The sequence below is a fragment of the Alosa pseudoharengus genome, unplaced genomic scaffold (assembly GCF_046254945.1).
Source record: "Alosa pseudoharengus isolate Yale_2024_CS ecotype anadromous, Long Island Sound unplaced genomic scaffold, YU_APseudo_1.1 YU_APseudo_1.1_scf_5, whole genome shotgun sequence".
Classification (NCBI taxonomy): Eukaryota; Metazoa; Chordata; class Actinopteri; order Clupeiformes; family Clupeidae; genus Alosa; species Alosa pseudoharengus.
In genome coordinates, this window is record NW_027468837.1 from 8,871,755 (window position 1) to 8,943,843 (window position 72,089).

The 72,089-nt window shown below is 43.2% G+C and overlaps 1 protein-coding gene across 1 annotated transcript; it reads right to left on the reverse strand.

Moving 5' to 3' along the window:
- Nucleotides 1-22,472: 22,472 nt before the first annotated feature.
- cntn6 (contactin 6) lies at nt 22,473-50,684 on the reverse strand. Its single transcript, XM_076268639.1, has 22 exons — nt 50,597-50,684; nt 47,813-47,939; nt 47,528-47,703; nt 46,350-46,445; nt 42,675-42,878; nt 41,533-41,635; nt 40,653-40,837; nt 39,763-39,905; nt 39,302-39,431; nt 38,980-39,130; nt 36,477-36,604; nt 35,291-35,463; nt 33,476-33,593; nt 32,851-33,009; nt 32,309-32,458; nt 31,261-31,331; nt 30,170-30,404; nt 29,908-30,023; nt 28,760-28,940; nt 25,051-25,163; nt 23,306-23,474; nt 22,473-22,564 (listed from the first exon to the last, which is right to left on the reverse strand). Exons 1-22 carry the CDS (start codon nt 50,655-50,657, stop codon nt 22,473-22,475), a joined length of 3,081 nt encoding a protein of 1,026 aa, XP_076124754.1. The 5' UTR covers nt 50,658-50,684.
- Between the last annotated feature and the right edge of the window lie 21,405 nt (nt 50,685-72,089).

The window sequence follows — 72,089 nt, forward strand, 5'->3', positions numbered from 1 at the left end:
TGGACAAATGTAGATATATTATCATCAATCATGTCTACTGATCAAATCCAAGCTAGATTAAATGTCCTGAGTGCAATATATTCCTTAAGGTAGCTCAAAATGACATCATTGGGTGACATACACCAGTATACCCGTAGGTCCAATATTTGCAAATGTGATATCTCCAACATATCTTAGGGCTAGAAACAGTCACTTGGATTCAAATAATAACTTGTAACATTTTGGTAGCCAAAGGTCAAAGGTCAAGGTCACTGTGACCTAATGTATATCCCTTTGTGGTGGATAACTCTCAAAAAATCCCTGACACAATTTCATATGTGATACAAATATTCACTTTGACTCACAGATAACACATATTTGAATCTGGTGGTCAAAGGTCGAGGTCAAGGACCTTGCATTCTTTTTTCAAATTTGGTACAAATATTCACTTGCACTTTTGTCTTCATCATTCATCGGTGACCTCCAGAAGGCTCAATAGTGGTATCTGGCATCTCAGACCCAGCTCCCTCCACACTCATGATAGGTTGTCTACCAACCAATACTGACACATTTTTTGGTAATTTGTCTTCTTTGCTATGGCCGAGCCCACTGCAATCCCTTGATACGGGCACCGACAAATACCAACAAATTCTTCAGTTAATCATCTTTTTTGCTGTGGCCATTTATGATCCCATCAGCAACTATACAACAAACAAAACACCAACCCTTGATGAGGGCACCAAGAAGTACCACCAAAGTCTTTGGTCATTCCTCTTCTTTGCTCCCACAGTTTCTGATCCAATCAGCAACATAGCCAGACCAACTGTAAGCCCTTGATGTGGGCACCCACAAATACCTACACATTCTTCAGTCGATCCTCTTCATTGCTGTGGTGGTTTATTATCTGATCATTAACATACCCAGTCAAACCGCAAGCCTTTGATGTAGACACCAACAAATACCAACAAATATTTAGATACCAACTACCAACTAATGTCACAAATTCTTCAGTCATTCCTGTTTGTTGCTATGGTCATTTATGATCCGATCAGCAACATACCAACATACCAAGCAATATCATAAATTCTCCAGTCATTCCTCTTCATTACTGTGGATACTTATGACCTGATCAACAACATACACAGCCGACACGCAAGCCCAACAACTACCACTCCAGAAACACAACAGCAGCGTCTCAGTCAATTCAGGTTACAACATGACCCCAAATAGCATGTGAGTGCCATAGCCATTGGCTTGCCTTTTCAGCAGCCTCAGATATTTGTTACAGCTCCTTTCAGTGACCGTCCTCAAAAAAAGTCTAACAGAAGTTTTGTGGCTGATTATATTTGGGTGGTGAAAGGTCAATATTACTGTGACTATTTCACTATTCACTAAAAAAATATTTTCACAATTTGAACATGATATCCTGGAAACACAGAGTATTGTTATTATTGTTATTATGACATGATAATAACCTTCACACACCTTGGTTTTAACATGGAAAAATGTTAATCTAGCTTGGCATTACTCCATTAGCACTGTTCCATTAGCCCAACGCAGCAGACAGGAGTAAAAGTGGGAGGAAACAGTTCCGCCACCTCGGATAATTCAATAATAAATATATTCTTTCATACCAACGATACAGCGCGATGATATTGTTAAAATAAATGGGGAGTTAATTTTCGCGTGTACAGAGGTGACCAAGAAGCTATCAATTCTTGTCCAAAAAGTATTGCTACACCACGATACTCAATATGTTGTCCAACGGTGAGTCATTTTTCCCCGTTGCACCAAAACTGGATTTTAGGGTTCCCCCACCTGCCAAATCCCACTTTAACCACTGGTCATATGGCATGCAATGGAAACAGATTCACAAGTAATGTACATTATCATGTTTTCAATGTTTCAGACACATTTCCTTGTGGGACCCTAACATGAAGCTAGGTGGTTATACCATGTCAGAGTCTCTGCTTTAAAACAACTTGTACTAATAAGCAGGGTCTACAGACATGTTTTTATGATGGATGGACATCGAGGTACATCCCGTGAGGGAAATTTGGTCTCTTTTATCCCAATCCGTGAATTAGTGAAACACACACAGCACACAGTGAGGTGAAGCACACACTAGTCCCGGCACAGTGAGCATCAACAGCGGCGCTCCGGGAGCGGTGAGGGGTTGGGTGCCTTGCTCAAGGGCACTTCAGCCGTGCCTACTGGTCGGGGTTCGAACCGGCAACCCTCTGGTTACAGGTCCGAAGTGCTAACCAGTAGGCCACAGCTGCCCCAAAGAGACTTCAAGGATGAACCCTTATTGGATGTCCTTATCGTTTCGAGTTGGAATATACCAACGAAGAGCTGCGGGAGCTCCGTGAAAGGGCTATGAGAGAGAGAGCTGATGATTGTAACGCGGGAATTCCAAACACCTCCTTACGATGATGAGTGACAGGTGACAGGTCTGAAAATGCGTGCGCTACACAAGTAGTGTGAAGGACGGAAGATGATGAATAACTGAATAAAAAGGCCTAGCCTAAATGAATAAAGAGTAAGGCAAAACAAATAGCCTAGTAGCCTAATAAAACATACGGATTGATGTAGTATCTTTGCAACATTATTAAATTAATCTGTCACCATATGCCTACGTTTGCAAAGAGGAGAACATTTTAATTTGATTCACAATGAAACGTTACATTTAATTCACATGTTAACAATGAGTAGTTTTGGTTGTTGTTGGTGGTGTTATCCATTTTATGCCTAGGCCTAGCCTACAATGCAAAATTGTTCCCTCGCGATTGGAAGCTCGACGCATATGCATTTCAAAACATCGCAACGTCGTGAAATGTCACAAAAAGGGTTTGTGAATAGGTCTTAGTGAGTTAGGAGTCCTCTCGACTTCTTTTAAGCTGTCCCAGACTTAGGTGCTACTTTTAGGTCTAAAATGCTTCGTGAATTACTTTTAGTGAAAAAAATTAGGAGTCCTAAAGTTAGGAGTGACACGCCCATTATTTTTAAGAGTTGCTCCTAAATTCGCCAGTTAGGGGCTACTTTTAGCCTTTAAATTCTTTGTGAATACGGCCCCTGTACACTAACAAATCCCAGCGAACGGTCACTCGGTGCTATTAACCCCTAGGTTCATTTTGCGCCGGAATTGTCCTTTAAGGCTTTTATCCAAGGTTAAGCCTTTCGTATCCCTTAAAAACTTTGAGATGGCTATTCATGCCTTTGTATCTTCCCGCCTAGATGCCCTATATGTGGGCATTAGCTGTTCCTCTTTATCCCGCCTTCAACTTGTTCAGAACGCTGCAGCCCGCCTTCTAACCAAAACACGAAGGTGCGAGCATATTGCACCTGTCCGTTTTAGAATACATTTTAAAATTATTTTATTTGTTTTTAAATCTTTACATGGTCTGGCCCCACTGTACATACTGTAGCAGATCTCCTGAAGGTGCAGACATCCTCTAGGGCTTCTTCTGCTGACCAACTCCGGCTGGTTGTGCCTTGTTCTTGGTTAAAGAGCAGAGGGGACCAGGCTTTTGCGGTGATTGCACCAAAGCTCTGGAACGAGCTGCCCCAACATAGACTATACGCCTGGCTCCCTTCTTGAGTGCTTTTAAATCTCACCTAAAAACCCATTTTTATGCCCTGGCGTTTAATACAGTCTGATTGTCTTATTTATTTATTTGTTTGTTTGCCTGTAAATATTGTTATCCTCACTTTTTGTTGTCTTTTTTGTTGTCTACTCTACCAAGTCGTACTAACTTGCCTGTCCAGCACTTTGGTCAGCTGTTGTTGTTTTTAAAGTGCTTTATAAATAAACGTCACTTGACTTGACTTGACTATCAGCATATTCAAACAGCAAGTGAAAGTTGCTTTCAGATTTCACCTAGATGGATGTATCCATGCATAAGGTTTGACTGACACACTGACAGTACATAAACTGGTAATCATTTATTCGTACATTTCAGTGGGTAAACATTTGAAGAATGTAATTCAAACCCACTACACTGAAAATGGAAAAAGAGAGACTCCTAAGTGAAGGTTGCAATCATCTATCCACACAGTTATTTGTGCAATACACATCAAGCACTGACCATTTTCAAACCAAAGTCACTGCTGACAAACTTCACACGTTATATATAATGCAGCAATGCGCCACTGTAATTGCATTGGCCAAATTATTTCACTGGTAACATGAGATAAATATGAGTAGCATGTTTTGATGTTTCCCTCACATAAAGTCTGTAAAGTGTGAAAGCAGTGCACTGTAAAAGGCTGACTCCACTGTGGAGCTCACCAGGTGTCAATGGAAGATAGTGCTCAGACTTGTGAAAGCCTTTCAGACTTCTCTGCCAGTTGTTGTGTTAACATGATTATTTTAATCAGCATTCTTTGCCTTGGTGGTCGTCTCTGAATATTTTAGCATACCGCTGTTGTCATTACAAGCCTCGATAGTTTTGTGGGAGAGACAGAAATAGCTGAGATCAGAGGCCACCCTGTCTTCATGTTTCTCTGGCTTCCGGGTGTGATGCAGTCAGACAACAAGGCGCAAAAGTGTTCCTTAAGGGTTCATAGAGTCACTTTACCTTACACTGAAAAATAGAGAAGAAAAGCTGTTATGTCATACCATTCCGCCAGGGCTTTTCCTTGCAGGCCTCATATTAAACTGTGAACTTTAGTGTTTAGAAAAAAAAAATGTAATTTCAACTTAGATGCTATGCTAACTCTCAGAGTTGTAATGCAAAGGGATGCAAGCAGCTTGAATGTCTTGCCACAACTATTCTATGAGTGAATACATTGAAACAATTTTGACTATCACTAGTTAATATTAGGGGTTTGCACCGACGTCACGTTCTGGCCGGTAACTATGGTAACCCAGCACGCACGGCCATATTGGCGATACTCAGTGAATGAAGTACAATGGAGTATTATGCACTTTGGATATCTTACGTGATTGTAGCCGTGTCTAAACAACAGAAAAGCTCATCAAAATGCGTCTAATATGCAAAGGCATATAGGGCAGGACTTGGACCACAAGAAAAGGCGCGATATTTTGAGAAATTACGGATTATTGGCAGCGCAGATCCATATGAGTTGGGTGAGGGAGACGAAGTACCAAGTTCAACCACAAGCGCCCCCCTTCCTCTGATAACTTCTGGCATTATTGTCCCTTCTCCCTGGTTTTTTAATAACTTTTGGAAGTCGATACCTACACCAGATGTTTTTCTCAGTCTGACCTATTGGTACAACCTAAAACACGGCAATAATTAACCATTTTCCTTGACGATGTTAGGGATTTACTTCAGTGCCTAATGCTTTCTAATGAGGCGAGTATCTCCAATATGGCGATGTCCAGATCTGATGACACGCCGTGCAAACCCCTAATACTGATGACCACACAAGATAGTTAGTCAAGACCTTATTAACAAGACCTCAGATTTATTAGAAATGCAGATGCACTAACTGGTCAGTTACTGTAGGTACACCTTGCTAGTGTCTGGTTGGACCCCCCTTTTGCCTTCAGAACTGCCTTAAAGGTTGTATCAGCGATTTCAGGCCCAAAAATCCGCTAGCTGTCTGCCCCATAAGCAGGCCATCAAAAAATCGCGTCTCTGTAGGCAGCCTAGGCTCCGAGATCTGTACACAAAAACAATTCCTATCAACAAGGGTTGGCAACCCACTCAAAGGCAAAATAGGATAGTTTTAATTGCACGGGAGGGAGGGGGAGGGAGTAGCGAGGGAGTAGCGAGGTAGCTCTCTGTTTTGTTTGAACATCAACAGAAGTAACGTATCCCCGCTATCGCTGATACAACCTTAATTCCTTGTGGCATAGATTCAGCAAGGTGCTGGACACATTCTTCAGAGATTTTGGTCCCTCACGACATGGACATGGACATGATTATTTGAGGTGCTGTGGCCTTTCTGTCTGCTCACACAAGCCTGGCCAGTCTTCTCTTGCCTCTATGGCATCAACAAGGCCTTTTCGCTCAGAGAACTGCCGCTCACTGGACACGTTTTCTTTTCCAGACCCAGAGGGTTTCTGTAAACCCTAGAGATGGATGTCCCCGAAGATCCCAGTAGATTTTCTGAAAAACTCAGACCATGCCATCTGGCACCAACAACTGGGCCATCTTTAAAGTCACTTCAATCACCTCTCATCACCTCCACCTCCCATCCCCTCCACCTCTCATCCCCTCATTCTCATCCCCTCATTCTCAGATGAAGGCCTTAGGACTGAACACCACCCTGTGTCACTGGATATTTGACTTTCTCACCAACCGTTCACAAGTGGTTAGAGTGGGGGGTCTGACATCTGACACATTAACCATCAGCACTGGTGCTCCCCAAGGCTGTGTTTTGAGTCCACTGCTGTACAACATCTACACACATGACTGCAAAGCCAACAGTAGTCATACCTCCATCATCAAGTTTGCAGATGACACAGTGATCTTGGGCCTGATTAGTAACAGCAATGAACAGCTCTACTTGGATCAGGTTGATGAGGTGGCACAGTGGTGTCAATCTAACAGCTTGACACTGAATGTCAATAAAACCAAGGAAATGGTAGTGGATTACAGAAGGCAGCAGCAGAACTACAGTTACACCCCACTAATGATCAGCGGGCAACCTGTAGAGAGAGTCACAAGTTTTAAATACCTTGGTGTCCACATTACTGAAGACTTAACATGGACTGTTAACACTCAATATGTTCTGAAGAAGTCCAGACAACGACTCTACTTCTTTCGTCAGCTAAGGAAATTCAAAGTTTCTACATCCATCATGAAGGCCTTCTACACTTCAGCGGTTGAGAGTGTTCTAACTGGTAGCATCATCACCTGGTATAGGAACAGTTAGAGATTGTAGTACTCTGCAGAGAGTAGTGCGCTCAGCTGAACGTACTATAAGAACTCAACTCCCTGCTCTACAAGACATCTATTCCAGAAGAGTACTCCTAAGAGCCCAAAAGATCCTGAAGGACTCTTCTCATCCTAACAATGGATTATTCCTTGCGCTGAAATCAAGAAGACGCCTATGTACTGTAGTCACAAAGCCAGAACTGAGAAACTCAGGAGAAGCTTTTATCCCCAGGCCATCCGAACTCTGAACTCACACTATACTGACTTTGCACACATTCACTCCTCAGCACTCTCAAACATTTCCCAACTCTGAACTCACACTATACTGACTTTGCACTCATTCACTCCTCAGCACTCATGACCCCCCCCCCCCCCCCCCCCACACACACACACACACCTACATGACTTTTAGCACTTTTACATCCCTCTCCCTATGCTACAGACCTTTTATTTATTTTCTTATTTCATCACACGTCAAAACACACACACACACACACACACACACACACACACACACACACATCTGACTTTCTCCAACTTTTGCACATCTCCATAGAACTTTTTATTTATTATTTTTGATTTCTCCTCCATCTATCTACCCATGTCCTCGATTGCCTAGCCTTTCTGCCCCCCCCACCCCCATCCCCAACACACACACACAAACACACACACTTACATCATCACTGTCATCACCACACATACATACAGCACACTGCTTGCTACAGTAAGCCTCCTCTACATACTTGCTGCACACTGCCCCCCCTCCCTACATACACAGCACATTGTCTTCAGGATCTTCTCCAACACACATCCTCTACATACTTACAGCACACTGCCCCCACCTACCCACACACACACTGCACACACACACAGTCACTGCTCCACTCCCCTCCCGCCCACACACACATCTTCACTGTCATCACTCACATACATCATACATACAGTACTCTGCTTGCAATAGTAAGTCCCTTCACCATACTTGCAGTACACTGCCCCCCCCCCCCCCCTACATACACAGCACATTATTTCATCAGGAAGCTTCTCCAACACACATCCCCAACATACTTACAGCACACTGCACCCCCCCCCCCCCCAATACACAGCACATTGTCTCATTAGGAAGCTTCTCCAACACACATATTGCACACTGCCCTCTCCCCACATACACAGCACACTATCCCATCTCCCTTGTCATCCCCCCAACACACATACCAAGAGCCGTGGATCTGCCCAAGGTTTCTTCCTTGGTAAGGGAGTTTTTCCTTGCCCCTGTTGCTCTTGGGTGCTCCTTGTTGGTGCCCCCCCCCCCCAATCCCAATCCTCCCCCACCTTTCTTATGCAGCCCTTGCCACTTAATCTACTAAACCCCTCTTCTACTGCACTCCCCCCCCCCCCCCCCCATAAATGCACAAATAGGCTGACACCAAACATAATTTCACTGCATTTCTTATATAATATGCATGTGACAATAAACTTCCTTGTATCCTTGTATCCTTGTATCATCACCTCCACCTCCCATCCCCTCCACCTCTCATCCCATCCACCTCCCATCACCTCCACCTCTCATCCCCTCATTCTCATCCCCTCCACCTCCCATCACCTCCACCTCTCATCACCTCCACCTCCCATCACCTCCACCTCTCATCACCTCATTCTCATCACCTCCACCTCCCATCACCTCCACCTCTCATCCCCTCATTCTCATCCCCTCATTCTCATCCCCCCATTCTCATCACCTCCATCTCCCATCACCTCCACCTCTCATCCCCTCATTCTCATCCCCCCATTCTCATCACCTCCACCTCCCATCACCTCCACCTCTCATCCCCTCATTCTCATCCCCCCATTCTCATCACCTCCACCTCCCATCACCTCCACCTCTCATCCCCCCATTCTCATCACCTCCACCTCTCATCACCTCCACCTCTCATCACCTCCACCTCTCATCCCCCCATTCTCATCACCTCCACCTCCCATCACCACCTCCCATCACCTCCACCTCTAATCACCTCCACCTCCCATCACCTCCACCTCTCATCCCCTCATTCTCATCCCCTCATTCTGATGCTCATTTTGAACTCCAGCAGATTGCCATGACTGTGTCTACATATCTAAATGCATTGAGTTGCTGTCATGTGATTGGCTGATCAGATATTTGTATTACGTAATGCACAGTTGAACAAGTCTACTAAATAAAGTGGCGGGTGTGTGTATATGTAGATGTGTGAAAACAGTAGTCATATCTTTTGCTTTATTCATATAAGCAGTGTGAAGTGAGTGTACAGTAGCTGCTGGCTATTGACAGGGAAAGTTTGCCTGATCAAAGTCTCTTTCAAAATATCTTTATTCTTAAAGCAAACAATGTACTAATTGAATAATAGAATGATTTTATTGCCATTCCAGGAGGTAATAAAGATATTCTAAGCTAATGACATTAACTTGGTATTTCACTGTATTCAAGGCTATTTTAAGCAAAACAATCTTAATGTCTTCAAAATTCCTTTGCTTTCTGTGTAGCCTAATTTTTGCAATGAAAATTCAGACCAATCAATTCATCTTCAAAGTGACATTTTATGTCCCAGCCCTTAGAGACTGTAGTATTTATTTCCAATGGTGACACTACAGACATGTGTTGACAAGAGCTGTTTGCGTTTGTGACTTGTGCCTCCACCATGAAGCAACCCCTACTGTATTAGTACCCCCTGGGAGACCTCTAAATGTCAAGGGAAACTAGACAAGCTGATCAAAGTGTGCAGGGAGTCAGTATAACATAATGACAGCATAATCCATTTTAACCATGAACAGCTTGTCTTCTTGTTTATTCCTGAAAAATGACACACACAGTGACAAACACTGCCAAATTATATACGGTCATTAAACTAAGACGATCACCATTTTACACAGGTGTGTCTGTGCTTGAACGTTATTCTTATAAACCATAAAAACACATCTGGACAAAACAACTGTCTTCTCATGTAGTATTGTTGCAAGATCCTATTTTCAGATAGGATACTAGTATCTACTGTATCGCATCACATAATTGTTTTTTTTTCACTGTGGACACACAAAACACTTTTGAATTGCTATGACCATGCTAACTGAAGTCAACAATTGCATGTATGTGTATTTATGCAACCTGCAACCTTTATGCTGCCTGTTTGACGTTTTCCTTTTATTTACAGTATGTCTGTAGAAAAACTATAGTGAAATAAGGTCACTCTATGACCAGCTGACCTAGTCACCACTCACACACTCCCAATGCCTTTTCTTTTAGAACAGTGTGTGAGACGTGGCCATGGAGCGGGCATCACTCAGTAGTGTGATGAGCTGCCCGGGTGACTTACGTCTCAGAGAAGCGCTCCATATTCATCCATCTCTCCTCTCTCTGAGTAATGGTCACAGCAGGGGCGTAGAGTGTGTGTGTGTGGGGGGGGGTTGTGGCGGGGGGGGGGGGGGGGGGGGCGGGAGGCTAGCTCATCGCCGTGCCCTCTCCACCCACCCACCCGTTCGTCCTGGCCGCTCGGCCGCCTGTCTGGCCTGTCAGCTGTCCCTGCCTTTCACCAGCGGGCTCCCAGTCCCCTTTTTTTTTAATTCTCAACCAATCTTCTGTCCATCACTGCACTTTATCCCCACTTTAGAGCTCAGCTCAGGTTTGCTCTCTGTCACTTTCTGACATCTTGCGCAACCCGCACCCCTGCAGGAGGCTGGAAACATAAATGTGTCACATGGATTCTCACCGACTGTAACTGATATAAAAACGCATGAAATAAAACACTAAAAAGAGAAGAAAAAAATCCCCAGGCTTGTTCTTTCCATGACATATAGAGTACTTTTTTGAGAATCTGTCACATTTCAACTCTTTTAAAAGCCACTCTGTGTGTGTGTGTGTGTGTGCAAGGATTCCCCAAGTCATTCTCTTCTCCAGAGTGGGGAGATGTGTTCATTCACCGTGCTGCAGACAGTATCATTATTAGCCAAATGGTCTCATTTGTCTCATGGCCTCAGGTCACTGTTTCAACACACACAGTGCTGTCCTTGACCAATGGCATAGTCTTCTTATTACGTTGACTTTCTAGCCTTTTGATGATAATGACAATGATGATAATAATGATGATGATGATGATGATGATGATGATGATGATTATTATCTTTATAAGTAGTAGTAGAGAAATATCAGCATCAACCTAGAATTAAAGTAAATAATACAAAATAAAAGAGTATTTTAGATGTAAAAGCTCAGATTAGCAAAATATGACCAATTCCTTTTAAATTGGATACAAATAACTTAACAGCCATAAAACATGTTAAAACCTCATAGCCATTGTCATTGCTTTTGTGGTAAGAATCGTCTGCCCACAGACTCTCTACAGAAGAAACTATCTGTGGACACAATTTTACATACTGAACTTGAATCTTAACAGGCGATCTGTTTATTCTCTGTGGCCGGACTATCCAAGTAAAGTATTGCCTCTTTTGTGTCTTTTTCTGATGTTTATGTCTTATTCTGGCTTTAATTATTTCCCTCTGCTGATGTTTGTGCTTTTTATTGGTTTGCAAACAGTTTCATTGCCATTTTGGTTCTCAGTAAATCAAGGTCGGCGGGTTCAAGCTCGATACACAAGCTGTTCCACACCTGCTGTGCCTGATCCCTTTCTGTGAGTTAGGGCCATGTTACGCCAGTGTCACACTTTCAGTGCTCATTATAAGCTGTCTGAGGTTCAGATTAATTTTGAAACCATGCAGGTTCTTATACGATTTCCATTAAAAAGGAGGATTAGTGGCAATCCAGACAGTGGAGCAAGCTTAAAATCAAAGAGGCTCAGAGTGTGGAACTAACATGGGTTTATTTTAGAAGTGTCAGAATAATTGTGAATGAAGTACAGTAAAAAAACACATGCCACAATAACCCATTTGAAGAACAGGAAAGCTTGCAGGGAACTTGCAACATTTCCATACCTTACTGTAGATTTGGGGATGCAAGCTGTTAGGGTTCTCTGAGCCTGATCCAATAAAGGTGAGCTCACTCCCTGTCATATTGGTGCATATCTCTTATCTGCACTCACACTTCTGCAAACACCTGAAGTGTGCTTACTCAGCGTCTAAAAGGCGGGAGGATTCCCACACAAGCAACCCGGGACTCCCTTGTGTCTCTTTTCCCCAGCTGCCTCCAAAAATACAGCTCTTTTTGAAGTTGAGCATTTCAAGTGCTTCTCTCCTGAGCTGAAATGGGTCTCGGCAGATCAAAATGATGCAAAATCCAAAACACGACAACAATCTGAAGTTCAATGCGATTAATCTCAAGCGTGAATATGAAGTGGAAGAGCTCTTACTTCAAGACTACACTTTATTCAGCAGCTTCCTCTTCATTCTAGATGGAACAAGTGGGCAGATATGGATTCAGCAACCACCAGGGTCTGTCACCTGGCTTTGTCATTTCCACACATTTCATGAAACTTTCGCTGTGGTCAGGAAACTCTCCAGTAGCTTATGGCTGCTGTAAAAGAGTGTCCATCTCAATTAGTGAAATTCAACAACATTCTGCACACGGCATAGCAAATGAAGTTGGCAGGGGGCAGGCTGACAGCACCGGGCTAGGTAAAGCTACATTTGCATTTTATTTAGCAGACACTATCATCTACACTGACACACCAGCAAGGTAGATTACAACCCAAGCAAAAGGATTAATGTGAAGCTGCTGTGGCCACCAAGGCGGCAAAACACTGAAATCCTACTGTCACCACCAGCCATAAGTGGCCAGAAGTTGTTGAGGCAAACAGAGAAGCATGAGTGCACAAGTAAATAAAATAAAAAAATAAAAAAATACCAGGATGCTCGTTAGACGAGCAGGCTGATAATGAAACTCTCTAAGCGCATCCAGTGGACAGACACAACAACGTTTTCCCACGAGAATGGGGATTCGTCCAACCCCACACTCAAACAGCTCTGGCAGCAAAATCTGAGCTTTTGCAGATAGGGAGTCTTCCAGTGGCCAGTGCCAGGCTACAGACTCAGTGGTCCACAGGTTCAATTCTTTAAGCCTAATGAGAAAGTCTTCATGCATGCTCAGCCTCAAATGTATATGGACCGCTGCCCTCAGGATGGCTAGAGTCCACTTTGCTGGTGTTACATGTCACTGACATAATGTCTGCCTTTGTGTTCCTGAATCCGATACTTAATCTAGAGATGACCATCTCTGACCATATTTTTGGACGCAACCCAGAATGACAGGGAATCTGCCGAGGCAAAAAAGGTTGACAAAAAAAGATGCTGATTCAGGTGGATAGTTGAAAAAGCAAAGCTTTTCTCCTATGTGGTATCAGGGGTCATCACGTTTGAGAAGCAGAGACAAGTTTAAGCTGAAGTAGTGGACATCACTTCTTTACAACTCAGGACCAAATGTCAGAGCGGATAAGCTGCTGTCTTTTGAGGGGGAGATATTACTTCAGGTCGAGTCATGACATGTGGAAGGGACATGGCATGGCTATCTGCAATCTGGACAGGCTTTTTTTCTTTCTATGTAAAATGCATATACATTTCATTTATTATACATAATCAAGCATGGTACATTAGGACATGTTTTAGCACATGTTCACCCATCACCTATAGCTTTTCCACTTTTGACTACAGTATTGCTTCAGTAAAACTCAAAAGTCACTGTCAAACTAAAAACTACTGTGGAAACAAAATTCAACTGTTAAACATTTAAAAAAAGAGTACAGGAGGATGGAAAGAAACTGGTGTGAAACAAGCTTTGAATCCACAATCAACTCATTTCCATATGATACGATACTGAAATAGTCAATGTCTTTGACAGACTTTATTATTAGTAGAACTATAAATAACACTTGTGGACATTTTGCAACTGTTGAGAAGTTAACAAACGCTAATAAGTTTGTGGCAGTAAAGTTTTTTCTGAAGCAAAGTTGATCAAATCTGGCAAAATGTATCCACTAATTTACTAACAACACGGCCCAGTTTCAATGGGGAAACCATTCTAATGTCCAAGTTCAGGTTGATTGACAGTGAAAAATATTTACTCCAGTAAATATTAAATATCTAGAAAAGTTTACTCTAAACTCCTCCAGGTACAACTTTCATACATTGCCTAACAATTTTTCAGTCGTTCTCCATCACTTGCTAGCAGATGTGCTTAAAATCAATGCTGTCTGACACATTGTTTAAATCCCTAAAAACAGCTGTTATAAAGCCCCTACTAAAAAGAATGGTCTACAGTCACCTGGATATTGGGGGTCATTATTTTGTAATCCTTATATATGCTCCCACTAATTCATTAAAAAACAATCATATTTCCTGTCATAACTATACTGATGACATTTACTATGCCCTCTCACATAAATACTATGATTACAGTCCATTGGTACTATGGTGTTTTTTACGCGTGTTTCTCATACCATCTCTCAAGAGAGATACCCTCCTAAGGCTGAATCCATTTCTTCTTCTTCTTCCATAACTTCAAGAATGGGGTGTTATTAAACCAATGACTTTCATTGGTGTATTATATTCAACTGATTACAAATTACATTAAGCAATTGTTAGTAAATAATATTTTTATGGTTATATTCTGTTCCTGACACCTGTATACCACTATTATGCATAACGCACTTATGAGAATATGTGAGGGGTTGTGATTAATGTCATACTCTATTCACTGTATAATATGTTTTCTCTACACCTCACCTTGTGTGAATCAATCAATCATGACATATTGGTAGTCTGCTTCAGACAAGTGCACATGCAAGGGAAATAAAGGAAAAGTCAAAAAACATAATTATGAAATCATCTTTTCTCATACCAATATAGCGTAATTATTAAATTATACGTATACTTATCTGCAATAAAGTGTGTTTTTTAATCAACTTGCCTCAGTATCACTTAAATTAATTGCTCTGAGACTATCTAAGCATCGGCACTGCCACTTCATAGCTGTAATGGTATTTAATATAATGAATTGTTGTTGAGTAAAGTTCGTCATTACAACTGCACCCTCAATTCCCATCCTATAATGTTATTTGTAAACAAGAGATCTTAAAACAGGTGTACACAAATCAAATCAAATGCATGATATATATCATATCATATCGTGACCCGATCTGACAAAATGAGTCAAAGCCGCACATTCTAATTTTGAAATACAGGCCGATTACTTCAAAAAACATTGAAAATATAAATTTTTCTTCCCTAAATTTCATAGTCAAGACAAGAATGTAAAGTTACATAAATTATTATTCAAATGGGCAAATCATACCTGTAGTCACTGTGACTCATTTTGCCAGATCAGGTCACATATGATATAATACTTTCTTATTTATTTACATTTGATTGAATAGATACATGCATATCTCAGGGAAAAGGAAAAGTCATATGAAGTGAAAGTTGTTCAAGGATTGGCACATTAACACCAATTAATGCTATATTGTTCCCAAACGAAACTCTTTCACCCATAAATAGACCCTATGCTGTGTACGCCAAACCAGTCCTTTTAAACTGAAGTACTGCTCACCTGTAAAAAAGCCACATTATTGAAGGAGTCAGTTTATGTCCAGGCATTTTGACCCCAATCTCAACCTGTAGCATGAAAGATTCTAAAGAACTCTATGAGATTCTTATGGAATTCTAATGGAAAAAGAAGTGAAAATTGTGACTGTATTGTTCAATTTGAGGAGGCATCCATGGGAGAGCAGAGCATACACCTTAGCAGCTCAGAGCAGAAGTATTTCCCTCTATCCCTAACCATCTTAGCTACCATGAAATGTCAAGAAATGAAAAAGCCCTTTGAGAGCTGACAACAACACTCCACTCTATCGGCAGGCCCTGGAAAGCAATGCCTCTTCCTTTTGGGTACATAATCATGTTTACTTTACTTTCAAGATTAGGTCTCTACCGGCAGTCCCAGGTCGAGGGCATCAGCTTTGGTAACAAAGAGCTCTGGCTCTTCATGTGAACTGCCAGGCCAAGTAACCCAAGGTGCATCTTCACAGATTATAAATAATTTAGCCTGGGAGTTGATGTGGCTAGGTTCCTGTCTGGTTTATCAGTCTGCCATTTCTTCCCTCTGCTTGTCATCCAGTGCTAGTGTTTGTTTGTTGTTTGTCTGGCTGTAAAAACAAATGGGAAGTTTAGTGATTGACACTGTCTATCAAATGTCTTTCCTAAAAATGTTTTTGTTTGTTTGCTGTTCAATTCAAAACCTCTATGGTCTCTCATGAATTAAACATGGTGCTTGTCTAAAGACCAATGCAAACTTATGTTACTGAAGGCTATTGAGGTAGCACTGGTACTTTTTTCTATTTCTTTCAATTTCTCTCTTAACAATACGTGTGCTAAATTGATATCCCAGGGCATCCACGTCTATAGTATCATTTACGGTTCACAGTATTATATATACATATACATGCATATACATTAACGTGTATAGTCATTGGGCCAGGAACCTTGACAAAGGCTGACAGGCCGAAACGTTCGGATAAATAAAAGTAAAAAGAGATAGAGTGTGTGGTGACCAAGTTTTTCATAGTTTATTTTCCCTTGCCAGCACCTTGGAGGGTGTGCATTCTTTTTGTTATTTATATAGTCATTGGGTTCACATCACAGCAAAGAATATGGTAGCAGACAGATGCACGCTGGGTTATTACACGTTGACAGACAGAATGATATTAGAACAGAAACCCTTTTAAATTGCAGACTGTCCACTCCTATTGTTCAGTAGGTTACAATTAGCAACCATTTGAATGATGACTCAAATGTGTTACAGTATAATCACTTTGCAAATTGCAGTTGGTCATTACAAGTGCACAAGCAAACGATATTCAATCAGCCTGACTTTTTAAAACAACTTAACCATGATCCATTACTCAAGCAATAATGTTTATGCATATTGTAATTAACAGGTTCAAATTTGAAATTAAACTGTTTGTCAAAGCTGTTTGAAAGTATTAATTTCCAAAGAGTCATGTTGGACTGCAGTCTTGTGTAAGGCAGCTCTAGTTAGTTTTCTTCAAACTTATGAGTTGAATGAAAAACAAAAAACCTCCCATTCTGCTGGACCTTAAACAACTGTATTAGACTGAACCTTCACTTCAGCTGCTGTGGTATTACATTATTTAGACCTCAGAGCTCTCTGTTACAGATTAGACATTTTATACGTTGTATATCAGAGGTAGCCTGGGTGCCATTCCGAACTTAGTCCCGCCCACAACATTTGAAGTTCAGTCTGGCATTGCTCCATTGTGGAGCAAGTATGCTCGCCCTAGATCGGGCGGACAAATCAAATCGGGCTTTTCGATGATGGACAGGTGAGCAACAGCGCCTGGTCTGTCATGTCATTTGAGCACGCTTAGATTAGGCTTATGTTTGAAACAAAAACGCTGTGGCTAGAAGTTCTTCGCCGGCTCTGCCTTTATACACACGATTGCAACAATCGCTAGTGTTTCGTTAGCCTGCCTCTGTGCTGTGGATGCAGGATGTAAACTGAAATTGCTTCGGTCGGCGGGAACGATACGCTGAACTTGCGAGCGGGATATTCTTCCTACAGGCAGTATAGGGGCGGATGAGAGAGTCTTCATTCGCCCTGTGATGAGTCATTTAACCATATACCGACGTACGAAGATGAGTAATTAACACGAAAATGTTACCTGGTGTCCCTTTAAGACCCCATATGTAAAAAGCATATTATTTAATGAGGTTTTATCACTGAAAACGATTATTTCTGAAAACTTTGGCCAAAGTTGAGATGTGGGAAAACTTGTGGTTTCACTTTCATCAAGGGAAAACAGCGCTGTTGCATTGCGACATGTTCCCTCGTTCGTTTGAAATCTCTGACCACTTGGTCGAGGGATTTGCGACAGCCTTTCCCAGCTGTTGAACATGTTTGTAACATATCAGTGTTCAACAGAATTATTTTTAAAAACGGAGGGGATGTAGGCTATCAGTTTTTTTTCTAATAGCCTACCCTACTAGATTTCGCTAATGAGTGTTGTAGGCTAGGAGTTATTGACGGCACTAACTTTTACAAAAGACCAGAAAACAATGTTAAGGCATTTGTAGAGAAGAAGGATGGTTTGTGTGTTTTCTTCCTACACCTAACGGTAAGCTATTTCATTGCTCTGATTGGTTAGGTCTATCCAATTGAGTGCAGAGACATCCCCCCCATGTATCGGTTGAAACACGCCCCATAGTTATGTCCCAATGGAGTAGTATCAGACTCATATTCTGACTATAATTGAGTATGACTACGTCAGGCTATATCAGGGGACTATGACAGATGCTTATGGGCACACACACACGCTTGCTCTGTTGTGCTCTTGTTGTAGTGCCTGCAGTTACTAGACATCATCCATAAGAGCATAATGTGTAGTCTACATTAGCAAGTAAACAGATTAACAAACCAACCAACCCCATTCAGGTCTTACGGCTGAAGGGAAACTGAGTGTGTGTGCGTGTGTGTTTGAGAGAGAGGGTGGGGGGTATTTTCCCTCCTCCATATCCACATGCCATGTTAGTATCAGAGGCACACCATTTGAGCGTGAGGCAGAAAGACATGCATTGACAACATTAAATAGACTTTCCTGCCGCCTACAACAGCACCCATTCCAGACGGCCCGGTATTTACTGCTAAATCCCTGGGTACACCTGTGAGCTGGAGCAGTTCTCGGGGGATTAGTACCCATGTTCCGGCACTCACCTGTCAGCAAACCTGACAAGATTATTCCTCTGTGGGCTGCCTGGGATGCGTTCATTTCTCCATGGTGTAGCCTTCACTGAAACTTCATTTCACGCCTCGACTGTAGCCTACTTTAATACTTTTCACCTACTCCAAACTTTTGAAAATAGCAAGTCACAATTATGTCAGTGAGGGGTTTGCTTTTTTTCTTTCATGAATTGTTTATTCATTCGTAACGATTGCAACATGTTGAATGAAATCTTGGGGTGCGATGATCTGTCAAATTACCCTTTCAAATGCATCAAATATTGGAATGCAATGTTCAGGTACTTCCAAATCAGTGGGGCATGTTCAATGGTGCATTTTGAACTAGACTCTACTGCCATGATAAGGGGGCATGGCTACCTCAAAATGTGCAACCACTTGATAAACATCTCTCCAGCGTTGGCTCTGTGTCTTCCGACTTGGAATCACCAATAGCTATGGTGACTTCATACAGAAAGGGTCTCCAAGCAACCATATTGATTGACAGGGGGTTTTACTTCCTTATATGAGAAGTAAACGAGACCCCATGCACTGCCTCACAATACCTAATAAAGATGAGCTATTGTGGTCTACAACGTCTTCTGGGATGGGAGGTGCACAATCAATACGGGAATTGATTGGAAGGAATAATTATGATTTCCTGTTTTTCTTAAAGGCGCTCTAAGCAATGTTGGGTAAAGCCACTTCTGTTGACGTTCAAACAAAACAGAGAGCTAGCTTGCTACTCACTCCCCCTCCCTCCCGTGCAATTGGCTGGAACAGTTTGTTATGTTTTTATGGTCCAGGATGGACCAAGTTGTGTTGTTGCCATTTTTGGAGCCTGGGACCATATTTTTTAGTGTATTCAGGGCAGACAGCTAGCAGATGGTGAGGTGATGTTTGCTGTATATGAAAAAAGTTTTTTTTAATTTAGAAACCGTAACATCGCTTAGAGCGCCTTTAAGCCCTTCATATAAATACAGTATATTGCTGTTAGAGATCAACAATGTGACTAAAACCAAAGTCCTTTTAAGCAAGTCCCTCCACTGGGCGGCCATATACCAACGTTTTTTGGGCACTCATCGGGCACAGTCTTTGGGTCGAACTGCGCGTGCGCAAGGCTTCACGACACCAATCTTGCTCCAGCGCCGAGATCACAACACATGATTGGCACGATGTCTTCACAACAAACCATATGATTGGCTCAATGTATTCACATGTCGACGTTTTGCCAAGGAAGGGGTGGGATATGTGTAGACAACGGCCATATTGGTGTGACAAACTAGCCCCATGCATTTCTATGGAGTATTTTTTGAGTGCTGTGTCTCCTCATTAGAAAGTCTCTGCTAAAACAATTATATAGCATATGTTTTATAACCAATCTTTTATAATCAAACATCTTTAATGAAAATTGGATACATAATAAGATACATAATGTCTCCACTTCATGGATGTGTTTTCCATTTGTTTTGTATTGGTATTTTACTTCCCAGAATGGAAAAAATATCTGAAACAAAAATGGACCATTTCAATATGAAATTTTATTAATTTTACATCTCACAGAGATCTTCTTCTGACTTCAATACCACAGTATTAAATCACTTGAGTAACACCAACAAAAGCAGCCAGTAAGAAATGATCAGACCAACAAAAAAAATATGACAGTTCAAAAGAGAAAACAAAATGCAAAAACACAAGCCACTTCACAACAGATTAGAAACCAGGACCCATAATAAACCCTACAATCTACACAATCACACTTATTACAGATAATCTGCCAGTCTATTCATATTGGTTCAACAAGCATGTCATTGGAGCCCGGAGCATGGCAGTTGTATTTCAAGACAATGTGATCTGAAAATTATAACATGCATAAATTAGGAGAACGCTCGGTGCACTCTGAAGGCTACTGATAAAGGTTAATGAACACAGATAGCTGCTGAGGTGGGAAAGCATTGAAATTCCTCGAGGACAAAAAAACATGACAAAAAGACATGATTTTTTAATGGTTACAGGAGTCCATAAACAAGCTTTCACAACGAACAGGCAGAGGTACAGGCATCCATCATGAGGTATTTCTAATATCAGAAGCGGTCTTATGAACGGTACTCAGGCAGCTGCAAAATGGCAATTATCATTTGTTGAATGATGTTGTAATGTTTACACTAAGCACAGGTCTTGTATAAAAGTGTGTGTAATGTCCCCATTTGCAGATGCTTTGCCGATACAGGTCATGCACTCTGTGCATTTCTCTAATTACAAAGTCCACAGCCTCCTGTCTGATTTGAAGCTTTCAAACACACACAAGTCTTCCCAAGGTGAATGCGTACACGTGTGTGTGTGCGTGTGCATGTATGTGTGTGTGTGTGTGTGAGAGCAGTGCCGTGTTTCAGCAGGTGCTGCAGACAAAGGGGAGCTCTCTGTTTATACCCAGCAGTCCGTTGGGCTGCCAGCCTGTCAGAGGCTGACACTACAGAGTGATGGCCTGGGATGAGCTGAGATGGGGAGGCGCCCAGCCCCAGCCTCTCCAGCCAGCCAGGAAGCCAGCCTCTCTCCTGCGGGGAAGGAGACCAATTTCGACTCTGGGCAAACACGGAGGAGCAGCAGCAGCAGCTGAATTTTGAACCGGCATTCCTCTGGGGTGCCCCGAGCTGAGTGCCTTTCTCACACCAGAGATGCTCTGGGTAATAATGCTGTTTGCTTTTTTTTTTTTCTCTCTGTATTTTCCGCTGATAAATTCTGACATTCAGAGTCAGTGTATTTATAGTTAATGACAGTCCTCTGACACGTCAACATCACTTTTCTGAGGCGGTGTGTGAGGGGAGGAGAGGCAGAGGAGGCACGACTCAGCCTCAAACCGTAGAAAGTGTAGGTGTGGGCATGAAATGCTGGCAGACCACACTGACAGCGCAGTCACATCCTTCCAAGATGCAGTGGGAGGAGGAGCCATCACGGGTGTTCTGAATGCCAGTCCTCGGTCCAGAACTGTGGCCAAAACACCAGGGGTTTTCAACTGATTGTGAACCAGGGACCACCATTCTGACTACTTACGTAACGCCAGGACCACCACTGAATAAAAATACTGATTCCCACATTGCAACTAGGCCTACTGAATCCATGGTCAGGGACCACCAGCAATGTCCTCACGGACCACAGGTTGAAAACCCCTGATCTATACGATCACCTAGCAATGGCAAACAAATACGCCTCGTAAACTCATGATGCATTTGCAGACATTACTGGGAATTCATAAATGATTAAAGGTTCTACACCATGGTAACTGGAAAAAGCTGCTCCGGTGTGTCTAACGTGAATGTAATATTCTGCATATTCTGCCATAATCCTGTAAAGTATGATGCCTTGAAGTCATGAGCCTATTAGTTTATGCATTTAGCATGCCAATGTGTTTGGCTGCCGGCTGCTATTGGTTGAGTACCACAGTGTCGCTGTTTGGGATATATGTCTTAATGATGCATTCTGATTACATAATAGTATGAGTAACTTGAGAGTGCAGTGAGTCTCCCTTGTTCATTTTCACATTGAGACACTTCTCACATCATGTAGCCTAGTATAAACACATTCGTCCATAAATGGAAATGCTACCCATGAGCATAGAAAAGGAATCTCAGCTGTTCTATGGAATAAAGCACTCAAACATGTATTGCTTACATTCAGAATAGGAAACACAGATAAGCTTCAAAGTCAGTAACACTTGCCCTTTGCATAAAAGCTGACTGTTAAGAGAGTCAGACTTGTCGACAAAGATTTCAAAATTGAACATAAGGCAATGCAGCTCTGTGGAGCATGACTGTTCTAGAAATTCCCTAACCCATTCTAAAAATCCCCTTCCTATATGCCCTGCACAACGTGAATGGATTCCAAAGGTCTTGGCCTTAATGATAGTTCTACAGAAATGGGAATTATAGAATTATAGAATTCTATAGAAACAGCTGTGACACTACAAAAATCATTGCACAGAAGTCTGCTACTTTGCTGATGTCTGCATTCAAATGGCCTTTTGAATTAAGACCTGAAAAAAACAAGAGTGAATAATTAGAAAATAGTGTACACATAGAATACCAATCACTCACATGCTGCCTATCATATTTAAGCACGATAACAAGGGGAAGCAGTATTATGGGAAATATCAGCAGTGCTGTGATTTGGTCATTGGCACAATGCTGATTGACAACCATAAACACAGTAATGCCAGTTTTCTCTTGGGCAACATATTACAACAGCTCTATAAACAGGTAGTATACCACTTTGTGGTGCTTTTACAGTAGGCTAAACATCTGAACTAGGGGTGTAAAGATTAACCGTTTTGAACGTTAAAGATGCGTTCAATTTCAATTCAGTTGCATTTTAGGGCCCAATTAGGCTACATCGTATCGCATTAAAACGGATTGTTTTTGAATCGTATCGTAGCATATGCATCTACAGTAGATAAGTATCGAATCGTCTTATAAGGGAGAGAATATATTATATAAGATATTAAATGCAATGAAAATACAAAATATTCAGATTCAGTTTGAAGTGGAACACATTTTATTCCATAAGATGCACACCCCTAATCTGAACTCATGGCAGGCATTGTTAGATATCATTGCTGTTGCACCACTATCTACCAAGTAGTACCGTTCATCAAAACTGTGTGTGAACTCTGTTGAATAACAATGTGTGACATTCTCCCTACCTAAATCACGTATTCAGAACACCAAATTATATATGCCATTTTCTGGCAGGTTTGGGAGAAAAATGAGGGTCTTACTGGACATCTTTGGTATCCTTATGGGCCCACTGCTGCTTCCGTCTCCTCCCTCGCTCTGCGACCTGATTTCAATGAGGTAGTCCTCTCCTGAGGGAAGCTGCAGCTCCACAGACGTCCGGTTGGTCTCCACGATGCTGGTGCGGCCGAGCCAATTCTGCCGATACACCACCTACACACGAAGACAGAGGAGGGTTGGGATACGATACTGCAGGTTGGGATAAGGCACTTTGCAGCCCATCACCTTCAGGGAGTGTTTTTTTTTTATTCAAGCTGCAGTGCCTTTCATCACAGCAGTGTGCTTTTCCCTTCAAGAAAAACAACTGGGGAGAAGAGCCCTCAGATACAACAATAACATCTACGGATTCCAGGAATTCTGACATTAAGCCGAATCATGCGTTAAGAAAACTAGGATATTGAGTGCAAATATCACAATGTTCATATATTGTTAGGGGCAAACTTTCAAAAATGTACACTGGCTACCCAAACAAGGCTTATTGGGGGGCTTATTATCGAGCCATGTTGGTATGGAGGTTACGGTGTTTGAAGCTGTTACTATGCAGCCCCTCCACGGAGAATCGCATGAATTGCAAATGATGATTGAAGGTGTTTCTGCTCCCCGTGGTGCTCGCACATGCAGACACAAGACTGAACTAGCAGTGCTGAGCCGCCGTTCAATCATGCTCTCCAGAGAGAGGGGGAGAGAGAGAGAGAGAGAGAGAGAGAGAGAGAGAGATAGAGAAGGGAGAGGGTGGGAGGAGAGACCATCAGAGATGTCCAGCTGCTTCCTCAGCCCCCGAGTCCCAGACTTCTGAGAGAGGCCGGGCATCAATTAGGCCGAATGCTCTGTGGCAAATTAAATCTCCAAACGAAGGCTGGGCCCTTGCTTTTTTATTATTTCATTTTCAACAGTCCCCAAAAGCCGCTTGCAAAAAAGAGGAAAAAGGAAAAAATCTGTCTTTGCATAGCTAATACCCAGCACATCACAAAAATATGAGGCCGATTTCGATCCAGCGGGTCATTCTACTGCCAGCCAGTGGCTAGCTTGAAAAGACTGAATATCTACAAAACTCCAAGAACAAAAAGAATGCGTTTGACTTGAGGGGTAGAGTAAAAAAAGAAGACTCAAAAAGAATAGAGCTGCAAAGCTATCTAGAAGCTTGTGAATAAAGATTTGGAAGTGAATGGATTGGAGTGAATGTATTAATAATGACATCTTAATTTGTCTGATTTCATTTCTAAAGCTGGATAATAGGCTTGGTCAAGAGCAGAGGGTGTCCTCTGCTGGCTTGGTCACATCGACCACCTCAGCTCCCTTGCACAGACCAATCCGACTGAGACAGCGACTTGTAAAGAAGGCTCTTGGCATGAATGAATAAATAAATACATATTTAAACTTTCCCCCAGCTTCCTCTGAGTTGCATAATATAGTGTAAAAGCTCACTGGTGCATTGTCCATCATGTGCCTCTATGAGTCACTTAGCTAGTCCACAGAAGAGGAGATGTCACACTGGCCCTAACTCAGGCAATGCCACTATGACCCTCGACACCTACCACTCTGGCCAATATGCTGGGATCAGTCAATGACCTATCAGTGTGTTGAGCTGTAGATGTAGTTCCTCTTCATTCAAGACAATGGAGGTGGGTGTGGTCAGAACAAGACAATGACCAGAGCATGACTCACTTTCATCACCTGGATTACTCCAGGGCTGTGTGCGATAGCGCTTTTTTATCTCCGGCAGACTCACCTTGTAGCCGGTGACATCTGACTCATTGTCCATGGCCTTCACGTGTTCCCAGTTCAACAAGATCTTCGAGTTGGTTAAGTTCCACTCTATATTGGCTGGAGCATGGCTCGGTGCTGGATGAAAGAAAAAAACATAACAGTGATACTGAGGGATGAAATATTTATTCATGTAGGACACCTAAAGTGATTCTGATCTTCTGTTTCCTGTATTGATTTACTGTGAATAGAAGACCTTGTTCAGTGTTAAAGGAGCATAAAACATCACTGACATCACTGTTGGAAACTTCTCATCTTTTCTCCCCCAGAAAAATATGAGTATGCAAATGTGAGTTCCTCATCTTGCTTACCAAGGCCTGACCCGACACACAGTGAAGATGTGGAGAGAGGTTGCTGCATAACTTGACACTTTACTGTAGAAAATACCTGTTCAAGCACTGGCTTGCTGGCTTGATTATTGATTCAAGCATAGTGTGAAACTGTTACAGTAACAGGTTTAGTAAGCTGCAGGGTATCAAAAGACTTTTAAGACCTTTTCAAGACATCTAAATGGAAAAATTAAGACTATACCACGGCAAAAAGATACATACAACAACTTAAAACTGTTTTATGCAATAGTTTTTTTTTTTCCTACTAATTTTAACCCCCACCCCATTTTGGATGTCTACAGAAGTTACCACATATATTTTGGTGAAAGAAAAATAATTGTGTGTGAATTACCTTCAAAGCTATAAATGCCCAATTTTAGGGTCTGGGCTGCTTGCTTTTGAAGCTGGCTGTACATATCTGGTTGTGCTTACTGGCTGAGGCTGACTGTTCTTCACCTGTGTCTGTAGTAGCCTAGGCTACTTGCCAAAGACATGTGCACTGGACTGGATTCCCTTCAATATTTTTTTCAAAGTTAGACTAAGCTATTTAAATATTTTAATAGGCCTACTTTATATCATGTACTATGTGCATCTATTGTCCCATATGCAGCACAGCAAATTAAAGTTAATCCACGACTTTACATTTTGCATACCTATGCATACCTATATCTAAACCAACCAAAGCTTGACTGAAACATTGTAAAACCATTGACTTGTTTTAAATTAATTAAGAGACAGGTCCTCCTCAGATCCTGCTGGTTTCATCTGAAGCACGCACGTATTATGAACGCACGTTTTTTTTTTTTTTTTTTTAATGTAGCCAGTCGCCGACAGTAAAAAAAAATGCAGCTATATTTCACAACTTTTGCGAAGTAGGCCTACTGGGAAAGGCTGGCAAACAAGCTGTTGACAGATATTACAGGTATTATAACTTAGACAGATATTTTCTTCCCTAGGCTAGGCCAGCAACACACGCTGGAAAGATGCAAACAGATCAACTTAACATATTTCCTCCTGATTGCGAAAACGTTTGTTTTCTTTTTCTGTCAGTCCGTGGTTCCTTCCTTCGCAGCAAATTATCAGACGAGTGACATAATCACTGCGCATAATTTGACCAGCAGTCTTCACGTCCATAGTTTGTGAAACCATGATGCCCAGCGCAACTCCAAAAAGGACAAATATGCGTCCGGCTTATGGCTGCGCCGGACAGGGCTTTTAAAATCCATAGGCTATGTCCTGCCTAAATTCCAACGTATGGCCCTATCGCTAACTGGCTTACCAACTCTTTCTCCCGCTCATTCTACCTCACGTAGGCTACCTGCATATCTCTCAGGCCACGGCTACACCACGAAAACGTCAGGCATATTTGTACATATTATTACCGTTTTCACACCTTTAACCACACCAGTGAAAACATCTTCACTCTGTAACCACTACACTTCCTCCCGTTGCCTTATAGCAGGGGTCGGCAATTACGTTTGGACCCGGGCCAATTTTTTTTCAGACAATGGCATCGCGGGCCATAGCTTTTGTAATGGGGGGGGGGGGGGGGTTATAGGCCTACTATTTAAATTATTAATTATTATATTATATTAAAATAAACATCATCTAACTTTTAAAATGCATTTAATTTAATTCCATTAAAAACGTTTATTTGCTTATGTGCGCTGTTTTTATGCCGCCTGCTGCATCTCCTGTCGTCTCTCATGAAACAGGCGACTTGCCTAGCAACTTGCCGTAACTAATGTGTAGGCTACAAATATTATTCTTTTGGATGACGTGTAAATGATTAGCTGAACATTGCTATATGCTAGTTATCGATGCAAAATGTCGTTGTCAAAAGCCTTGAAAAGAAAAATTGATTCAGAATGCAGGACCTACAAAGAAGAATGGAAGCAGAGGTATGTGTTGAGCCTGCCTGCATTTCTTAATGCCAAGCCTATTAATTTAACGAAACATAGGCTATTTTTGACCTTGCCCACTGGAAGAGGGAGACAGGACACTGTTGTTTTTTTTTTGCACAAGATTACGCGCACTCGCGTGCCAATACCGTTCCGACCTGTGCGTCATGGATAACTGCAAGGATGTTCCACCTGTTTTGTCACTTTAGTAGGACTATCATCTATACCTCAATAAATGTTTTGAAATTGATGGGATTGCTGTAGGCCTTTTTTTCTTTTTAAAAACATGGGGTTAAAAAAAAAATTCATTCAACAGCAAATTAACGTCATCTCGCGGGCCAGATAGAATCAATGGCGGGCCAAAATTGGCCCGCGGGCCACTATTTGCCGACCCCTGCCTTATAGTCACTTATACAATTGCGTTTTAAATACACGAAAAACCGGATAGAGACATTTCACTCGCTCTTGCACTTGCTGGCGGTCCCATACGCAAATTTAATACCTCCCTTTCAAAAATTCAAGACATCCCATACAATTTAAGACTTTTTTAGGCCTTAAAAACCGAAAGTTGTATTTAAGACTTTTTAAGACTTTTTAAGGATCCGCGGGAACCCTGAAGCTGTGGGTGGACTGAGAAGGTCATCCACTGAATTTTCCCCTTCCTTCCACCCTGCCCCTTCATTTCAACTGAATATTAAGAAAGTTTCAATCGCTCCTCCATCTCGAGGAGTCGGAACTAGCCAAACACTCCTCTTGCTTCCAACGAGCCAAGGCCCTTGTCTTTTATAAGACCTTATAAAAAACACACTCAAATCGAGCAACTCAGGGCTGCACAGAGACAGTGAGAAAGAGACATGGGAACAGAGAGAGAGAGAAAAGAGATAGAAGGGATAGATAGATAGATAGATAGATAGATAGATAGATGGAGAGAGAGAGACAAGGGGACAGAGAGAGAGAAAAGAGATAGAGGGGATAGATAGATAGATAGATAGATGTAGAGACAGGGGAACAGACAGAGAGAGAGAAGAGAGAGGGGATAGATAGATGGAAAGAGAGAGAGAGAGAGAAAGGGACAGATATATAGATAGATGGAGAGAGAAAGAGAGAGGGGGAGGCAGATAGATAGATAGATGGAAAGAGAGAGAGAGTGAGAGATAGATAGATGGAAAGAGAGAGAGAGTGAGAGAAAGAGAGAGAGAATTGAATTTTGAATTTTCAAAAACTCTTTATTACAATCTTCAATCTGTAGCTTGTCATTATCAACAACACACATCACGCTGTTGTAGCACCATTTTCCCTCAAAAACATCAAGAATCTTCATAGATTTATAAAAATGAAAATCAATCCACATACGACACCTTACAACAATAGAAGAGAGAGAGAGAGAGAGAGAGAGAGAGAGAGAGAGAGAGAGAGAGAGAGAGAAGGGAGGGGGTGAACTCACGTGGCTTCTTAGTGGTGATATTGACGGGGCTACTTGGGGGTCCAGTGCCGGCGCTGTTGTGGGCACTGACGGAGATGAGGTATGCCGTGCTGCCCTTCAGCCCCGTGATGGTGGCCGCCGTGTCCGTGACCCGCACACTCTCCACCGCGCTCGAGGCCGCCCCCTCCTCACGCCACACCACCTGGGAGAGAGGACGCCAAGGTCAACGCACCTTTCAATGCCGCATTGACATGTTGTGTGTTTGTGTGTGCGTCTATGTGTATGTGTGTGTGTGTGTGTGTGTGTAAGTGTGTGTGTGAGCAGGTGTGTCTGTGTGTGTGTGTGAGTGAGAGAGAGTGAAAAGAGGGAGATCAAGAGAAAGAAAGAGAGGGAGAGAGAGAAAGAGAGAGAGAGAAGAATGTGTGCACTTGTGCTTGTTGATTGTAACTCTCCATCTTGTGACCGAGGGCTGTGTATGACTTTCTCCGGCTCGCTGCGGAGTCTCAGCTGAATGGACCCTCCCCGCAGGCAGTCCCGGGTCAGGAGGGGAGCGGACTTCATCCTCAGGACTCTCCTCCAGGAGGGACCACCACACTGTAGAGGTGTTTGTGTGTGTGGGTGGGAGTGTGCTTGTATGTGTGTGTGTGCATCTACGTGTGGGTTTATCTGTGGGTATCTCTGTATGCGTAGGTCTGCTTCTGTGTGTGTCAGTGTGTATGCATGTCTGTGTGTGTGTATGCATGTCTGTGTGTGTGTGTGTGAGAGTGTGTGTGTGTGTGTGTGTGTGTGTGTGTGTGTGTGTGTGTGTGTGTGTGTGTGTGTGAGTGTGTGTATGTGTGTGTGTGTGTTGGGGGCAGTGGTTGATGTACGATGTTCACCCATCAGACCTGAGATTTATAAAGGCACAGCAGTGTGCGCTGGGCGCCAGGGAGCGCGTGAGCCGACCTCTTCATTCTCCAGATTACATCGTGAAAAATGGGCCCCTCCTAGCAAAGGCTCTTGTTCGGAGCAGGAAATTGTACAACTTGCCATCTGCAGTTTTATTCTTTTCTTCTCAACCTTCACTCTCCCTTTTTTATGAATACAAATATTCAAGCAAGGTAATACAAACTTTTATCTCTTTTCTTTGCCGAACCTCGGAGCTATTTTATCCGTTTTTTTGTTATTACCTCGTAACCAAAGATCTTCTCGTTGCTCTCCCTCTCGGCGATGGGCTCCCAGTAAACCTGGATTTCCGAGGCAGACAGGGTACGTGCCCACACCCTCGAGGGGGCAATCGAGGGCTCTGAAAGAGGATGAAGAGGATGAGGAGGCTTTGGATTCTCAGATGAAGCGCAGAGAAGCCTCGTCTGTTTCCTTTTTCACTGAACGGCATGTGGCACTCGTCTAAAAGGGAACTGTGTGTTCTATCCAGTAGATCTGCTTACTCACCCTCCTCCGCTGAGAAGACGATGGCCACGTCACTAAACGGTCCTTCTCCCACGCCGTTGTACACGCCCACTCTCACCTCGTACTGGGCCAGCGGTGGCAGGCTGTCATTTTTGAACGTGTACTTGGAGGCCTCGGAGGAAGCCATCACGGCTTGCTTCCAGGTCGTCGTGCCGACGGGTCGAAAAGCCACTACATAGCCAAATCCCTCTCCGTTCTGATGCTCCTCGGGGACAGGCTGCACGAGACGAGAACATGATCAAAGGCAAAATATGCTAAACCACAAGGTCTTTTTATCTGTTTATGAGGCCCCGGTCAAAAGACTCAGGCTGCCACTCTTTCACACGAGGAACATGAATCTGACAAGTGTATGTGAAGACCACTGAGCTTGGCTTTCCATACGGACCTGGATTTAAAGTAAATAATGTTTGAAAGCGTAAAGTGTTTGACTGTCAGTCAGCCATCCAACTAATCTCCACACTGCTCGGTGTTAGATTAAGTGCACGCATCTGAAATGAAATGCCCTTCACCCAAACTCTTAAAGAGAAATGACACGTAGACAAGGAAATCCAGTGCAATAGACTGCATTGCGCTAGAGAAAAAAAATCCCTAAAAAAGCTTGAAATAATTTCTCACACCCAACATTATCACATTTGCAACATTAATGCGTCTTCATTTCGATTCGCATACCAGGGGAGCGATTCTGCTCAGGCGCAAAACGAAGACGACAGCCTCACGTTTAATTAAAAACTCGTTTAAATTAAAAACTCTGTGACCACAGAGGGATCCTGTCAAAACTCAATTCAACGTTGGCGACAGCTGCGCAGCTTCACAAATAGCCCATGACCGACCGACGGCATTAGATGAAGACGTTTTCAGAAGTGTCAATATGGAGAGGGAGAGAGAGAGAGAGAGCGATAGATAGAGATTGTGTGTGAGAGAGAGAGAGAGAGAGAGAGAGAGTGAGAGAGAGTGAGAGAGAAAGAGCGATAGAGTGAGAGAGAGAGTGAGAGAAAGAGAGAAAAGTGTCAGTGAGTGAGTGAGTAAGTGAGTGAGTGAGAGAGAGAGAGAGAGAGAGAGAGAGATCCACTTACCTCCCATGCTATTACCAGTTCTCCACGGTTCCCACCTCCACCGCTCACGCTGGCTGGGGCGATCTCTGGCGCTGAGTTGTGGCGGAGAGGCAAAGACAAAGACAAAGGCAACGGCGCAGTGTGAAAATGGTGTCTACTTTCAGAAGCCTGGCACCAGGGTGAGGGCAGTCAGGGCGCTTTGTGCCTGAAAGGAAGCCCGCAGGCTTGAGGAAACATCAACAAACACTTTCAGACAAGCCACCATCAGACGGCAGAATTAGTTGGGCTTTTTTCCCCTCTGTCTTTTGAGTGAGTGTCAGGCTCATTTGTGCTCCGTTTAGCCTGTATCTGGGCTTTGACATGGATGTGACTGTGAAAGCTCCCTGTCTGTCTATGAACAGGACACACACGCGCACACACGCACACACGCACACACGCACACACACATACACACACACACACACACACACACACACTTTTAAAATAGAGCCAAAGCCACTCTCTCACTATTGTGAGTCAGTGATCAAGGCAGATGCACTCTCTCTAAGCCTGCTTAAAATAGACACTTTCCAAACCAGTGCCTTATGGTGCGGGTACTTCACACACTTCCCGTCGATGCATACATGAATTTATCACAGCGGGCACGTCTGCATACTGATGTGTGCTGCATTCGAGAGCACTGAAGAACTTTCCCCAAATTTATCATTACACCCAGGCAAATGCAGAGATGAATTAGCACTTAGAATTAGAATTTGTCAACACCTTCTCCATGATTCAGAGGGAGGTAGAGCATTGTCTCCTGTCGCCTGTCATTTTAAATATGATGCCTTACTGTTTGCAACCTGATTACTTCCTAATTGTTCGAAAATTGTTGGCAATCAGAACCAGACTGCAAAAACAAGCAGCGAGAGTGATTGACGTCAAACCTGGATTTTAAACGAGTGAAATCCATCATCAGGTGAATTAAATGAAATCTAATATAATTAGAGGTGTAAGTGACATTCATGTGGTGTGAATAATGTATCTACCGCGTTGGAAAACACGTGCATACGAAAACACACAATGTTACCTGCTGCTTTGGTGCGGATTTGCCTGGACGGTGCACTGGGCTCACCGACGCCCACGCTGTTGACAGCCACCACCCTGAATTCATAATCCACAAAAGGGTTCAGGGCGACCACTGTGGCATGTAACATCTGCCCAGGCACGGTCGCAGGCACTGGGATTAGAACATGTTGGAATGAGAAAAATAGACACACACATCAACGCCCAGACGTACAGTGACACGGCATTGGAAAATGCAGAAAACGTTCCAGAGATGTGTATTATTATTATCATGCTCGGGTTACTCTCATCCAATCTCTCATTACAGACTTCAAGGATAAAAGGAGATAATTAGAAAGTGATATGCAGCAGCCACAATCCAAAGCATTTTGCACAGTTGACAATGGCCTCCCACAGAGGTGAGATCAAGCTATAGCATGATTCATGGTGCTAAGGAGAGTGTTTCAAAAGGCATTCTTTCTTTTCATTTTAAATACTGTGTTCCGACAGTTGCACATAAGAGGTTGAAGTACTGTAAAAGGTGCTTTTGAATCAGAGGTATTGTACCTGTTTTGACTGCCTGCCAACCTATGGAGAAAGGATTCCTTGCCTGGACAATGTAGCTGGTGATGGGACTGTGGTGGTCAGACCCCGGGACCCAGGAGAGCTGGGCAGTCGTGTCGGTGATCTCACCCACGACCACGCCCTCGGGAGCACCAGGGGACCCTGATAAGGAGAGAGAGAGGGACGGGCGGGGGGAGGACAGGAGCGGTCTCAAAGACTTGCAGTAGACGGACAGAAAAGGGCAGGTGACAAGGTTCGACGGAGCACACAAAAGCAAGCCAAGGAACGCACCCCGCCCGCACAACACAAAAGGACAGAGGCCTTAATATTCATGAGGCGAGCTGGAGATCTTTTAAGCTGATGACAGACAACACAAAAGGCGTCCCGAGAAACGTGAGGAGCACCGTTAATGGATCGATTTCAGATACTTTCCAAAAAAGAAAAGAGAAGTGGGCAGAAGGAGCTTGATTTTCTGGGTCAAATAATGAAATGGACTGGCATTGTACTGAGCTCTTCCATACCTCCCCCGCCCCCCCCACCTCCTCCACACTCCCAAACACACTGTTTGATGAAGTCTGCAGCGAGGGTGGAATACCAAGTACCAGCACATTGAAGTGGAAGTCCGTACCTCGCACAAGTAGGTCAGCTGCGGCCGACACACTGTCCACCAACGTGTGCACCATGCAGACATATTTTCCCGAGTGCTTGAGCTGAATATTTCTGATCATCAGGTCACCTGCAGAACCCTGTTGAACATAACGGACGTACAATTTTACACAGACACATACATATATGCAGTGTTGGAAAACATTGGCTGCAGCAAGACCTAGCACATATTTGTGTCAACCATTCACTAAAGCAGCTCATTCTAATTAGCACGGGTCATCATCAGCCAGGTAGATAAGCTAATTAGTGCCAATCCCAAGTGCATGGGTAGAACCAATGCATGGAAGGACTTTTACTTTCTGAATCCGGAGTTTTCTACCTGTGCAGGAGACTATAATATGCGGCTGCATATGTGTCAGTGCTCTTGACTATAAATACCTGTGATACAATCCGTATGTTGAAACCCAGATGGCACATGTACCTAATTGCTTGCTCTCACTTCTCGCCCTGTCCTGTGATGATGGAGATGACTTGTTTGTTGTGAAGTATATCACCTCTTTCCCCAAGGCAAAGGTAAGGATACCCCCCGCGGCCAGCAGCCATTTAGAGTATTCTTCCACCCCGAGTGAAAGAAAAAAACACGAGACGTGTCAATCAAAAACAGCCAAGCTGAACCGGCCTGAAAATGGCTTATCTGCTTGCGCCAAAGGTAATGCTTCCTCCATCTCTCTCTCTCTCTCTCTCTCTCTCTCCCTCCCCCTAGCTCCTCTTCTCTCTGCTTGCTAATGAGATGTCAACCTTGCACACCTGTGGAAGAGGGAAAGGTGAGCAAAGATGTTTTGCCACCTCCATATTCTGAAACCAAAAAGTAATAAAAAAAAAAACATGCCTTCCAGAATGCAGAGAGAGAGAGAGAGAGAGAGAGAGAGAGGGGCTGAGGCAAAAGGAAATGTCAGTCCCCTGCAAATAGTTGCAGTGTCTCCTTGTGTGGCGAACAGACTACTGGGGGTAAATCATCATCAAGGCGACTGGTAAGTCTCTGTTTGCTTTGCAAGCAGGTAGCTCACTCCTCAGGCCCCCTCAGGGTCCAGGCCCTGAGTAAAACTGCAGAGTGTCATTTAGACTGCAATAGAAAAGAGAAACGCAGAGGGGAAGAGAGAGAGAGAAAGAGAGGGATGGAGGGAGAAAGAGAGAGAGAGGGAGAAATGGACGGAGGGGGAGAGATTGCTCACACAATGAGAATGTGGCAAACAATACGTAGCAGACAATGTTGCAGGCCCCCCAAGGATTTTGGTCAGGTCTAAGGAGTGTCCCTGAGGGAGCCCGGTGCCTTTGAAGTGCTATCTCTCTGACCTCTCCCTCACGCCTGGGGAGCGCACTGTTTTCAGCAATAAAGTTTGTTGGAGGGGGCTTTTTTTCCTAGAGTAGCAGCTTTTCTCTCTTTCTCAAAAGAAATCGCTGTTACCTGCTGCTGCAACCCATACCCCCCCCCCCCCCAACACACGCGCGCGCGTACACACACACACACACACACACACACACACACACACACACACACACACACACACACACACACACACACACACACACACACACACACACACACACACACTTCTGTCTCTCTCTTTCTCCACCACCCAGCACCTCACCACAGCAGAGGTCTCATATTTAACACACACACACACACACACACACACACACACACACACACACACACACAGATTTCTGTCTCTCTCTTTCTCCAGCACCTCATCGCAGCAGAGGTCTCGTATTTAACACACGCACACGCACACACACTCACACAGTGGGAGCGTGAGAGGAAAGCATGGAGACACACCCCGCCGATCATTTCAAAGTGATCCTGCCTGGTGAAATCGAGGAGCTTGCCGTTGAAGAACCACTTGAAGGTGGGTTCTAGAGTGGAGTCGGTGGAGATGACGCAGGGGAACACGATGCTCTCCCCCACTGTGGCGTCCATGCTCAGGGGCGGCGCTGTGATCCTGGTCGGCTCTGCAAATAAGGAGGAACAGGAGAGAGGAAAAAACAAAAACACATCAAAAGCATGTCAAATGGAGTGTTATTCAGCCAAATATGGCGAAGTGGTAAAATAAATATATAAACAAATAAGGAGGATGGCGGGGGGGGGGCATGGGGGGGGGGTCAAATCTGGTGGAGTGGTAAAATAAATATATAAACAAATAAGGAGGATGGGGGGGGGCATGTCAAATGGAGTGTTATTCAGTCAAATCTGGCGGAAGGGTAGAATGTGTTGATTCACTTATTGCCATTCTATAGAGCCAAAAATAATAATGATGAAAGCGATCTCCATGAATCAATATGGTTCCCCCTCAGGAACACAAAGAAGATGACATAAATCTGGTAATGCGACCTCTGGTCTGTACTGCTGTCTGTTTCTCAGTCACAGTCTGCACAACTCCAATGTGATCACTTAGAAATGGCCTTAAATTACTCAGATTTAATTAACACATTTTGTGGAGGGTAAAAAAAAATGCTTTATTGATATAGTCTCGTCGTAACTTAATAATGCAGGCTAATGGAACCACTATGCCAGCTAGGAGATGGATAAAAAAATGCATTTGTATAAGCATCCAATATTAAACCAGCAAAAACAGGAAACTGCAACAACAGCACATTTTTAATTAAGCTTGCGATGTATGACTTCCTGGGAAGGAAGAGACCATTTCTCCTCTGAACACCACAGATGCCAAGGCATTCCCCCCTCCATCCAACCACCTCCACCACCACCACCACTCACCACCACCACCACTGCCACCACCGCCATCACTATGACCAATAACTCACAGCTGACAAAACCCAGGATGAGTTATGCCTCTGTCAAACCCACAGGAACATAAAACAACTATATATTTCATTATCAATTTCATGCTTGGGTTAGTATTTTCCGTTGTTTTTATTTTTTTTTTACCTTCCCTTCCCGTTCTCTTCCCTTCCCTCCCTCCCCGTTCCCGTGACAACGTTAGAGTTGGCGCTTGTGTCCGTACCTTTAACTACCAGCGTGCCAGTGCTGCTGGCGGTTCCAAAAGGGTTCCGGGCGACGCAGGTGTATCGGCCTCCATCGGATTTGCTAACGTTGGCGATGCGGAGAGTCCCGTCCTCCAGGATGGTGCGCCTGATAAGAGGGGAGGGGGGGGGGGGTGTCTGTTATCAGACTCGTCTAAGCATCAGTGAGCCATGCCATAGCGCTGCAGGATTAGTCTCTCTGTCAGGCAGGAAAACAGACTTTTTCACTGTTTAAAAGTGTGTGTGTGGCGCTGACTCCTATGACTGTGTTACTGTTATCTAAAACTAATAACATAACTTCACCAAATGATGTTGGTTGCATTTCAGAGAGAGAGAAAGAGAGAGAGTGAGAGGGAGGGAGAAAGGGTATGGACAAATGGAAAATGTAGGGCAATTATCCTAATTCAAGAAAAAAAGAGTGCTGCTTAAGAGTTGTCATGCTATGGAGAGCACAAAGGAATAAATATGTATTCTGTATAAAAACAGTCCCGGAGGACCTCCAGGCTAACAAGGACAGGAGGCAGAGATGGGGAGATACTCCACTAGGGAGAGAGGATTCACGGAGGATTGAATCTTTACCACCGTCCTTATCATTATAAGACATGTGTGAGATGCTATCACCACACTAAATGCCATTTCCAAAAGGCAATAAAGAGGGGTACGGCTATGGGGATGCTGCACCCCGTGAACGACAGTGTGGATTGGGAGTCTATCGTGGGGATCTTTAGTGGGACGCTGGCGGAAAGCATATGATGGTAATACAGAAGGTACAGAGGACACTGATCCAATCCAACCATGAAAAAATGCACCATTCAACCAGAGCGACACGTCTCTCATTTACCTCTCCTAGGCCTTCTGCAGACCTTCACGCAACGTTCAGGCGAACGCGGGATGCATGCAGATAGAAAGAATAATAATAATAAAACAATATGGAACGTATTCAGCATTCCATTTTCTTTCTGGCCGTCTGGCGATGAAGAGAAGCGGAACCTGGGACGATGAGCCGGGACACAAACACAAGCCCCATATATAAATGATCCAGTGCCCTCACAGCTGCCGTGACCTTCTAGCTGTGAAAATCAAACAGCCGCTCGGCGAGAGCCGCTCGCCGAGAAATCAAACAATTTCTCTGCAGCTCTTAAACATTAATATGTATTCTCCGCGGCCGCTGCCGCCTAGGCCTCGCCGAAGCATGTCTCGCACACGCCACATTTCTCTTTTTTCCGCTGATTTATTGACAAAAATATCAAACGCTGAGTGATAGAGGAGCACTGGGAACATGACCCACAGGGTAATGAGCTGCAAAACAAATAGTAGTAATAAAAGTACAGAACTATCTGCTTTACAGAACGGTGGGGAACCAAACAAAACTGTTTCAGGCCTCACACTTTGTATTCTCATCAAAGCACAGTGGCTGTGTAATCACTTTTTGCTCTCTCTCTCTCTCTCTCTCTCTCTCTCTCTCTCTCTCTCTCTCTCTCTGTCTTTTTTTTCTTTCTCTCGGTCTTTGTCTAGTCTCCTTCTCACCGTGACCGGCCCATGGAATATGATAACTAATCAATGCTCCTCCGTGCGTGTTGGGCAAGGTCCAGTGAATTACGGAAAGGCCGTGGAGATGTGGCAGCGTGTATTGATCAGAGACCAATGCCACCTTCCTTCCCTTTAAGCTGCCCCCCCATACCTAAAGCTGGAGGCCATATGAAGGCAGAGCAGTTGCAGTTGCCTGGGCTGTCCACCCCCCCACCCCACACACACACTCACTCCCTCCCTCCCCAACACCACCAACTCACCACCACTGCTGACACTCAGACAAGGCAGACATCCCAGGGGGTAGAAAGGGAAGATTTACACCTCCACCCTGACACCCCTTCCCTCATTACCTCTCTCCCCTCCTCCCTTCATCACCACCCTGCACATCTGCATGGTGCCTCTGTTTCAGCGAGTTCTGCCGTCCCCGTAAGTTAATCATGATGTGTGAGACAGTTCCGCTCCAGCAGGGATGCCTACAATGCAATGGGCCCCGTCTGGTCATGCTTTCAGGCCTACCTGCTCTGTCCACTCCAGCCTGTGAGGGTATTTTATTCCCCCGAATGCGCTGCAACGATCACCTGTAACTAACAAGCTCATAATCAGGAGATTCTGCTCCACCTCGTATGCTCAAGGCAAGGTTGAGCACTGCAGATAAATTACTAGTCTGCCAGGGGATCTAGCCAGGCCATGAACTAAAAGGCAAGAAGAGTTGGTGCTTCGGTGCTCAGTGTCAGCAACTGCTTCACTTTGACCTTGCGAATGAGGTCAGGCAAAACGTCTCTGGCCATGATCATCACAGGGCACACAGCACGGAGCGGTAGACGTGATCCAAGCCAAGGCTAGTTACGTTCTTATGTCAGTGGGAGAACAGCTAAGAGAGCAAATATTCCTCTATGAGAACATCTCTGCTATCACTATCAGGTGTTCAAGCGATTGGCGGCGAGGTGGTGTTACCGCTTGGTGTTCTTCAGGAAGTCGCCGCCCCTGCGCCAGGAGTAGGATGCTCGGGGGGACGCGTGCGGCCGACACTCCATGATGGCCTCCCCGCCCTGCTGGATCAGCGTGGACTTCTTCACCGGGTTCCTGGAAAAGTCTGGCGGCGACGCTGCCAAAACAAATCCCCCCCACCTCACAGTCAATCACTTCACACTGGATTACTGGCCCTTGCCTGCCCGTTCCTGCATGGCATACACACATCTCTCATTCCTTGCTCACTCATGCTGTGCTTGTTGTTGTTGTTATTTTTGTTGATATTTTGGTTGCTATTTTTGCTTACCCACTACTTTGAGCTCAGCGCTGGCATAAATGACCCCATGCTGGTTCATTGCTGCGCACTGGTACATCCCTGCGTCCATCACGTTGATGTTGGTGATGAATAATCTGCCCTCTTCCACTCGTACTCTATCCTAGTAATACAACAATAATATCAATAGCTCAATCAATGGCACAGTCAAATAGTAACCTTGTATTTAGTTAGTTTAGTTGTTTTTAATTGTAACTTATTCACAATAGTAGTCATTAATACTATAATAATATAATAATAGGTCATTGGTCTTTTATATTCCTTTAGGTAATGTTCAGTCAAATAAACACTTGAGTCAATTTGTTTTTATAATGAAATGAATACTATAATAATATACTAATTAGTCACTGGTCTTTTACTGTATGTTTCCTGTAGGTAATGCTCAGTGAGTTATGGGTCCACGTGACTTCAGGCGTTTGCCAGTGTGGCCTTACCTCGGTCGTGATGAGCTCTCCGTTCCTGAGCCATTTGTATGAGGGCCTGGGCTTGCCATTAGCCCGACACTCCCACTGCAGGCTGGCCTCGATGGCCATGTGCGCATCCCTCAGAGTCTGTGCCCAGTGCAGATGCTCAACATCTGTCAGACGTCAGAATGACTTTTGTTAGAAGGTCAGCCAACAACAGAAAAACAAAAAAAAACGGGGGGAGGGAAACCAGCCCAGTTTACATTCTCATCAGAAAAATAACATGCAACCAAAATGGCAGCACCTGTTTTGAGTTGCTCCTGCTGCTGCTGCTGTGTACTCAAATGTCATTAGCAACTCTGTCTGTTCAGAGGCATTTTTAGAGGTGCCCCCCCCTCCCCCCCAACTCTTGAGGCAGACTTTTTACTAATGGCTTTCCAACTAGAAAGCAACAGCCTGACCTCTTCAAAAGCACATCACTGGAAGGTTAATTGGTACAAATTAATTCCAGATTATCTTGTCTTTATAATACCCTGCCTTAGTTCTGGCAAAAAGCAGACTATGATTTGTGGTCTCGTTATTTTAATTAGACTTGCTAAACTGGAATACAATAAATCCATCCAAAAGCTACAGCTGACTGGTTCCCGCTATTTCCAGGATATTCCTTCAGCACTCATTTAATTAAAACTATACTTATTGTTCCCCCTCGACTGTGATTTTGACAGCTATATGTGCAACAAAGAAATCAACACAAAACATATGCCATATGACATATATTGATTACATATATTTTTGATTTTAATTAATACTCAGATATCTACCTCCTCTCGTTCCATTCTCTCAGGCAATGTAAAGAAAATGTGTTTTGCTTAACACAATTATCATGACAATATTTGTACAAATCTGTAATCTTATCATACTGTCAAAAATGAGCTGTCCTCTGGCTACGTTTCGTCCTCTAGCGTTCTCGGCGATGCACTCGTACAGGCCGGCGTCCTCCGGGCGGAAGTACGGGATCTCCAGAACCCCGTTGGAGTGGTTGATTTTGATCTTGCCAGGGAGTGGGCTCCCATCTGCTCTCCGCCACGAGATGGAAGGCACTGGACTGGGGTGAGACAATCAGCAATGTCACGCCAAGGTCACGCCAAGGTCACGCAGCAACCGTGCCGCAGCTCACCGCAGCGCGGGTGTCATTGTTTTACGCCACATTTGCAACACACAATAGAACTAAAAACCCAACCAAAATCAATACATCAATGAAATCGATAAAGGGCTAATTTAATTTAAAGCATTGAGACTCTCATGGCAGTTCACCCCCGTTAGCTTTAAGTGTAGGTTGAGAATCAAACGAGTGAGCCATGACGACTCTAGCTTTAAAGTCAATGAACAAACCATGGCTGTCGGTTCCGCTGTAGATAAAGGTGCTCAGTGCATGCCTGCCATGTTTCCAAGCCAGTCAATACTCTGGCTCATACACAGAGGAGTCAGAGTCTTTCACCTAGGCCTCTGACATCATCATAATACCATGAATATTTCTCCATGCTCCTTCAAAGCACCCAGGACTGCTTAACATTGCTGTCATACGCCGCCATCCATTATTTAACCAGCTAATGTGTACACATTTCCACTAGCATGTCTCTGGCGCAGACGGACCGCAGTCACATTTTCCACAAATAGACCTGCACTGATATACTGCACAGCCGAGTGTGAGTGTGATAATCTCCCGCAGAGTCTAGCAGCCCTGCTCTTTTCTCTCCAAGGCCCCCAGGTCCTGTCAGAACGCAGAAAAGCGGGGCTTACTTTCCTAAGGCGAAACATTCCAGCTTGACAGAGGATCCCTTGGCAACGTGGATGTTTTCTCCAAACTGGACTTCAATCTTTGGCTCGTACTCGCCCATCACAGCTGCAGTTGCCAAAGCAAACAAATAAATGGACAAACAAAGACAGACATAAACAAAACGGGCAGAGAATGACCAGCATCTCTATTATTTGCAATCTGCTAAATTGTCTGACCACTGGATATCCAAATATCTCCATTCCTGGGCTGCCCACGGGAACGCTAATGACCATCTCCACTGGGTAGCTGCTGTTTGTACACAATGCCAGCTCCATACTACTGACTGTACATAATGTCCATGTGCAAACGGACAAGGAACATTAAACAAGCACTGGTGATGTGTTATCGGCCTTCTGGTGCCTTGCGTGAGCTTGAATATGTAAATGCATCTACGCTTGTGCGACCATATGTGTGTTTGTTTCTTTATGTGTAAATGCACAGTGTGTGAGTGTGCTTATCAGTGAATCTATTTCATGCATGTGAGCATTTATTTGATGTACTGTATCATTGTGCTCATGTATGTATGTGTGAGTTTATGAGACAGAGTTTAGGGATTTCATTGTTGCCACATGTTTGTGTTCGTAAAATGCCCGTGTGTATATGCCAATGCTTCTCTACTATCTACTATATGTGTGCATCTTCACTTTGTGTGTGTGTGTGTGTGTGTGTGTGTGTGTGTGTGTGTGTGTGTGTGTGTGTGTGTGTGTGTGTGTGTGTGTGTGTGTGCATGAGTGTGTGTGTGTATGACTATCTATGTACGTGTGTGTGTTTGTGTGTGTGTGTGTGTTTGACTCTCTCGCTGTGTGTATATGCCTCCATCCTACAGAGCTCACTGGTGCAGCTGAGAGGCGATGAGCACACACACGCTCGGTGTCACAGAGCCGGGGCTAAACAAACGGCGTCACACTCCATGCCTCCCTGCTGTCTTAAAACCCCCGCTCTCCCTCTCCCTCCCTTCATCACTCACCCTCTTCCCCTCCATCCCTCTCTCTCTCCCTCCCTCCCTCCCTCCCTCTGTTTCTGCCACCTCCTGCAGCAGCACAGGCCGGTTCCCTGCGACTGCGAGTTTCCTGGGTGATAGGTCTGCTGTCCGGCGTGGGCTCACCGTCCGAGCGCAGGACCACGGGTGAGGGGGAGCTGTAGACGGTGGCGTTGGTCATCACGTTCCTCACCACGCACGTGTAGTTGCCCACGTCCGACGCCTCCACCTTGGCGATGTAGAGGTTGCCCGTTCGCTGGGACACGAAGCGCCGCTTGTCGCGGACCAGGAACCCCGGCTGCCCGTTGAAGATCCACGAGTATTTGATCTCTGGGGACACGTACACATAAAACACATCATCACATCATCCTTATCATCAAACATTCAGTGATGGATAAACACACAATACATTTTCAAATTTGTCTTTGTTATCCAAATTATCCAAGAATAGCAGTTAGATAGATCTTATAGGTTATATGTCAACCCTTGCATATTTTCCATTAAATCAGATGTACAGCATATAGAATATACACAATAAGCCAGCTGGCCTAGTCAGAACATACACTGCATAACAAAGGCAGGTGAAATATGCTTTAGCACAAGGTGAAAGTACACGGCAAGAACACAAAGCCCTGGCAAAGGTGCCCAGCATGTCTGTGGAGACCCGCAGAAACAGATTGCCATGATTCATCCGACGCCACGGAAAGTCCCCTCACAGTACGCCACCACGCTCCACACACCAAGGCCTTATTTAAACTCCATCCTGCGCATGCTGCGCGTTCCCAGGTTAGGTATAATTGTAAAAAGCGCTCATTTATTTTTGCCACTTCAGTGATTAATGATGCGTGCTTGTGTCATTGCCTTTGAGGTTTCAGTGCTTTCTTTGCCCTATCTGTGCCTTTGTGTTTCCTTGCCTACAGCGCACTGGGCTTTTCTGCTCATGCCGGAGCCTTTACGAGGAATGCAGACGCGCCAAAGGCGGCTTGTGTGCGTGTGTGTTCACTGCATTTGCACCTACTTCAGCAATAGACGTTATTACTCATTTTAATCATTCAGAAGAGACCAGGTGACAGTCACAAACATTTGCACAGCAAGCAGCAAACATTAGCGATTACGCTGCGACAGAGCAGAAATACTCCTCAATGAATAATATTTCCATATTGAATTTACTTCAGGCATCCTGCTCACGCTATGAGCCCTGGATGGAATTATAATTTGGAACAATTGGCAGTCTTATCAGCATAAGCTCTTTTGCCACACACGTGACAACTGTATAGCACATAATAATCATAAATACACGTGTGTGTGTGTGTGTGTCTGACTCTTTCGCTGTGTGTATTAGCAATCAACCATATCACACTGAACATTACACAACTTGGCTATTTCAAATCCCTTTCTTTATGATGGTCTGGCGATTTTACCAAGAGCTGGATGGTAATGGCTCAAACACACGATTACACTACAGTCTAATATACAATCCCCCGCAACCAAGACAACTGACCATTATGAATAACAGTTCCACTGTGATGCTGTAGAGCAATATGATGCTACCTTCCAAGGACGGACACACACACATACACACAAACACACACACTCACATCCATACACACAAACACACACACACGCACACACACACATACACACGCTGCTGCGGAAGAGGATTGATTTTTTTAATTCCGTCTCCTCCCTTTGATAGTTGATGGCCAGCTTCCATTGACACTGTCCGATCACACGGGCTGCGAAGTAATTTGAGACTTCAAGAAATGTTATGGTGATCGGGGGCATGTCCCTCTAGTCCTGACAGCCCCTTCCTAGCGGCGGCCGCTCTTAATGAGACAGAAAAGGAACGAGGAGCAGCGGGGTCTGCAAACATCAATGTCAAATTAAGGAGCGCTTATTAGCAGGGCCAAGTGTGTGAGTGTGTGTGTGTGGTGTGGTGGTAGGAGGGCATTAACACGAGTCTCTGTGTGTGTGTGTGTGTGTGTGTGTGTGTGTGTGTGTGTGTTGCGTATGCGAGGCTGGCAGAGGCTGAGGAAGGGTAGGCCAGGGTGCTGGCAGTGATCAGAAACACATTATACCCTAAAGCCACTCTCTTTTTCTCTGTCTCCCCTCTACCCTTCTCTCTCTCTCTCTCTCTTTCTCTCTCTCTCCCTCTCTCTTTCTCTCGCAATTGAGCAGACAGTGAAGAGTAGCAGCCGCCTGTATGGAGAGAAAAGCAGTGCATTAAAAGCATTAGAGGGGGAGCCATGGCAGAGTGACAGGCCTCTCATGAATATCAGCCGGGGGAGGGGGGGAGGGGGGTAATAGGAGGGAGAGGTGTGAGAGAGGAGTGCAAAGGGCCCCACTGCTCCAAGGGGCCTGAGTCCCAAAGCACCAGAGCTCTGCCGGGCATATCATCTTAAATCTTCAGACAAGACATCGTCACTGGAGACGAGCTCATTCCAGCACACACTTGAATGGATCTCTGTTTCATTTCTATTCCTCCTTCTCCTCTTCTTCCTCCTCCTTCTCTTCCTCTGTTCTTCTTCCTCCTCTACCTCTTCAGGCACTTGCCCATTATCAGTTCTCAACTAACTACCAGCTGCCTTTCAACCCCAGAATGTCTCGGCACTTCATTTACTGTGGATGGAGAGCACTGCACAGCAAAGAAGCTTTTGAGCTTCCAGAAGATTCTATCGCTTTCCATGAATTCTCCTTCTCACAACGAAAACTCTCCAAGCTTGTTAAGATTATGACTATTCCCAATGCTGAAAACAAACATCAAGGCAGTTTTGGTTTGTTTACCCAACTGACAACTGTTTCAAAACCTGCATAACCTTGAAATGCACCTGGGCCCAGTGCCATCTCACATCAAAGACATAGCCGTGAAGAAAGGTGAAGAAAGAGATGAAGACATGCAGTGCAGGGATAGAGAGAAGTAGAGAGGAGGAAGGAGGGAAAGCGAGAGAGAAAGAGGTAGAGCGAGAGAGGTAGAGAGAGAGAGAGAGAGAGAGACAGAGAGAGAGAAAGGGAGAGAGAGACAGAGAGAGAGAGAGGAGCTGGTGTCTTGGTGACCACAGGCAGGGCTGGGGACACAGAGAGTGGGAGGAATGGTGGCGCGCTGGCTGGCATGAAATGGCGCTGGTGGCGGAGGTGTGAGCTGGCTTTGAGGAGGGCTAATCAGCTGCAGCCAGACGCAGAGCCACCACCACACTGCAGAGGGGGCAGGATACATAGGCCAGCATGAGCCACCGCTACCTGCTATTTATTTTTACCTACCTACACACACACACACAGGCACACACACACACACACACACACACACACACACACAATGATATATTTTCATATTGCATTCCAAGGACACAGGTCACATGCTGGAAAAAAGAGCTCAGAGACTCGAGAATCAAAATCAGCAGCTCAGGTGGAGGAGGAGAAGGGCGAGCTCTTCAGTTGACTTAAAATAGTTTGGGGAAAAAAGGGACCACAACCTTGTCCTCCGGAGTGCCTTCAGAGAGAAGGCAGAGGTTTTATCTTTTACAGGAAACGGGCAGCATCACAACCAGATTTTCAGAAGTGCAATGAATCTCTCCTCTGCACACCCAAGAGTAGCACACTCTCCTCTCCACTAACATGACTTACTTAAACAAAACAATGAGACACCCAGCACTTAACAGACCGCCACTATCGACTTGGAGAGCAATTTGACAGAAGTTAAATTTGGCAGCCCATGTTCACAAAGGTCACCAGCAGAAAGGGGGACAGAGAGGCAGGCGAGGCGAGGCGACTGGAGTGGAGTGACCGAACCCCAGTGAACCTTACCTCCAAAATGAGGGGGCGGACCGCACAACAGAACAACCGCCTGACCTTCTCGCACCGACACGGCGTTCCTCGGCTTGCTGCTGAACGGCTGCATGACTGTGGGAGGATGCAAAGCACACACACACAAAAGGTCCTCCATTACTTTTTATTAGGCGTACTGCCGGGCAGGCACAGAGAAGGGGGGGGGGAGCACCCACACTCGGGGCCAGAACCTTTAGAAATACCACCCAGATCCCAGGGGATGACCCGGCAAATATCAGCCGCACAATAAAGCCATCAGTCATTTCATTCAGCTGGCTAAGTAAGCATCTTAATCGCACATGCAGCATGGGGTTGCATGGAATAATATTGCCATCGTCTGTCTAAAGGAGAATTTTCCTTTATGCAACATTTCATGTGGTCATACATTAGGATATAATGCATACTGTGGTTCCTCACGGATTTATGAGACACTCTACAGTAACAAAGTATCACATTTCAGTGACGTACTGTATTAATGTATGGTGGCTTGAAATATGGTGCCAGGCATGATGAGTTTCACATCATTTTAGATATATGCACTGAGAGACTTTTTGGCTTCAAAACTTGTGTTTCCATTACCTGACATATTTTCTTTTTTCAGAAATAATAAATGACAATAGTAAGTATTAAACTTAAGAGAAACTGTCAATTGATTTTGAAAAAAACAAACAAAGCTAGAACATTTCAAACAGGATATATCTTTATCTCATTGAAACATGGCTGTTTTCAGGTCTAAACATATATCATTTTATAAAGCCTATTGATTGGTCGATGCTTCCCCTGTGGGCTCACTCCCATATCAGGACAATAACAGACCTGTAAGATCTGGATCTGCAGGAAAGCCAAACACATCGAGCAGGTGTTCAACAGACACCCTCCAGACATTTCCGCTAAACATGTGCCGTGCTATCTCAGCTCGTACTCAGGTAATGAAATATGACAAAGCATCATTTCATGTTGTGACAGGTGCTGGGGCAATGCTTAGAATGGGGGCCAATGGCACAATACGCTAATCAGACATGGTTTGAAAGAAGCAAAATCATAGGTGGCGATACAACTACAAAGCTGCAGGCTCCTAAGGAAAGTAATTAAAATAATGTAACATTTCCTTGTTAACTGGAAGAAAAGGGTGTTTTGATGATTAAAATGCTGCTTACATGCAAACTGCACTTTAGCTTCCCGGCTGACAATGGTTCCAATGGCATTGCTGGCTATGCACTGATACATGCCGTCGTGCTGGCTGGCTTGTGGTCTCTTGATCAACAAGTTTCCTTCCACAAGGTTGTAGTTGGAGTCCATGTCAATATCAATGTCTTGATCGTTGAACTTCCATCTGGAGGGTGTTCAGAGAGTAAACAATCACACAATAACCTCTAGTCTGTAAATGTATTACAATTGGTTGAGGCAGCTGAGATGAGCTAATGGGGGAAAAAGCTACTCACCTGTAATGTGGAGTGGGGTTGCCTTTAGCTTTGCAGTTAATGAACACCTTGTTATCTTCAGAGTTTAGCGGGAAAACGCTGTCACTGGGCTCTTGAGTGAAGACAGGCCCATGCCGGATATTTCTCTCTGGAGGAGGAACACAGCATACGGTCAAATACAGTAACGTAGTATACAGTATCATCCATAGTCCATCCACAGGATTACATTAAGGCACATTATGCATGTGGACATGTTATTGATTTACTCTCAAATCCTCTACTTGACAAACAACAAACTTAGAGACTACCACCACAATAAGAGCCAGAAGGGCATTCAGAGAGACAAATGCCCTTTCTTGCACTGTTATTTGTGGATCTGTCCAAAAATGTTATTGGCCCTTTGAATCAGGCAGGTAGTTATTTTCCGTAATCCTACTGAGAAACAGACCGACAGACAAACAAATAACCTCCACCAAACGCATAACCTCCTGGGTGATGTAATAATTATGACGATGATGATCATCATCAAGATCATGATGATAATGGCCTCTTTCTAGTAAATTTCAGGGCATTTATCACCCTAATTGGAAGCAGGAATATTGGTACTTGTGTGAACTTCCTAGCAGAAGAGATTAGGACCAGAATGCAGCTCTCAGACAAACCCTCAGCTTTCCAGTTAGCAAGAGGGGTAATTAACAGATTACAGATAGCTCACTGTGCTTATTAGTTGAGTCTTTGGAGCACATGAGAGGCAAATCCACCCAGTAGTCACAGCTTTCACTTCTCCTGTTGGAATCCAAACCCGATTTAACGTGCCATCCCTTTCCCTGGCAGTCACTGACAGGCACGCCAGCCATGTCAGGTCTGTTGTTTTGGGTAAGCGGGAGCCAAAAACACTGATCCAGGGCCATAATTACCTCGTGTTAGGATAATTACTCTGGTGAAATGTATCCTGTCTTAAATGGATAAACGCCGCGGCTCCTTCGAACTAATCGTCTTCGCCGCCCGCCTCCGCCGCCATGACAAAGTGGGTCTTCTCCCTCAAGGTTCTCCTCCTCACTTCTCACCTCCTGCAAATGGGCCTCTCCCTCTCTCCCTCCCTGCCTGCCTGCCTGCCTCCCGTGTGGTGGATGATATGCATTTTTACAGGTCTCTCACCTTGACGAGGACAAAGCGAAGTGCTCCCTCCCGCATCATCAGCCTAATGAAAGTGGGAGAGCGCTTTGCCTAAGGTGCAGGCCTCCCTTTTCTCTTTTTGCTCCATAGCAGCTGCGCTGCTTTCACTCCCTTTGTATGTCCTTTAAATGAAGTAAATTAATGACCCGTTTCAAGGAGGGGTACACGTCGGGGGAAATGAAGTCTTTTTGTGTGACATTACATCAAATGCAAAGGCTCCTATAGTCACCTATGAGCTGGCTGTTTCCAAAACAACACAGCAGTAAATATGTATGCAAAGCCAGGTTGTGCATATATACATATTTAAAAAAAAAAATCTTTCATGGAATCCAGGGGTAAATTTCGTACTTGACTTGTATACCCACAGGCACTGGCTGAACATATAATGGCTTTGACCTGTGATGAACTCAAGATGATCACGTGCTACACTCATAGTGTATAAAATATATAATAAATCCACTGTCATGTATTCAACGCTGCAATCTGAATCTGCATTACATGAAGGCAGACCTCTCAAGACCCCCTACCAGCAAAGTGAGGGTCTGACATAGTATCAAAAGCAGGACAGGATAATAACATGCAGATGAACCAGTACTAAGCAGCCTCACTATTAAGCCATGCAATCAGGAATCACCTGTGGCAAGAATGTAAATGGCTCTGTAATCACATGCTCATTCAGATGCTGGGAAGCTCCTGTTACCTCAAACCTGAGACTGAATGTGATGTACTGGTAGATTCTGATTACTTCAGTATGAGATTGTGTAAAATAGGCTGGCGAAGTTTATTCCAAAAGTATCCAGGCTTATTATACTTGTGTATGTATGTGCGTGTATGTGTGTGCTCCAAGCTCCAAACCTCATCTGATTATTTTCTGACAGGTGAATGGTCATCTGCTATATCACACTTCCAGCAAAGCAAAATGTAAAATGTATAAATGCCAAAATCAAAATGCACGAACACTGAGGGCTACAGGAGAGTAACAGGACCATAATGAATTGGAGAGCAATACGCTTTATGAGTCCATGGCTTTACAAAGCTTCATAATCTCAGAAAAGGTTGCAGGGTTAAGGTTAGCAGTTGTGAGCTAAGTCTGTCCTTGATCTAAACAAGACGGTTATTTGTGAGTATGAACCAGAGGTGAAAGAAATGAGTATGATGAGAGGGTGCGATGAGAGGACAAGCTCAACATATAAAAACATGGTTCGGCAAAGTGTTTTTTTGTTTGTTTATTTGTTTTAATATTGCTTTACCACACCTTAGTGAAACAATACTCTTTACCAGGGTGAACTTATTCCTTTAAATCACTTGATCAAAGATAATCATAAAAGCATAAATAAATCACATCCAATAATACAGTGCAACAACATACAGTATAGGCCATTGTCCATTACAGGAGTTTTATGCATAATGCATGTGAATTGTTCCAATGATGACAGCTTTGATGGAAAGCCAGTGGAACCACAGGAATGTGTGGATTCAAACTGCCAAAAGCATTAGGAGGCTTTTTGAAGACACCAGGAGATGACGAAATGGGGAAGAAGGCACGAAAAGACCTGTTTCCCCCCACAGGGGCTGAGACGCATGCAGATCAGGTGTGCTGTATCAAAGACGACTTAGGGGACATCTTACCTGCGAGACAGTCCTTGAGTGACAGAAGGATTAACAGTTCCCATGGCAACAGCATCTTCATTTTCCAAGGTCAAAACAGTCTCTTATTTTCCCATCCAACTGTTCTTTTTTTTTTTTTTAAATGAAGTGCTTCCTGGGTAGATACTCGGTTCTTCTGGCTGTGGACAAGAGACAGAAAGATAGAAAGAGAGAGAGAGAAAATGGAAATAAGAATGAAAATGTGCCAACATGTACTGTACACAGCAGACTTTGCCATCCACAATCGTGGTGAGAGGGGAGAGGAGAGGAGAGGAGAGGAGAAGAGAGGAGAGAAGGAGAGGAGGAGAGGAGAGGAGAAGAGAGAAGGAGAGGAGATGAGAGGTAGAGGGAACCTGAGGAAAGTCAGTGGGGCATTAATAATTCATGGGTCCAAATAAGCGGAGCCAGGCTGGCGTGCCTGAGGGGCAGCTCCAAGCCCATACACTGGAGCTGATATTTAGTCTATACATTCTGCAACTACAATATCTCCCAAGAGCGAGGGAAAGGGAGAGTGAGAGAGAGAGAAAGAAAGAGAGAGGGGTGGGAGAGGGGGGCTATCCACCAGTCTGGGGCTCACAGCTGCGGAATATGAGCACAACCATCCCGCCAACGGCAATGTTTGGATTTCTCTAACAGCATTGGTTCAACGCCTTTACTCTGGAAAATATGTATGATGTATTTACAAACCTTCACCCACATTTCTCACGCCATTTATCATTGAGGGGGATTACCCTGCACTGTGTGAGGTGATGCACTTCTTAAGGCCAAAGAATGTGACAGAGGAGTACGGCATATTAAATCTAGCAAGCCTCTCTTGAGGGGCCGGGGGAGAGCAATCCATCAATTCAGTTCACCTACGAGTGGATGAGTCCCATGCCATGTCTGCTTTGCACTTCCACATTAGAGGAGGGGAAAATAAGCACTGCGGAAGTGCAAGGGATGATATTATGAGAGATGACAAGCATTAGTGCCCACTTATCAATAGACAGAGACAAACCGGATAACTGTAAAAAAATATAGGAGTGAAGAAGGCATGGAAGACATTCCTTTTCAAAGCAGAAATCTGAAGAGAAAAATAAACATTTTGTACACACATTACTTACCCAGAATATCAAAGGTTTATTTTCATAAACTGAGAAAATTACACAGATGGTGGTCTATAATTATTACAGCTCGAGCTGTAGATAAATAGTGACTGCCAAACACAAATTTGTCCTGAAAACATTGTGGCCTTAACTTTTTGATAGCAATGTCGCAAACTTTCTGTGGTCTGCTATAATTACTTTGCAATTAGACGTTGACAGCATTCGAAAAGTAAAAATGAGGGTAACAAAGTTTGAATTCTATTTGAAGGAATGTCTCAGCAAATTAGCAGATATCAATAAAAGACAGCTGAACAAGTCAATCACGTCTGCAATGTGAAATGGAACTGCTCAATATTAATTCTCGAGGGGGACAAGATCTGTCTTGTCAAAGACATCATCTATCTCTTACGCAGACGGATTACCACACTGTATGCTGGCATATCAAACTCAATCTCTTCATAACAGGGAAGAGAGGATGAATAGGGGCCAAAAAGTGCTTGACAAGGATGCCTTTGATAAATATTTTCAAAGATAAAAATATTGCTTTGCCACCTCATTCACCCCCTCAGATCTATGGCTGTGTTGTGGGTAATAAATGGAGGTCGGAAGGAGGGAGAATAATACTGGGCGGTGGACAAAAAATGGAAGCGGATCACGCTGGAGATAGAAGGAGAGATCGTATTAGTTGAGATTGATTATGTTCTTCCATCATCTGTTCAGAGGGATGGAGAACTCTGACCTTCGCTCCACAGCCTTGGCAGTCATCGCTATTGATCCGGGTTCCATTTTTTAACCTCTTGCCTTTTCTGTTTGTCATTCTGCCCACAGCCATGTGATGAGTCTCAATCAGGTATAAGATGCGAGTCAATAACAGGAAATTTGCTTGATGCGTTTCCTGATGAGACTTTGAGGAATGATCTATCATTTTTTTTCCGCACCGAGAAATCCAATGCTGAAACAGTATCCTCCAACCGATACAGTGAATTTATCTTGCACGCTTGCATTCACGTGAATACATATTTGATGACCCAGTCCCCTGATACTCTTAATAAAGTTGAGAATGTCATACCATCTATCTATCTGTCTTTAGGTCTGAAAACCTCTTCCGAAATGAGAGCAGATTTTGTGAGGAAAGGGATGTTAAAAACCACTGGGATTAAAACAGAACTGATGTGATCCATTTTTGTGCTTGTTATAACAAGGCCCAAAAGCCTTAAGTCATTAACGTCCCTGCGCGTTCAAATGATCGATGCTAATTTGTGTTCTCTCTAGTCAGCTGTCCTGTTTCACCTCTCTTGTTTTCTCACAGCCACATCAAAAATCCCTGTTCAAACGGTGGCGTCAATAAGTGTCAAGATGCAGCAAGAATCAGTTCCTTGTATGGAGTTCCATCATATCTTTGGTATGGCTTTAAAGGTGCATAATTCTTCCTGCGCTTCCTTGGGGACAGGACATGTCTCTTGGTCACAGTCCAGAAATTTAAAGCAGTTGCTCATGATCCCCGTGATTAATTTATATACCCTGGAAAAAATACAATGGTAATAATTCTTGTGCCCAGCAGACAGTGGTCGCAGGTGCAGGAAATACTGAGTGGGATGAGTTTGAGCTAACGGTGCCCACGAGCAAAACGATCTGTCTGGGATAATCCCTATTAATACTGTGGCACAGATAATACGCCGCTCTCCTATTGGCTTCAGATATGGTGATAGCTCTGAAAATTAGGCAATGTAGTAGATATTTACACAGGCTGGTGTGTGTCTACTCTCAGACTGATAGATTGCTAAGTTCATTTCAAATTAATGATAAGCATCGCATGGCCATATATCTGAAGCATGAGATGAGACAAGGGCACGGTGGCGGGCTGTGCTTCAATTCATTTGGTCTGGAAAACTACTGGAAGGCCCCAGTCAAAAAAACTAAACTCAACAACTAAACAACAACAAACTACTGTCCTTGACAAAACAATATTTTTCCACATTTGCTGTTAAAGCAAGTACCCCTACACATTAGCACCACACTTATACATCAGTATCTTTGGTTAAAGTAACACAATGTAGAAAGTTGTCAGTTTTCAACGTACTGGGTGCCAAATTACCGCTAATGTTTTTCATCAACAAAGTGACAGAAAGTGTCATGCTCCTACCTGTGACATTGGCAGAGACTCAGAATCTAATCTAAAAATTAGTAGCTTCAAAATGGGTTTGGAGCTATTATTTAAAGGTAAAATATCTACATTGTGTTACTTTAAGCACCAAAAAAGCCATACCTCTAGGAATGCACACACATAACACAGTATAATTTTCAGTTAGGCCTCCATATGGCCACTCTGCTTCGTATGAATAATGTAACCTAATAAAAAAGCAGAGAGCCAGCATATAGCCAGTCTCATTTCCACATGTAACACTTTCCACAATTTAAGCCCTGACACTGCCTAGAGCTCCATACATTTGAATTTGAGTGAACATTCTTCTCCCAGCATCAATTAACTTGGCTAAATTATTTCAGTTGACAGTGTTCCTCCTTATCATATATTCTATGCATTTCACACTGCACCTCAGTAGCAGAGTAAACAGTTCCAGTTCACGTAAACTACCAGCAGCATAAAGCCAATATATGAATATGTACACACTCTTACAATGTTTTCAGTGGAGAATTAATAAGGTCAAATTGCACTTTTCAAATAGCCATCATTCTACTACATTCATTTAAGGATGTCACGATTAGAGATTTTGATGGTACGATTATAGTCTGAAGAACAATCACGATTTCACCATTATCACGAATAAATTCACAACAGTACTAATGTATAAAATCACACAGACACATTCTTTAGAGGTTTTGATCTTTAAAGATTATTTATTGCTGTGTTTTAAACGCAATAACAAAGTGCATAGTGATAATAGTTGTAGTAAAATTAACCGTTCTGCTCTGTAAACTATATCCACATTTCCCTTTTGGAAATATATGAAGTCAAAGGCTGTAGTCTCTCTCCTGATAATTTAACACACCATTAGAAAGTGTTTATTTTCAGTTTGTGCATTCTTTTCAACATTTGTTTTGGAGGTAGATTTACAGAATTTTATGATGACTGTAATTACCAGTAGCTAAAACTTTTTAGTAAATTGAATACTTCATGTTTTTCCCATGCGCATGAACGCACCATTAAACCCACCACAAACGCCCGGCGATGCGTCAAAAGCGACGGTAGAATTCTGTTAATCGTTTTAACACACTCTACTGGCGACGTGATCACCCATCGATTCAGTGGATATCGGTGCGCTCATGCGCATGGGAAAGACATTTTTCTCAGTGAAAACATCATCACTCACGTCACTTCATGTGGGAATAACAGGTGGGAAACTGGGCGAAGATTTTGCTACCTGAGTTGCCCAGTTGGGGCTCGTCGTCACTTTTGTCGTCACATTGTAGTTCATTTGTAGTCCATGTGGACTTTCATGTCCAACAATTTTAATGTGAACTTGGGAATTTGCCCTTTTTGTCACTTGAAAATTGCATATCCTTCTTTCACAAGCATCTTACACCATATCTTTAAGCAAATACAGTTGTTTATTTAAGATTAGGTAACGTATTCTTTCATCTTTCATGTTGTGGCATCCATTTTTTTTACACATTCCGACGGCAAATCGCATGAACACTCGCAGTGGGGAAAAAATCATTTTCATATTACTTTATTCTACATTTTTCAATTATATACAAGATGTATAATTAAAAAGACATTTTGCATGTACTTTACCCAACCTCAATGTCATGCTACTGCTAAAATAAAGCTAAGTATGTTAATTGGACCAGGCAATCACGCCACCACTGCAAACACGCATATAATATTCAATGTGTTGGAACTTCGGTGACACACATTGACCTTGTCAAACTAAAATCTATAAAGGTTAACTATCATTTAAGGTTAACTTACATTAAAAGAACCATACAAGACACAATGGAAAAGCAAACCCTGACATTATGGTACACTCTGATAAATCAATGTCACCAGTGGCTGCAGGTTATAATTTCCTCTAACTCAATTCACACAATACATAGTTCTAGCTGCAGCCACAGGACACTCACCTTCTGACAGCACAAATCAAAGACAGACCTATGGCAAATAAAGAATAATCTTAAGTCACTTCCGCCATGTTTGCTTCTTTTTCCATTTAATACTACACAAGTCTATAAGATTAAGGAAGTCACAAGTTTAAAAGTGAATGCTCTGAATCATCTTTATTTTAAGTCACTCAAGTGAGCACGCAATTAAGACTTTTTCACCCTTGTGTTGGTTCGAATTGTTCTAATATGAGTGCTATTTACCATCATTGGTCTAGCCATCAAACCAATTTTGTAGAAAAAGGCAGCCTCTGTAGATCTATTGCACACTGTCCCTGTCTGATCCATTTATTAAAATGAAGAATGAAGTTAATGTTTGGACGTTTTGAAATCTTTACTGAGGCCTGCTTGATTGGCTGAAAAAACAGCCTATTTGCAAATACGTGCAAATATTTGTTGTGCGTTAATAACAAATCAAAGATCATTTCCAAAAGCCTGTGATGGAAGAATAAAAGCCCTATTTGCACACAAACAAATCCTGATTTTTTTCATCAAATCCCCCACAATTATACTCTGTAATTCCATTTTCAGAAGGGGAGAGGAAAGTGCAGCTTTATTTGTAGCTGAATATACAACTGACTGAAGTGGCCTTGTGTTACATGAACACTAACAATGTTGATTCAAACATCAGTATGTTATATACACCAGAAATATCAACCACGAATAGATATGGACTTTAAAGTCTTCAGACATACAAAAGGGCAGGAAAGAAAAAAAAATCAAGGCCCAAGTCTTTGTGGACTTCAACACAACTGCACTACCCTAGAACACCAAAATGCAGTAAAATAGTACAGCCTCACAATCCAACTCAATGGTACTCAAGCAAAAATGTAAGTTAGGCCCTGAATAAAATCACAGCCAGTGAAATTCCAGTATGGCTGGATTTGTATCTCTAACCAGATAAGACCAAACTGGCCAGTTGAGAAGTAGCAGCATCATTCACTCCGGGTTTCCAAACAGCCCATCACAGCTATGTGACCAGATCAGGGGGAAGGTTAGGGCACTGTTTATCGAATTAACATGATTTACCACAACAAGGCACGGCTGATTACCATGCATAATGCCACTTCTGATTGGTCGACACTTAATCTTCCTCAAATCAATGGCCAATGTCTGCTCACAGCTAGAGAATGATATTGCGCCTCAGCTCCCGGTGGGATACTATAAACACCATCAATAACGTATTACCACCCATATCTGTGTCATTCTTTTGTCTGCAGAGGACGGTGTGGGTACCTGGTGTGAGGACGCGTTATGACACTGGATACTAATGGCCACTCTATTTTAAGGCCCTTGACATTAAAATCGGAGGGACTCGGCTTTTCATGGGAATATGTTGCACTGAAATGCTGCAAAAGCATTGATTTTTTCACATCGGGTTGCTTTTAAAGCACATGAATGATAACCACTGCAGATTTGACAGTAAATCTGCATCGATGATTTCTTGCCTATCTTACACATCTATGATTTGCCTACTGATTTAGTTAGTAATAAAAGGTGTAGTCAATTTGGCACACCCCTTTATGATGCACTAAGTTCTAGATGGCTAACTGGTAAATCAAAGTAGTTAATGTAATCAATGCTGTTCACATACTTACTTGCTACTGTACATACAGTACTTTGTCTCAAGTGGAATGATACTGACTTTAACTATATCACATTCAACGGGCAATTTCCCAAGGACGTTCTGACATCTTTACCACAGAGGAAGAGGTCAAATCTTTTAAATCTTTGTTCCCAAATGTTATGGAATAACTCCTTTCCTCTCTCTTTTTCGCAAGCTTGGGTATCATGGAGACCTTAGCCACTAAGTGCCTACGGCGGAGCATTGAATTACCACTAGCCAGAGATTATGAATGATAGGGAAACTCTTTTTGCATTCATTACAGTGCCACCCATGAATAATTCAACGAATCGAATTACAGCACCCAAAATACTGAGCTGTGTTGTATCAGCCCTTTCCTCCTCAATTGATCAGCTCTTATACATGTGATAGATTGGGAGGAGAATTGCTCTTCCATTCACCAGGCGAAATGTGAGGGATTTTGGGCCGAACTAAAATGTGGAGCAATTTCCCTCCTGATAAAAGGTGCGGTGTGTGAAAAGTATTAAAGCGTCACAGCCATGGCACTCATTCCTTAATGTGGGCATATTTCTGTATAATGCACCTTCAGGTCGCATTATCTTCCCATTTTATTTGTCATTTAAGGTGAAAATGCTATTTGCTGTGAGTAATGGATTGCCTGGGGACAATGTCTTGAGACACACACATGCACACACAGACACACACACACACAGACACACACACAGACACACACACACACACACACACACACACACACACACACACACACACACACACACACACACACACACACACACAGGGGAATATGAGCTCAAGGAGGGGGGTTATGAAAACCTCCACCTCCCCTGAAAACACCCGAGCCATAAAAGTGCTGATGCTGTAACGTGGCCATCATCACCCTGCCACTGCCACTGCCGCTCCTCCGACTTCTGTCAGCACTAGGGAAGGGAATCGCAGAGTAACTTATCAATCGATACTGTCACTATGCTTTGCTCACGATAACGATAATAACACAATTCAACAATTCTGCATTACTATACATGGCAAAAGATTATTGATATATCACGTTATCTGTGTTTAATAAATAAGAAAAAGGCAAAGAGCATAGTTTTAGCCTAGTACCTAAAATATATACCGGTATATATATATTTCTAGACACATTTCAGTGTTTATGCATTAAGTGGTGGCATATGAGTCCATTTAGAATATGACTTTTAGTAAAAATATTGAAATCTGGTATATCAATACCAAGTGGCATATCAATAACAGATCGCAAAAAGAAACCATACCATATATTTCCGTATCAATATTCTGTCCCACCCCAAGTCAACACAGCCGGATAGGCGGTCTCACCGAGGAATTGCATCCGTCACTCAGCTGCATAGATGCTGAGGAGAGTGGTAGTATTTCAGAGGATCGGGGGTGGGATGGGTGTGGGGGGGTGTTGACTTGGGAGTGGAGGAAGTCTATCATCTCCGCTGGGTCATCCAGTGGCTAATTCTGCTAAAGGTTAGGCATGACCTGTGACTGCTCCTCCCTGTGACAGGCCTTTGATAAAACGGCCGTGCCAAACAAAACAGGTCAATGTTGCGGCGATCAGCACTCCTTTATCTACGAGGCCGCACGAGATGACAAATGAAACGCAGAGGGCTGGAGGCTCTTCCAAAGCCAAGGACATCAAAACGAGGAAATGACTGTATCAGGAGACACTGGCATGCGGTCAGCAGCAGAGAGGTGATGTCTCGACAATCCTGCTGATGTACGGTTTCCTTTTCTTTCCAGACACACCTCCTGCGCCTTCATAGAACTGCAGCACTGTGACACTGAAGAGCTTACAGATGCCAGCAGAAAAGGAGCCCTTAGCTTGGCAGCCCCTCAACAGAAGGCTGACTCAAGACTATGAATTACCTGGTTTGCTTACATTCATACCACAGGTAGCATAAATTATGTCTGCACAGCTGTTGAGGACCTGAAGAACAGGTTAAAAGAGATTGTCTGATTTCACTAACACAAACCGACTCATTCTGACTCACTACAGACAGAGGAAAAGCAAACTTCTCGCAACCATATGGTACCACAGCCCTCTACTGAATGACAAAATAGCTTTCTGATGTACTTGAAAAGTGCAGAGCAGCTTCCTGATGCAAAACATGCTCAATGGAAATATTTTCATTAACCTCTGAGTAATCCTGAAGCGTGGCAACCCATTGAAATAGAAATGGGCTATGATGGTGAGTACTTCATGTCAAGAGTCGAAAGGCTCTTGTTTCAAATTGGCCTAGGTCAAGAGTGTCATGGCCGTATCTTGAAGGTTTACGAAAAATAATAATACAAAAAAGACCAAAAAACATTGGATAGCATTTGAAGGTCGCGAGTCAATTGAAATATCCCTCCCACTCTCCCTCATGCATAAAATAACAATGCAGCTCGTTTAACAGCTGTCGCTTCTCTAATGGCTCTGGTAGTTCAACTATCTACCAGTGTGACAACGCGAGAGGGACGCAGAGGCAAATAATGGCCCCGACGCTTTGTCACTGCGTTTCAAATCTCATTTCAAGCCAACAAAATATTTGGGAAAACGTAAATAACTTTGGGCACAGGCTGGTATGGGCTGATTTTAAAAGTGACCGCAGTACTAGTGACCAGTGGGCAAAGGCTTGTCTGGCACCCTTATGTACAGTACCCCGAGGAAAACGCTCAATCTCGGAGGTCTCAATTAGGTTGTGCTGCAGCTGGCACCAGAGAGAGAGAGAGACCTCCGGAGCCACACAGCTCAGGAGGACGGTGCTCATTAATAGACACGATCAGAGCTCATTTGCTATCAGATGGAGTGAGAGGAGAATTGTGCTGACGTCTCTAGCCCCACCTGGCACATTCCATTTGGGTGGGTCCAACGGTCAGGAACGGTGCAAATTTAGTGCTGTTCAGGCAGAGGAGTTTTAATTCAGTTGTAATAAAGGAAATAATTAGTCGTTAATTGTTCAAACCAATGTACCAATGTTCAAAAAATTAGGTGAAGAGGGAGCAATAAAGAAGACACAAACACACAAATGATACAGAAGAAATGCACCAATTGAGAAACAGAATGTGTGTGTGTGTGTGTATGAGCGAGCGTATGAGTGAGAGAGAGAGCGAGCGAGTGAGAGAGAGAGAGTAAGGGCTGAGAGAGCCGATTTGCACGACTCTGCCTGCTGGAGCTTCACCGGGCGGCCTGACTTGTTCGACACAAGGATTTTGCATGGGGGCCACAGAAAGGGATTGTCTCTGCAGCTAGAGGGAAGCGTGCCATTCTTCCACAGTTCCTCTGAGCCTCTCTACCTCCCCTTTCTTTTACTCTTTCTCTCTCTCTCTCTTTTTCTCTCCCTCCCCTGAACTCCACCGGGCCACTTTATCGCTGCTTCGCCCCTTTATCCTTGCTAAATGTCCCTTTAACTTTGATCTCCTTGCCATCAATTAAGACATGGTTTAGTCCAACTTAGACCATGTAAAGCCCTCGGCAGTGGCCAATCCTTATGGGCTCAGCGAGCTCTCAGTCCCCTCCTGTTCGCCTTGTGACCCCCCCCAACACACACATACACACACACACACCCACACACACACACACACACACACACACTCATCTCACAGCATAACAGCATTAGTATGGCAAAGCCTTGATTGCTGTGGCATTATCTTGCCTATACAGAGGGGATGGTTATGATGTGTTCCAGACACCTAATTTGCACTTCTCTCTCTTCTTTCTCTCTTGCCACGGAAGACACACCCCACATTTCACATGATCTATTTCTGATATGGTGTAAATTTGGCAGTGGTGATCATTAACATCGAAAGATGGACATTTTTGTTGAGAGGAATTTACATCACACATGTTGGGAGCCCCTTCCAACAGCACAACCACACATTCCTCTCCCTAGCTTGCCAATCAAAGAGATGCACTCACAGTTTCATTGTTACCTGGATATGCAGTACGGGCTGCATGGATCATCCAGTATGTCACAACATATGGCCAACACACACACACACAAGCACACACTCTCTCTCACACACACACACACAAACACACATGCACACACACACACACACACACACACACACACACACACACACACACATACTGTATACATACACACAAACACACACACACACACACAGACAAACACACACACACACACACACACACACACACACACACACACACACACACATACTGTATACACACACACACACACACACACACACACACACACACAGACATCGTTGCCTGGAGACCTACCAGGTCTGAGATTAGTATGCAAAGCATTAGGAGAGACCAGTGAACATGGTGTCTGCTTCTCGGGACCGATGGTAATGAAGCTGGCAGAACCTTATCAAGCCCGGCGGAAACCAAGACTGATTACGCCGAGACATTTAGAGGCAACTCAGCTGGAACGCTCTGCCACAAAAGGGTAGTCAGCTGAGGCTGAAAGCAGAAACCATAAGGATGTGGTGGTGACAGTGAGAGAGGAGGGGGGGGGGGGAATGATGTGATTTCACTGAAATCACTATACCACCTATGTTACATTATAAGTCCCCCAACCCTAATGTCTGCTATTGCTAAGAATGTTAGCGCTAGTAATCATATTACTATTAACCAGTGGGCAGTTACATTGCCTCTGTAACAATAACAGGAACATTCAAGGAGTGTACACATTCACATTCATTGGTTTAAAGGATGTTACGCTCAAAACACACCCATGCGCCAAGCGCCCGACTTTTGATAACAAAACCACCCCGAATGTGGACTGGACACACCCCTAAATGTATTTACATTTTTTGCTACTGACCATGCATTTTACATCGTCAAAATAGGGCCCAATATGTCCCTAGCACCATTATACATCAGCAAAAATGCTATCACAAACAAACAAAAAAATAACGTGATTCACATAAAAGCCTTTAAAATGAGACAGCCCTTCGTTTATAGTAGTACTACTAAGGTAGTACACAATAGCCGTGTGGCCACTGATCCATAAAGTGAGAAGGCAAAGCTCAGAGACATTTCCACTCTATTTGCTAATTGCTATTAGTATGACAAATTGCACAATTGTTGTATGCTGCTACATGCATCTATATAGTGGTAATATACAGTTGCTTGTTGATAACAATCTTCTAAGTGCAACGGGTCAGACTGGGTTGTAAACCTGGAATGCTATTACACAGCAGAGAATGTGAACTGCACCTTTGATATAATACCGCCAATAAAAGATAATAGAAATGACAATAAGATTTACCTTGTTCATTCTAAGAGACCCAAGAATTGATACAGCCTGAGAAAGAAGAAAACAATCTTTCTCAATCCAATTACTTTATGTAAAGCTGCAGTTTTCACTTCTGGTCTACAGCAAGTGATCAATGGCATGAATATAAAAAAATCAGTCATCCTGGGGAGGAAAAATATCCTAAAATACAAGGTGGAATACATATAAGAAACGAGAAAACTACAGCGCAGGGGCACTAGGAAATTGATGCATGCCTGGAAGTCCTGGGTGCTATAATTTAAGACCAGCTTAACATCTCAAAAAGTCACATTTACACTATAGTGACTGAACTTTCTGCTTTTGACAGAGAAGAGTGTGAGAATAAGGTAATGAGTCACTGTGATATCAGCAGTTTCTGAACAGCATTCTGGTCTAATGAGGCTACCAGTGGAAGCCACTAGCCACATACTTTAGCCACATGGACATATTGACTGAGCACTGCACAAGGACTTTCATTAAAATGGAAGCAAGACGAGGAACCATGCCATATAACACACACATAAAGGAACAGAAAAAACATCCACACTAGACCCGTGTTGTCAGATCATGCTGAACTACGACCATACTGCTGACATTCACACAAAGCTCAATTAATTCAGAAGCAAAGTTCACTACCATGGCCCCGCTCAGATGCAGAACAAGTGGACAAAGCATGGGAAGCATACAGATCAAAAGCTCAGTTTGGAAGCACCTGGAACAAACGTTACCTGAGTAAACTGCTTATGTAGCTTTGTCAGGCAGCCTAGATGCTGCTGGAGCTGTTTATCCTTCATGCACTACATGTAATGTCAGTGATTAAAGGAGATTTCTCTATCCACATTCATGTGAAGAGGTCTTTAATTAGAACGAAAGAAAATGGCAGAGAATACAAAATCAACAATCACACCAGACCTGAGGAGAGTGCTAGAAAAGTAGCAATTAACACCCATATGTTTACGAGCCATGGGTTGGCATTTGCTGGCAGATTTTGCTGACAAATACAATCTGCTTTTTTTCTTCAGTGGCAAGGTGACTGGGATGTACTGTATGTGTGTGCTTCACATTTGGAATTTACAGAATTTCACATTTGTTTAAAAACAAAATGGTACAGAGAAGTAGGCAACTACAAACCATTCTTAGAAAACAGTCTTTATTGAGAGGATCCAGTCGACTACTTTTAAAATATGAAGGTCTTCATATCCAGTCTTGTTCCAGAAATAAATAATGTACTTAACAGTGTACTGTTCAAAGCAAACCTAAACTAGAACCTATTACACAGTTGTCCTTATTCACACTGCCATGAATTCTTATACTGACTCAGTCCTATTCCAGAGAGACAGTATTTTATTGGGATACATCAACAACTATTTAATTCAAACTTCAAACCGCTGATTCTTTGTACAGTACATTAACTAGCTGCCTTTGAAAGACGCAGAAAGTAACTATGATTCATAACATAACAAAAGAAATAAAAAAAGGACATGGGGGAAAAGGCAGGCATGGCAGTATTTATCCTCTCCAACTACAGCTGAGGCTCAGTCTAAGACTCCAGAGAATCTAACATGGGCCTGAGTTAATGGCTGCCATGTAGGAGTATGACCCTGGTTTGCCTGCCTAGAAAACGTATGCCCTGCAGGGAAGGAACCTACACCTCATAGTATGGCTGATATTGTTGCTGTGGGAATGTGTGTGTGTGTGTGTGTGAGAGAGAGAGAGAGAGAGGAGAGAGAGAGAAAGAGAAAGAGAGAGAGAGAGAGAAGGAAGCTTTGAAACTTTATTATTTACCACTCCAGTATATTCAATCATCTAGCAGTCTGCAGCTCACTCTATAAATACCGCTGGCCTCCACTTGCTGTTCTGTTGAGCCTTCAGGAGAGACTAGCTATCAAATCCATTCTGAGGCAGAGAGAGGCAACCTGAGCTTTCTGAACTGGCACAGTGTGGACAGACATTCAGATCATGGATCACTCTGTTTCAGTCCAACTCAACCACACGATTTCCCCTAAATACCACAACCAAAAACATCACTTAATGCAGTTATGGGATAAGGTGATCCCATATAGTCATGAAGGATGAAAGATTAATTCAACTCAAGTGATCTATGTAGTTCTGATTTTATTTTGAGATTGAAGACATGAAAAAGCAAAACGTTATACAAATATGTAAACATGTTTTCCAAAGGTGCTAAAAAGTTTCCTAATGTGTACATGACGTGAGAGTTGTGTTACAGCTTAGACCACTAATTAGAGGCTACCTTAATAACTTAACAATACTTGTTAAAAAAGAAGGCTTACAATAGGCGTGGTAAAAAAGGGCCAGGGGAACAAGGAACAGTGAAATTTACTTTCAAAACTCTAGCAAGCACTTGCTGTATTAACCTGTCTTGCCTACTTGGTCTAGAAAATATCCCAAATCCCTAAATAATGAACTAATTTACTTATGTACTTGGCTCCAAATGGTATGAACACATTTTCAGAATATCACAAAGTGTTCAGACTCAAGGGGAACTGTTGACTGTAGTAAAGTAAATGCATCGTTTTTTCCACCTCTTCTTAAAAAAAGAACTATTTAAAATATGGAAAGAATCACTTTGAACATTTCAATTAAGTCAGTAAAGAGGAGCCAATCCCTGTTACAAGCCTTGAAAGAAGTGAAAGATATTCTCTTAAATGTGTAGCCTTCACTGGAGGGACTATCAATCAAAGACAGAATGATACAGCATATACCATTTTTCAAATGTGTGAGAGAAAAAAATAAGAACAGAAGCCTTATCTTCTTTTCCACAACATCCAAACTCAAAACCGTCCACACAGAAATAAAGACCCTTATTCTGAGAGCTATGTGTGAGTGAAACTGATTCGGGACATTTGAAAGTATTCACCAGCCTTGTCATATATATCTTTAGCAGGCATTTGTCACCGCTAGGCTATTCAACAATCAAGCAGAGAATCCCAGATTCTTTGAAAAAGCTGCATGTGCAAGAGTACAGAGAAATGACCAATGCCTTGCATGCCAGACACCATGCTGTGAAAATGACTCATAGATAACCATTTCCTTTTACTAGACTATCTAATGAGAAATCAGTGGGGTCATTCTTAATAAAATGAACCATAGAGCACCACCCACTGATACAGAATGGCCTGAAAGGCCACGACCTCATGCAAGCAATTGAAATATCTGCTATGATGATGATAAGTGGGGAAATTAAAATGCAGAATGAAACACCTGAGGGTTGATCAAATTTGGTAAACAGTGGCGAACAGTCGTGGTGATTCTGCGCTATTCTCAACACATTTTTTTCTTTGCATGCACTTGGAATAAGAATTATGTTTTGGTTACTGAATTGAGGTGATAGATGACTGTCCATGCTTGCAGTAATACTGTTACGGCATACACTATCCACACTCGCTACACACGCATAACCAAAGAGAAATCTTGTATACAGCAAGCCTAAAAATACCAAATTTCGACTTTACACCAACCTGAGCTGCTGTGTGAGTATGAAGCATCATTGTGTTGGTTTAAACTTTTAGCTAGTTTGTTACAAAGTGCCCTCATGTAGTATAGTCACACAGTCTGACATAATGCATGGCCTAAGAACACTGCATCACAATCTCACAGGTTACATAAAAACATCCATTCATCTTCTTTTAGAGAGATTTCATTATTGCATATTCAATTGTATGAACATACAGAGTACATATTAAGTTAATGGTATTTATGCTATGCTTATGCAAATACCCTGATTAAAGACCATCAATCATAATGTCTTCTTCACAAGGGCTGTGTTCTTTAGCTGAGAACATATTATCAGTAATGTACTAGCGGTGTGTGCATCAGTGAGCTAAGGGAACACAACCAATAACATAATCCAACTATCAACCATTTTTTGGAGAATCATTGCCATGTGACAGAGTTAGAGAGAGTTAGAGAAAGATTGATTGATAGAGAGAAAGAGAGAGAGAGAGAGAGATATTTTATACTAGAATCTAATTTCCCGAGTATAGTTGTGAGACCTTTTCGTTTCTTGTGAAATAACCACACAGTATGTTTCTGAGACACATTTTCAAAGAAACATCAGGTGGGGAAATACTGTAGTTCATCAGGCAATTCAGTCCATCCCTGTTGCAAGGCCTCTCTTCAAAGTAAAATTTTCAGTGAAAGTACAGAGCACAGTAGCAAAGTGTAGGAAGCCCAGCAGCAGCAGTGACTGCCCACAGATATTGTCCATCACATCCACAGCACTACAACCTTACTGTTAGTCATATGTCAATGTTAGCATTGCAGTTAGTACATGTATTGCAGCTATACTTGATATGTTACGCCTGTATAGTAATATATTTAAAAACTATCTGTGTGATTTTTATCCTATTTTGCAATAGTGACATCTTTAGTGCAAATATTGTCTCTTTTCCAGTGCCAGCAAACAGTTTTTACAGAAATGCACTGCTGTTTGTAGGTTTGTTAGTGTTAGGATTGACATGGATGGCATTGTGAATTTGGGAATTTTAATGCTTTCGAAATATGCAACAACAAAAAAATCGACTTGTGAGTTCATCTGTTTATATTAAGATAAGCATGATTGAAGATTGAGGAGCTTAGGCAGGCCAGTCAGTGCGATACTGATTTGAATTTGATTAATGTGAGGCCAGATTTTATAATTTAATCCAGCACACACATGGGCAGTCAGAGACAGATAGGGCATAATATAAATATAAAGTGAAATCTGCCGCCACAGAGAGTCTATTTATCCACAACTCCAGAGAATAAAGCCCTTTCGCTGTTCTCCAAGCTCCAACCACATCGGCTTTATCTGTGACACGACACAGCTCCATCCTTAGGAGAGCTGTGAGGAACCTGTCCAGCTGGACAAGAGGCTGGGACTGACCACTGGCACCTAGGTCCAATCTATCTGTGCTGATGGCAGGCCTGGCAGCCCTCTGCTGGGGGAGCCATGTTGTGACTGGGACATGTGCCTGGGTATTTCACAGCAGTCAGAAGCAGCCTGGAAGCCGCTGGGAACCTCTCTCTGACAGCTTGCACCAAGCGCGGGTCTCACACATCGAAAAAAGAACCAGCAACCAGCGTCTATTTTCCACCATCCCACATGCCCTGCAAAAAGCTAACGTGGTCTGCTAACTTGCTAACCTTTTCCACAAATAAGTTTTTCTTTCACAAATAAACTTTTTTTTTTTTTTTTTAAACTGTCGCACATACTTAGAGATACCGGTGAGGATCCAAGGCTGAGGGGTAAAGTTGAAGCGGGTAAGGGCATGGGCCGTCCCCTGACTTATTTTTTCAGCTCCACACAAAAAATGTGCCGTCCCCGGTCATACATCATGGGCGCGTGTCCGTGTGGTCGAGGTCTTGGTGTGCCCTGACCCTCCGTGTGTTTACTTTGCTTAACCATCTGGCTGATCGAGTCCAACAAGGTCACGGATCATACACACTCCTCTACCGAGTCCCAGGCCATCGATTCAGGCAGACGGACACACACATAAAAAATAACTCTGTTAGCTTGGGCAGAACGAGCATACAGTGTATGTTACTAGGGTGTATCAGCCTGGTCAGTGCTTATTACCATGATCTGGATATATGGCAGTAATTATATCGGAATTAAAACAAGACCACTGCAAATGCTATCCTTTCTACTTGACACTTCATTTGGATAGCTGGTGGTAAACTCTCTACAAACATCATCAAGCACCATCTAATAGCATGTCTAACTGATCCACTAATGTGACCCCTGACCCCTGGTTGACATCAGCCACCCCATTATGATCACAAACCTTTTAGTATTCCACACATGAGCAGGCAGCCTAACAAAAAAAGTGTTTCCTTGGCTTACACCCCAGAATAAACAAATATCATCTGTATGGATCAAACTAAATAATAATTTAACAAATTCAATTTATTTATATATAAAAAAACAATTTAAATTACCAACACCCCAGGTTACATCTTACACACTAGTGCTGGTACAAAATGACACAAAACCAATGAAAACCAAATCATGATTCTCAAGGCATGTCTAGATAATTGAATCTTGTGTCTTTGGAGACATCCTCCCTCAATGGGAAGGCATGCTGTGCATGTGGGCCCATCTCCGTGCGTATGTGTGTGGATAATTTCCAGTCTCTGAGGCTGAATGAAAGCTCCACAGGATCTTATACATTATGCAAAGTGACAAGCAGTTACACAGGATTCACATGGGTGACGATGTGAATGTAAACATCATTGTATTCTCACATGCAATCCCCACCTATTTATAATTTATCATTTCATGTTGAACACCAGGGAGTTGGGCATACAGTAGGTCCACGCTCTGTGGCTGAGGGAAAAATGGATTCTTCAAACATGATTGCTTCACTGGCTCAACCCTGAAGACATCTGGAGTGCACTGTGTAAGGCATGTTTAGATTTCAAATCTAAATCACACACACACACACACACACACACACACACACATACACACACACGGATGCATGCATGGACGCAAACAAACATACACACACACACACACACACACACACGAGTGTGCACACACACACACACACACAAGTGCACACACACACACGAGCGTGCATGTACAAACAGACACACACACACACTTGGACTATTTGGTGTTTTTCTCTAATATCATTGCAATTCAGGGTGTAAACTCCCTTGTGCCATCTGTTCAGACAAAGTCGAGACACCTATGCTAGTGTGCAGACTTTAACAGCAGGGAAGGAAGCAATAACCTTTTTATGGATGACTTTAGCTGTGCAGTAAAGGACAGACTTTTTGCTTATGAGCATTTTATGGCAGCCATAAAATACATAATGCATATTTAAACAACAAAATGTGCAGATATGTAACACAGGAAATAAGTAAATGGCCAAGGACGATGCCTTTAAATCATAGGCTATGGTCCTGTAAAGCAGACAGGCTGTGGATTATCATAGTGATGCTGAGGAGATGTGGAGAAGATGATATATCTTTGTGCGAAAGAGAAAAAAACTGCTGCTTTCCCTCCCCCTCTAATGACGATATGTGTTAAAAATAACATGATGAAATCACATATTTTTTTAAATACATCTGATTCTGTAGGCATAGGTAAGGATAACACAGCTTGTGTTATTACTAACACATTACATACTGTCAAACTACTGTACTGTATATTAAATAGCATTTGTGTAAGTTGCCTTTGACACGTTCTCTCTTGTGAATATGCTCTCCAACATCTTACAAGTAACAATTAACATCCAGAGAAAAAATAGCACCTCTATCCAAAGACTGCATGAACTATTTGCATAAACCAGTGTTTTTCAACCTTTTTTGTGCCACGGCACACTTTTGACACTTAAAATGTCCCACGGCACACTAACATCCTGTGTGAAGAAAAAATAAACATACCATAGCCTAAAATTTCAAATAATACACAGATGGCCTTATTATGGCTTCTATGCAAGACCTGCTCAATAAAACAAGCGCCCTCTGTCATTTGTAGACGACTATATCTAATTTAATTGTTGTTTTGAACTGGATATGTGATGATTCTGTGAATTCTGGATATGGGGCCCCCGTTGTACAATGCCTGCATACCACAAATAGTGCAATCATACAATCAATGAGAGCATGTGGTTCTAAATTCTTTGATGCAACAGTTGCTTTTCTGGACCAGTGAGTGCAAGGGCGTAGGTTTGGTCTGAGCTTTGGTGGGGACACTACCCACTAATTCCCCCGGAAAAAAGAGGAAAAGCCACTCAACTCTTTCACCAGCCACTATAGATATATAAAATGTGCTACTGTCCAACTACCCATGATTAAAATGTGCTACTGTCCAACTTGATCTATACTGTGTAGCACATAATCTGATTTTAATATGTATACATATGTAGGCTATATTTAACATTTATTTTCTATTTGGTCTGTTATGAAATCATGCATTGACCCATTTAAGCACAGCTCAGTTTTAAGAAACTTAAATACATGCATGCTTAGCATTTTGTGAAAAGAATCATTAAGGCTACATTGACAACTCTTAACCATAAGCTGCCTGTATATTCTCTAATAGGCCTATTTACAGATATCTAGGCGATGTAAGCACAGCTCAGTTTTAAGAAATGCTTAAAGCCGAAAGACCATGTTGAATTTTTCTACAATTTATGTCAAAACCGGATTACTCTGGAACAGCTAACTATACACGGGAATGCTTTACACCTTTGTGTTCGGTAAGGTCTGCTGTTTATTCTGATATATGGGTTGTCATGTGTTGCGTGAAGAGTGTGTAGGCCTACGATATTCCACCGAGACGAATGGATGTGGAGATGGGCACAGATAATAATTATTAAATCTCTTGAAGTTAATTTTTCTCGCGAACTGTTTATCACAGCAAATAGTGGCTATAGCACCGTTTAAAAGCTGAGAAAAGGCTCTTTCATGTGACACATGTGTGATGAGTAGCCTACTCGAGGAGTTCAACAAAGAAGAATGGATGAATTTGCACGCACTTCATATGCCTTGTAGTGAAGTGAAGCTGAAGCGCAGCGTCTCCTGCTGCTCACTGGTAGTTATTATAGGTAACTTCAAATCAGCGCGATTTACCCTTATAGGCTACTGCACATTACACGATCTGTACGAGATGATCCGCAGCAAAGTGAGAAAGTATTTAACTCTTTGTAGCGCATGTGAGCGCTTCCCCCCCCCCACTTCAACCTGAATATTGGTGGGGACATTTCAGTCGTAATCTGACATTGGTGTGGACACGTCCTTCGGTCCCCACGCAAATCTACGCCCCTGAGTGAGTGACATTTGGGTAATTTTCTGCGGCACACCTGATGATCTCTCACGGCACACTAGTGTGCCGCGGCACAGTGGTTGAAAAACACTGGCATAAACTATATCCACTATGGCCACATGAATTGTGCTACGAATTGTGCTGGTCAAGTCCAAGTGCTTTCATGTTTTCAATACGTGAAATTTACCTTCCTTCCACCCTACGGGATATCTGCCCCTTTAGGGAGTTAATTTCCAGGTAAACATTCTGTAAACATGTTTTTATATTAGCCAACATCTTTGAAATATTGATAAAATGACTGACTGACATGTTTCAAGAGACTCCTTCAAACCACACTCACCATAGTTTTTCAAGGTGGCCGAATTGTACCATTATTAAGTGCTTAAGTGTAATACTGAGTTACAAAATGTTGTTTGGGGATTAGACGTAGAACAAAGACTTATAAACAAATGGAGTTGTTAGAAACATATTCCTTTAGTTACACAAGGAGGCCATATAATGTCAGAAAAATCTTACAGCAGTAGCAAAAGTTGCCAGTGTTGACTATGGTCTCTAGTAAATCTTCAATAAGCACAGGCTCAAAAATAAAGGATGTGCCACATTTGACTGGCTGTTCTCAAATAAATAT

Coding starts and splice junctions, on each gene's coding strand:
- cntn6 (XM_076268639.1), bottom strand. CDS start 50,657: ATGAAGATGCTGTTGCCATGGGAACTGTTAATCCTTCTGTCACTCAAG. Junction 33,594..35,290: donor ACTTTGAAATGATCGGCGGG/GTGTGTCTCCAT, acceptor TATGTTCAACAG/GGTTCTGCAGGTGACCTGAT. Junction 22,565..23,305: donor AAGGATACCAAAGATGTCCA/GTAAGACCCTCA, acceptor TGTTTTTTTCAG/GTCTTAATTCAAAAGGCCAT.